The sequence below is a fragment of the Cervus canadensis genome, chromosome 23 (assembly GCF_019320065.1).
Source record: "Cervus canadensis isolate Bull #8, Minnesota chromosome 23, ASM1932006v1, whole genome shotgun sequence".
Classification (NCBI taxonomy): Eukaryota; Metazoa; Chordata; class Mammalia; order Artiodactyla; family Cervidae; genus Cervus; species Cervus canadensis.
In genome coordinates, this window is record NC_057408.1 from 19,323,543 (window position 1) to 19,374,921 (window position 51,379).

At 46.8% G+C, this 51,379-nt stretch overlaps 1 long non-coding RNA gene and 1 other non-coding gene across 2 annotated transcripts; one reads left to right on the forward strand and one right to left on the reverse strand.

Annotated features, from left to right (window-relative positions):
• Positions 1-17,482: 17,482 nt before the first annotated feature.
• On the forward strand, positions 17,483-17,617 carry LOC122425908. Its single transcript, XR_006265059.1, has one exon. It is a non-coding gene; the product is annotated as a small nucleolar RNA SNORA70 (small nucleolar RNA).
• A 9,927-nt stretch (positions 17,618-27,544) lies between these two features.
• On the reverse strand, positions 27,545-33,210 carry LOC122425849. The gene is made up of 4 exons (XR_006265028.1): positions 32,998-33,210; positions 31,448-31,591; positions 31,266-31,311; positions 27,545-27,924 (listed from the first exon to the last, which is right to left on the reverse strand). It is a non-coding gene; the product is annotated as an uncharacterized LOC122425849 (long non-coding RNA).
• Between the last annotated feature and the right edge of the window lie 18,169 nt (positions 33,211-51,379).

The following is a 51,379-nucleotide window of genomic DNA, read 5'->3' on the forward strand; positions in this document are numbered from 1 at the left end:
GGGGGGGGGGGGGGTGGTCCTGGGCCCCTGGTCCTCAGGGCCCCCTCATCTCGTCTGTCTGCAGAATCCTCCAGGAGGGCCCACTGGGGGGAAGGCGGCTCCCCTCAGGGCAGCTCCCTCCTGGACACAGGAGGTCACCCGGTGCTCCACGGGCACCTGGAACCAAGACGGTGCCCCAAGGTTCATCTTCCGTTTGGGCGCTGCGTCTCCTCCAGGCCTTTCTGTCTTCACTGTGACACGCTCAACTCCCCCTGCTACGTCAGCCTGCGGAACAGGAACAGGAAATAGGAAAAAGTAGGAGAACAGAACATCAAAGATGAGACTCCAGGGAAGACCTAAATCGACGGAAAACCCTTTGGCCGACCTCACTGGACGACCTCATTCAGATCCCTGACACTCTCATTTTCAGTGTTTCCGTAGATGCCTGCTTCTGGTGTCGGTTTTTTTAGTTGATATAATAGACTCTCTGCAATGCTCATCATGTGAGAGGACCACCCTCAGGGCTTTGTAGATACTTGCTTACTTTCTGCTCTTTCGATAAAGGCGGGTGCCATTACCAACCCTACTTTGCAGATGAATAAATGGGGTTCAGCCTAGAAAAGTGGCTCACCCGGACTGCGCAGCTGGCAGGCAGGAAAGATGGATGGCCAGCCGACCTGCTCTGCTGCTGTTGTGTAAATTGTCATTAGGTCTGTCTGCATAAATGTAAGAAAACGAACCCCCTGCCTGGGTGTGAGTATGTGGGGGTCACGTACATCCATGCAGTAAACAAGGACATGCTGTGAATTCTCCCCAACTGAGCCTAAATCAAACCCCAGCATTGCTTGTGGTGCGTGCATGCGTGCTAAGTTGCTTCAGTCATGTCTGACTCTTTGCAACCCCATGGACTACAGCCCACCAGGCTCCTCTGTCCACGGGATTCTCCAGGCAAGAATACTGGAGTGGGTTGCCATGCCCTCCTCCAGGGGATCTTCTCGACCCAGGGATTGAACCTGCATCTCTTCCGTCTACCTGCACTGGCAGGCGGGTTCTGCACCACGAGCCCCACCTGGGAAGCCTCGGTGTTTGTGGGGATGCTGTATTATCTACCTTGATGAGTTCACATTTCTCTGACCTGAACCAACTTTGACGTCTTCAGACAAAGCTGGTCCCGTCAGAGGCCAGCTTCCTCTTTCCCAGCCTTGCAATGTTGGCAGGGCCAGAGGACAGTACCCTGTTCTCAGGTCAGTAAGACAAATGGGTTGTCGGGGAAGCTGGCCTGAAACCCCTGGTAAGCATCTTAATTTAATTAGGGCCCCTGCTCAGTTGAGCGATACCTCCCATTGAGGAGATAAAGAAATGAAGGCACATTTGTGGTTGGGAAAAATGAAGCGCCCATGATTAAACAGATGTGCACAATTTCCTAACATCTTCCAGTCTTGCCAACTTCTTATATGTTAATACCTAATCTCAAGAGCCCTGGGAGAGTTTTCTTGTTTTAATCACATGATTATTTTTGCATGATACAAAATGAAGAGGCAGTGTTGTTTTTGATTGGTATGTCACTGAAGATTTCATTATAACATCCATCTTAACACAATCGTTGATCATTTTGATTATACATAAAGACACATTTCAACTGTCCACAGGGAAATAGTGATGCTCCTCCACGTAATTTATTTTAAGATAATTACATGGTAAATGCATGATTTGTTGACAAATGCATTTTCAAATGAGATATTATATCCTGTTTGGTTTTGGCTCATTACATATACTAAAATGTAGATGGTCATTTACCTTCATGTCGTAGTATCAAAAACAGACAAGAAGCATAGTCATGGTCTGTTTGGAATTCTCTCATTTTGTTATTTAAGAGCAGTTGATTTGTTTCTGTGATATTTATATTTGTGTATGTCTACTGTCACATGCATTTAGCTAATATGCTTTTAGATATACAGTAGAAAATTAGTCTACCTTAAATGGAAGCTGATTATATTCTTTGATATAAAAAATAAAATGTTTTTACCATTAGCAACAGGAAGCTGTACAAGGGGGCTGGAGTTGGAATATGATGTCCCTGGCATGAAATTTTGGGGTTTATCCTGTTGGGGGTTCGCTCTGCTTCTTGGATTTGCAGGTTTATGTCTTTTGCTACATTTGGGAACTTTTGATTCACATTCCTCTGTTTATGCCCATTTTCCAGAGCTTAGCAAATCCTGTTTGAGACCTTCTACAGCAGAGGGGACCAGAACACATGTGCTTTTTGGAGTCAGAATCAATTCCACCGCAGCCCTGTGATTTGGGAGATCCAGGTAAACCGCGGGCCTCCTGCAGCCCCGCTTCCTGTGGGACCGCTTATGACGCTCCGGGCTCTGAGGTGAGGGGCGCTCCCACAATGCACTGCGCCTGGGAGCCGAGCGCCTCGGGGAGTGCGGCGAGCAAACCAACGCTTTCCCTAGTGTGGGCGTCAGATCTTACAGGTTAACATCAGGTCTGCAAAATGGAAGCAAAATATTACGTTCCAAGGACCAGTGCTTGTGATCAGGCGTCTGTAGTAGAGTTCAGCAGCGCCCCCCGCACCGGTGGGCCCGCTTACGCACCGCTTCCGCTCCCAGCATAGAAGGCAGGCGGAGCGGGGATTTTGGCCTGGCTGCTGGCGGGCATCGCCTCCATCTAGCACTGACTGCTCCGCGTGTCCCAGAAGCTTCCCTCTGAGACCAGAGCCCAGTGGAAGCGTGACCCTGACCACGGCGACCGTCTTCTACGTTTCACATCCAGTTTTCTTGTAAAATGTGGCAAAGCAAAGGAGCCCACGTCTTGTCCCACCGTGGTCTCCGCCATGGGCCTCAGAAGATCGCTGCGGGTGTGACGTCCCTGCCCTTCCTAGCCAGAGGGACACGCCCAGGGGCTCTGACCTGGAGACTGGACAGCACTGGCCACGACCTGGGAGCCCTGACTGGATGGCCAGGTTAGTGACTTGGGGCACACAGGGCACGTGGGGCACCCAGGGCTGGCCTGGCCTCTCTCCCTCTGCTTCTTGCATCTGCCTCTGTGGGTCCCGCAGACCAGCGGCGGCACGGACCCACGACTCTTTCCACCGTGAGAGCCTGTGAGTCGCAGAACGGTGCTCGCCTTTGTCCTCTGATCATCAAAGGCTGGCTTTTGGGCTCTGCTTCCACAGTACAAAGCCAGACTCTGTCCTCCGACTGAAATTGGAGCTGGTGGATGTCCCCACGTATAGAAGAACACAAAGGTCGTGGTTTGAATGTCTTCATTTTTGTGTCTTTCTCAAACACAAATGCCTTTTACTTTTCTCTGATACCTGTTGAGTAAAAGCATTTGTACTAGTTGATCTAGCACAGAAAGTTACAATTACATTTAACGGGATTTTGTTGGGTAGGTTCACAGCCCCATGAACAACTTTGAGAAACATTAGGAAACAGAAACTTCCACTGTGTTTTTGAGTTTTCTAACTGTCTTCCTGCTGGCAGCTTTTAACAGTGTGAGCTAGGACGTGTTGCTTTACTTCTCAAAGCCTCAGTTCCCCCGTTTGTAAAAATGCAGATAGTAAGAGTCCCACCGTCAGAGGTGTGCTGTCTGGATTACACGCGGTGGAAGACGAAGGCCCTTGGAACAGTATCTGGCAGAGAACTCCAGCAGGTTCCCACTGTGATCCAGGAGAACAGAGTGCACCAGGCCATTCTTCCCTAGCACTTACTTGCCTTCCCGGTCTTGGTTGCTATGGTTGGATTTTGATTTGCAGGCGTGTCTGGACTTGGGTAGAAAACAAGTAGCTTTACAACTGGAGACTGGAGCCCCTAGCTTGTCCCTAATGCCTCTCAGACCCCACTGTCCACCAGCAGCCTTGCCCGGGTTTTGCTCTTTACATTTCATACCCTATTATGTACATATTCATTTATCTTTCACATTTGGAGAGATTTGCTAAAACTGGCATGGTGTCCAAATGCACTGTTTGTGCTGACTCTAGCGAGTGTGTATCACAATACTCTGAGATGTTTTTTTATGTTAGCAGATTCCTGGGTAACCCCCGTGCTGGACCCCCAGGCCCATCTCCTGGGATCCCTTCACATCTTGAAGACTTGGAGGAGGACCTTGAATTTTGCCGATTACACTTGCTCTTCCAGAAGCATTTGTTGGTTCTTCCCAGTGTCTTCTGCCCTCCTGGGCAGTCAGTGGATTACTCAATGACTTGTTCCAATATCTTCCCAGGTGTTGATTTCAAGATAAAGTCTGTAACTAGGTCCCAGGCTATCTCTTCTAAAAGGTGGTGACGTCGTTCCATTAGAAGAAACTCAAGGGATCTTCTCTGTCCTCTGGGGCCCCTCTTATGACAGCTTATGTCCCTTAGTGACCCCGCCAACACCTAAAGTGGCCCAGAGTCCCCAGAAGGAACCATCCTTTGCTGAGCAATGGTCCACTGTCCCTCCTCCTCTGCTGACCTTCCTTTCTGTCCATCCATCTGTGCAGGAATGGGGCAAGACTGTTCGCAGGAACGTTCTTCAACAAAAATAATGAAGCCCTTAAGATCTATTTGGCGATGGTGTCCCCACATTTCATGATGATGGACCCAAATGTGGTCCTTTTTCCCCCATTCTGCTGGCACCCAGTAAGATTTTTACATTGTGTATCTTTCAGTGCTGAGAAATTTTCCTCCACTCTATCCTTCAAACTGTTTATAGAAATTATTTTTTGTTTTAGCTACCATACCTATGAATTCCAAGGCCTTTTATTTATTCCTTGTCCACACGTGTGTGTGGGTGTATGGATGTTTTTATTCATTTTTTTTTCATGAATGCAGCATTTGCTGACCTAATATCTACCTAACATTGATTTTTTTTAAGTTCATTTATGCTCCCTTCATAGTCATTGACTAATTCCTCTAGGTTTATTTGTTCTGCTTTATTCTCTTCCCCCACAAATTTCTAGTAATGCCTGACTATCCTCTCATATTGATGAAAAGTGAAAGTGGCTCAGTCATGTCCAGCTCTTTGCAACCCCATGAACTGGAATCCATGGAATTCTCCAGGCCAGAATACTGGAGTGAGTAGCCTTTCCCTTCTCCAGGGAATCTTCCCAACCCAGGGGTTGAACCCAGATCTCTCGCATTGCAGGATTCTTTACCAGCTAAGCCACAAGGGAAGCCCAAGAATACTGGAGTGGGTAGCCTGTCCCTTCTCTAGCAGATCTTCCCCACCCAGGAATCGAACTGGCGTTGCCTGATGACTAAGGTACTAAAACCCAGATTGGTTAAGTGCATGGTGGGGCTTGTGGATGGGTAAGAGTTGCCCACACCTGGCTTCTGAATGTCTGGGAGTAGATGGGGAGGAGGTTCATAGCAAAGGGGTATTTCCAGTATCTTCTACCTGGAGACCACTCTGAATGCTGACCTTTGGCAGGGCCTGTGTCCCCAGATTCAGAGCATTTGCTATTCACTTTCCCCACTGAATAATCTTCAGTTTCCTACAATACAGAGAAGCAAGGGGTAGTGGTCCTTACCTGCCACTCAGAATGCTGGAGGGGACCCTTCGGTGGATCCCTTGAGATAAACAATCCCTCCTCCATCAGTGTCTCCATCTACAGACACATTCTCTTCTCCACGAGGCCTTTACTGTCTTCCCTCTGCTCCCTAAGTTCCAGTCTCCTGTTCAAACACCTCTTCTGCTGCTGTTCTGTGTTACTGTGAATAAAACCTTTAAGACTTTTTTGCAGGGGGTTGGGTACAGAGAAGATAATCCATCTGTGCAATCCACCATGTTAAACAGAACATTTGTTTGCTTCCTAAAGTTCTTTTTAATTTCTGATTTCACTTTTTTCCTTCTCCTGAAATATTGCTCTGTTGTGTTTGTGACTGATTCCTCTAAACCGTCTACCTGCTTTATCTTTAAGTCTCCCACCACTTCTCCCCTGTTAAGGATCGGTTACGGCCTCTGTCCTGTCCAATTCTTCTAACATCCTGAAAGAGGAAATTCTCTCCAGTGCTGTCCAAAAAGCTATTTGGTGGTCTGTGGTCAGCTGAATTGTTTTTCCAGAATGTAATGGAATTAAACTGCCCATCATAACTAGACGTAACTGAACACTTCGGCGAGTTGACCAAAAAAGGTTTCCTCAACCTCTTCTCCGTGTGGATGCCTATAAATAGATTCCACCAAGCTGTGGTCCTCAATCTTAATCTCTTTGGCCTTAGCACTGTCTGGTTCATGGCCTCGGGTTTCCTGAGAGAGTTTACGGAGTGGATCACGGCGTTTACCCCCACCGACGCAGAGCCTTCTTGCCATGATGGCAGACTGTGAGAATGTGCAGGGTTTTCTCCCCAGCAGCGAAACAACTGAATTTCATTCACTTGAAGAAATGTTTATGATGGTCAAATTGCTCAGGTCTGGTCTTTTCAGAAAGCTACCAGAGACAGGAGAAGGGGAGGAAGGAAAGAAATGATTTCTCTACTTAAAAGTGGTGTCTTTTGTGCAGGTTTTTAAACAACTTTTTTTCAGAGAGGACACTGATAAAGCCCACAGCAGCTTAAATGTCAGTAGCTGCCTGCCCTGGCTTCTCCTGGACTTCAGCACCCCTTCTGCCCTCACCATCGTCCTCTTTTCCGTCCTGGCACTGAAAGGGTTAAATATCCCAGGCCTTGATTCAAAGTTTCTTCAAGTACTTTAAACTCTCAAAAGCCCAAGCAGAGATTATTATCACTTCCTGTTTGAGCCAGGCTCCTCATCATCTCTGGCAACTGTATTTCACTCTGTGTTTTCTTGGAGCCGGGAGGGCCCAGCCTCACCCTTCAAGCACCAGTAAAGCCCACAGTGCAGACCCAGATAAGTGCTTGGCCAGAACAGAGCGTTCCGCCTGACACTGGGGCTAATCACCGGCCAAAAAAAAAAAAAAGAAAGAAACCTAGAGATGTTGAAAGAAAGGTGCAGTAAGAGAAAGACTTTTAATCTTTCAAAAATAAAAATATTTAAACATTACTTCCACTAATACATTTGGAACACGTCTGAGAAAGCAGTTGTCCAATTTAGACGCATTCGTTGATCTGTATCATCCTGTTACATTTATATTGTGCTCTGTTTGGTCATAACATTGTTAGAGGATCACTTGCGTAATCTGAAGAGTGAGAATGGAGTGGTTTTCAAACAAGCGATGGGAGAAGTGAAAAGAAGTGAGAAGAGTCGGCTGGTCTCACGTGTTGTTGGGGGCCTGGTGCGGGCTCCGTTCCTCCAGTGGTGGGGCCAGAATGAACCCGGTGAGGTAGCAGGCTTCTGCTTCTCTGCGTCTCCTGACTGCAGGACATACAATTGAAGTCTGACATGCTCATTAAACTGCAGTCTCAAAACAATTCGATCACCAACAAATGTCCCCTGGAGAGATGTTTTCAAGATGGTTCGCAGTCACATTTTTAGTAAATATTTCACCTTTATCCCCCTTGTATCATCAGTTGCTTCAAAAATATGTTGTAAGTGTTCAGATAAGGGAGAAAGTTTATTTTCCTAAATGGGATGTTAAAGGATCAGTTGTATTTAGAAAGGGAAATATAGTGTGTCTTTCTTTGTAAATAAAGTAGTATCTATCTTGGTGTCTTTTTTTGAATTTTTTGTATTCAAAAATTTTTGGAAAATAGGTATTTTTCTGATAGGGGAATATTTTTCAAACTGAGTCATTCAAGTTTTTTTTATTGAAGTATAGTTGATTTACAATATTGTGTTAGTTTTGGGTGTACAGCAAAGCATTTCAGTTATATATATGTACATGTATATATGTGTGTGTGTGTGTGTGTATATATATATATATATATATATATATACTTTTTCCCGATTCTTTTTCATTATATTACAATTTGTTGGGTATAATTCCCTGTGCCATACAGTAAATCTTTGTTGTTTATCTATTTTATATATGGTAGTGTGCATCTGTTAATCATACTCCCAATTTATCCCTCCCCCTGTCCCTTTGGTAACCGTAAGTTTATTTCTATGGCTGTGAATCTGTTTGTGTTTTGTAAAATAAGTTCATTTGTTCTATTTTTTAGATTCCACATGCTAAGTGATATCATGTATAAGTGTCTTTCTCCGCCTGTCTTCACTCAGTATGACAATCTCTAGGTCTATCCATGTTGCTACAAATGGCATGATATAATTCCTTTTCATGGCTGAGTATTATTCCCTTGTATATATGTACCACATCTTCTTTATCCATTTCATCTGTCGATGGACACAGGTTGCTTCCATGTCTTGACTCCTGTAAACAGTGCTGCTATAAACACTGGGGTGCATATACCTTTTTGAATGAGAGCATTCATCTTTTCTGGGTGTAGATAAGGGAATATTTAATATTTTTCCTTCCAGTTTTTCTATGGAGACATAATAGACATACTGTATAAGTTTAAGGTATATGAATATTAAACTTATTCCAAATTTCACTCTAGATGATCCCACACATTTTGTATTGAGGCTTTTCTGAGTCAGTATGGGAAGGAACCCAGAGCCTTTATTTGAGTAGGAGGCAGAATGGCAGATGTCAAACTTAAAGCCATGGCCCACCATCTCCTGGTTGTATAGACTCTAATCTCAAAGCTTAGTGTGAAATGAAGATACAATTAGTCCTCCCAAGGGGGTTGTTGTGTGCATTGAGTGTGTGCACAATCTCTTAGCACAGAAATTGGTTGGAATTCCTACATAAAGGAAAACATGGACTTTCCCAGATATAAATGACGGTTGAGTCTTTCCTGTTGGAAATGGCCAGACAGTTGAAACTCCTTTCTGCTTCCAAAGGTAAAGACATTTATTCTATAATTTGGGACTCAAGCAGGTATAGCAGTGTCTGAACATCTGCTTCATTATCTGACATGAATAATACCATTTGTCTTCAAGTGATTTTGCATAGGTGGTATGGGCAGGGGTCTGGGAAAAACTAATTTATGAATAGGAGGTGGCTTTGTGTTCTCAAGAAAAGTCCTTAGTAGTTACTGATGCCGTTTTCAAGGTTGAAATTCTTTTCCTTTTAAAGAAGCTTGAGACACCAGATAAAAAAACATCAAAAAGTTGTAAAGTAGATTTAGTGTTGAGTAGAATCCAACATTCTTCATTAATTGGGTAGTTTCAAATAGCTAATATCCATGCCTCCTTGCAGACAACAACTTGAGAGAGGATACAGGGGAGGAGATAGGTTCTGGATGGAATATGATTCGTGAGACACAGTTGTCCACGGGGAGAGCCCATGGAAAGGGTACCCAGCCGGACTCCAAATCTTTCACTTTTCCTTTAGCCAACTCAGATTGTTGTTCATTTGATCAATCGTGTCTGACTCTCTGTGACCCCGTGGACTGCAGCATGCCAGGCTTCCCTGTCCTTCACCATCTCCTGGAGTTTACTCAAACCCGTGTCCATTGAGTCGATGATGCCATCCAACCATCTCATCCTCTGTGGGCCCCTTCTTCTCCTGCCCTCAATCTTTCCCAGCATCAGGGTCTTTTCCAGCTCATATTAATATGCATAATCACATTATACATAGAGGGTAACAGTTACAACGTGTGATTGATGTACTGTTGGCAGGTTATGGGAACACACAGCCTGATTCGTAGGAGGTCAGGGTAGCCAGGGCTGGGAAGTGGCTGGAAGGGAGCAGGAGGCAGCAGGGAGGTCCTGTCCTTCCCTTGGGATCTCGTAAACCCTCCCAGCCTCTCACCAGGGAGACTGAGGCAGCACAGCACGGGGAAATAATGCCCTTTGCCTTCCGGAGAGAAAGGCAAGGAAGTCAGACTGCCCGAGGGACCAGCCTTCCCACCTGAGTTAGAACTTGACCTTTAGGTTTTCTCTTCACCATGCAGGTCAGGGCCCTGAGCCCTCGGCAGCTTGCACAACCCCAGCTTTGGCTGCAGGTGACTCTCAATCTGCCAAATGCACTGCAGCCTGTTTTGCACAACTGCAACAAGACCGTCAGTCTGAAAAAAAAAGGTAATGTGGAAACAGCGATGGTGGTTCACTGGGTGCTCTCTCTGTGCCGGGCCCCGCAGGGATGCCTCTCAAACTTCACTCTCCCATGTGCAGTCATCCTCCTCCGGTCCCTGATGAGAAGCGCGAGGCCCGGGAGGGGACAGCCTGCTCAACGTCACACAGTCATAGTGGCCCCGGCGAGGACAGCCTGTCCTTCAAAGGAGGTGGTGAAAGTCAGTTTCATGATTCTTGCCCCTCATCAACCTTCTTAGTGGAAGTCACAAATTCACTTTGAAGCCAGGATAAAGCGGGGAAAGAGAGACACTGTCATTCTAAATGAAGTTTGGCACTTGACCATGTAGGACTGGGCACTGTAATTTCTCAAATAAGACTGTTATTATTTTGAGAATGATGAGAAGACTATATAATTCCAATGGTTGGAAAAGTTCTGAAGACCAGCCTGAGATTTCACGCAGGAAAGAAACAGCTGGCAAAGCAGATTAAGAGGCACGTGAGGGATGAGAAGAGCATGGTTGCTTCCTGTTTGCCTCATGGGTGTCCTGCTCTTCCATGCCTTGGTGCATGTTCCCAAGATCTCAGCCTTGGTTCTGTCTGAGGCCCCCAAAACTACCAGTGCATTCAGTGAGGTACATGGGGATATTATCGTCCTCTCTACTTTCCTGAGAAGGAAACTGAGACACATCAAGTTTGAGTAAGTCACATCTACACATGTTCAGTTCAGTCGCTCAATCGTGTCCGACTCTTTGCGACCCCATGGACCACAGCACGCCAGGTCTCCCTGTCCATCACCAACTCCTGGAGTCCATCCAAACCCATGTCTATCGAGTTGGTGATGCCATCCAACCATCTCATCCTCTGTCGTCCCCTTCTCCTCCTGCCCCCAATCCCTCCCAGCATCAGGGTCTTCTCCAATGAGTCAGCTCTCCACATCAGGTGGCCAAAGTACTGTAGTTTCAGCTTCAGCATCAGTCCTTCCAATGAACACCCAGGACTGATCTCCTTTAGGATGGACTGGTTGGATCTCCTTGCAGTCCAAGGGACTCTCAAGAGTCTTCTCCAACACCACATTTCAAAAGCATCAATTCTTCAGTGCTCAGCTTTCTTTATAGTCCGACTCTCACATCCATACATGACTACTGGAAAAACCATAGCCTTGACTAGACGGACCTTTGTTGGCAAAGTAATGTCTCTGCTTTTTAATATGCTATCTAGGTTGGTCATCATTTTCCTTCCAAGGAGTAAGCATCTTTTAATTTCATGGCTGCAATCACCATCTGCAGTGATTTTGGAGCCCAGAAAAACAAAATCAGCCACTGTTTCCACTGTTTACCCATCTATTTGCCATGGAGTGATGGGACCGGATGCCATGATCTTAGTTTTCTGAATGTTGAGCTTTAAGCCAACTTTTCCACCCTAGGCAAGGTCAAAATGTAAATCATGCATTAAACATTATGGGCTTCCTTGGTAACTCAGATGGTAAGGAGTTGGCCTGCAATGCAGGAGACCAGGGCTGGATCCCTGGGTCAGGAAGATCCCCTGGAGAAGGGAAAGGCAACTCCAGTATTCTGGAGAATTGTCTGGAGAATCCCATGGACAGAGGAGCCTTGCGGGCTACAGTCCATGCAATCAAAAAGAGTCGGACATGACTGAGTGACTAACACACACTATTAATCATTATGTATACTACATCTTTCATTAAGTGGAGCAAATGCAACCAGTTACATTTAAGCCTCTATAATTTCTATACCTCAATAACTTGATCATTGTCACCACCATAACCACCATTATCACCATCATCATCATGGTGATGGTAATCATAATCCCAAGTCCCCACCAAACACTTTCTCTATACTTTGCACTAACATACTGTGCACTATTTTATATCACAGGAATTGATGACTTTTGAAGTCATAGTGCCAAAACTAGCTATTAGCATTTACTGAGTGCATAATATGTACCTTACGAAAGCCTTTACTTATCTCATTTAATCCTCTCAACAAGCCTGCAAGAGTTGCTTCTTTCAAAGATTAGGGAACTGCAGTTAGGAGACAATGAATTACCCACAGCTAGCAAGAAACAGATTCACATTCAGGTCTTTCAGATCGGCTGCCGGCCCTTGACCATCGCAGCATTGGCCTCCGGGACAGGGCTTCCTGTCTCCAAGTACAGAGCTAGACTAATGGACTTAGCCTAGGCAAGAGGAAATTCCCCTGGGATGCCGTGGCAATTGCTGACGCTTTCTTGCATTCCAACCTTTGTCCTTGATATTCCATTTATTGGGGGAATGCTTCAATATTTGTAATTTATAGTGCAAATATCCTTTACCTTGCTCCCTGCAAAGCACTTAAATGAGGACTGCCAGCTGGCGCACACAACAGGAGGGCAGCCACCTTTCTAATATCTGGATAGTGTTGAGGAGGTCTGCAAATCTGGAAAACAATATAGCCATTACTAGGCAGCCGGTGTGCCCCTCCTGATGCATTGTGGGTCAGAGAGAGCCGTGTTTTGTAACCATGGAAACAAAATGAGTTTGAGAAGGCTGAAAGCAAACCTCCAGAATTCAGATTACCCTTTAAAGATGGCAGAGAGGGAAAAAGCTCTATCACCACTTAACATATAGGAACTAGTTCTAGAATATCTAGACTTTAATGAAATCAACTATCCTGGCTGTCTTGAGAGACAGGGAGAGATGTCGTGATCCGCAAAAGTGTCTGATAAGTCAGCCCGCAGCCTTGAAGGGAGGCAAGAGCTGCCAGGAAGCCTTCTCCCATCCCCTGACTCCAAGTCAAGGGCGTTGGGCTCACTCTGTCTGTCTTTGCAGAAAGCTGTGCCATTCAGGAACCCCATGGGAAAGACTCTGCCGTCTGCAGCAGCTCCGTCCCCCACAGTCCTCACCACGAGAGAAACTGTCCCCACCAACCTGCCCGCCTTTCTCGGTAGACACCTCAGCAAGATGCCATCAGGCCAAGGGACGTCCCTCGAGAGGCAGTCCTTCCTTCTCAGGCTGGCCCCTTCCTGGGTGTTCTCAGGATTAGGATTGAGGGTCATGGTCAGATCTGATGGGTCCCGAGAGTCCTGTCTAGTCTCCGTGCCTTAGAGAAGCAGGGGCCACATTTGCGGTGCTGTCCTGTTGCCTAGGCACTTCAGTCGTGTCCGACTCATGTGACCCTGTGGACTGTGGCCTGCTAGGCTCCTCGTCCATGGGATTCTCCAGGCAAGAATTCTGGAGTGGGTTGCCATTTCCTCCTCCAGGGAATCTTCACAACCCAGGGATCGATCCCGCGTCTCTACATCTCCTGCATTGCAGATGGATTCTTTACCACTAGCTACTGGGGTCCATTTGCAGAGATAGCTGTTTAACGTCTACAGACTCCCCAGGGCCGAGGGAGCCCAGCCCTGACCCTGCGCTCTTGAGAGAGATGGACGGTGTTGTCACTTCACAACCCCACATGCTGCTCTGGTCTCACTGCTTGTCCACCAAGATAAGAACTTCCGGCTGACAGGTAGTTTTTTTAGTATATATATTTTATCCAAGAGCCTTGGTCCTATAGGAGCTTGTACACCATTATAGGAACAGAACTTGAAAAGCACTTATTTACCTTATGATATTTGATTTATTTATTCAAATTTGATTTTGTTAAAGGCTCAGTACCATGTTTTAAAAATTATTTTTGGCTGCTCTGGGTCTTTGTGGCAGCGTGCGCAGGCTCTTAGTTGCCCCATGGAGTGTGGGATCTTCCCAGACCAGGAATCGAACCTGCATCTCCTGCATTGGAAGGCAGATTCTTAACTACTGGACCACCAGGGAAGTCTCAGTAGTTCTGTTTCTTGAGAGCAGAATCTTATTAGGTGACTTGGGGTGTGACTATTAGGTGACTATTAGGTTGAGTGACTTGGGGTGTGGGGTACCCAGAACCTCCACATCTCTGTTGCTGCTGTGAACACTTCAGGCATAAGTGGGCAGGATGGAGAGGGGCTGAGAAGGGGAGCATACCCCCTCTTTTTCCTGGCCCAGGAGCCGAGCCCTCGTGGAGAGGGGCAGCCAGACCTGACCTGGGCTCCTCTCGAGGACGTGGCGTGAACATCGATTCTGTGAGAGTGTAGCTGAGGAAATAGCCCGTAATGCCGCAATTATGGTTCATCTGTTGCTATGGTATTTCTGTGGCCGGTTTGGATTCATGGATGTCTTGATTATTCTCAACACCCATTTATAGAACTCTCCACTCATCACCATGGGCTCTGACACCATCTTCATAGGGTGCTCTGGTAACAGACCCCCATTAGCATCAGCACCATCTCTCAACGCACAAGAAGCGGGTGTTGTTTCAGTAACTAAAATCAGGGAAAGTGAAAGAAAAGATATATGGCAAAGGACATTATCATTCTAATAATGGCAGCTCAGCTTTAGGTTCAATTACAGTTGACATAAATTGATGTTTTGATGTCAAAAGACACCATTTGATAGCATTGAGGTTTTGACATCTAGTTGGGGGCACAGTTGAGAGAAAATATTGTTTGAAGAACAGGTGACTGATTTTAAAGGGAGGTACAGTGAGGCTAAAGGAGGACATTGCCAACAACCTCGGCTCTCAGACCTCTGGTCTGCAAAGAAACTGTGGAGAAAACTAATTGATTCACAGTGTAGTCTTTTATGCACCGGAGCCTATGTTCAGAGAGTGTTTACAAGTTAGGAATAGTAATGTATAATAATTATGTATGTATAAATAATATTGAAATACCATAATAGTGTGAGCAATAAAAAAGAGAAAAAAATAAAAGTTCCTATTGGTAAACAAGTTACCATGTATTCATGCAACGGAATTCTATGTGCCTGTGTGTACTAAGTTGCGTCAGTCATGTCTGACTCTTTGCAACTCTATGGACTGTAGCCCATCAGGCTCCTCTGTCCATGGGATTCTCCAGGCAAGAATACTGGAGTGGGTTGCCATGCCCTCCTTCAAGATATGTTCCCAACCCAGGGATCGAGCCTGTGTCTCTTTCATCTTCTGCATTGACAGGCAGAGCCTTTACCACTAGTGCTAACTGGGAAGCCCATGGAATTCTATATAACAGTGGAAATGAGTAAGAGTTATGTGCATCAACACCCACAGACAGCATCCCAAACAGGCAAGAAAGAACAAAGTGCTTACAAATATTGCACTACTTATGGAGACTTCAAAACTATGCAAGACTAAACAATATAAGGTTTGAGGGTGCATTGCTATGTGTAAGAATTATGAAGAAAACTAAGTGAATAAGAATCACAAAATTAAGTGAATAAGGAACATAAAACACAAACACACACACATATATGAACAAATCAACTATGGCCTTCAGCAATACTGGTCCAATTCTAACGCTTAAGCTGAGTGGTTAGACTTGGATGTTCGTAACATTATTCTTTGTATCTCGTATACTTTCGATATCTCCTTTGGGTTTATGAACCACAGAACTGGCCATCGATTTGCTTTCTTTCTCCACCTGCAAAGCTTGATTTTCCCCTTGTCCAGTCTGGGCTGTCCCAGCGCTTGCCTCCCATCTTCACAGAAGGCGACTCGCTTGGCTCAGAGGACATGCTCTGCACAAGGGAATTATAAATGATTCCCAACCCCCATGATTACCATTCAGTAATAATGAGAGTAACTAAGTGGCTGAATTCACAAATATATGCATTTCTGTCTTAAAAAAAATGCAACCGTGAACCAGAATGATAATGATTTATAAATTTTTCCACAGAAGATATTGGCAAAATCATACAAAATAGAGGATCTTTACTGACTTTCTTCCTTTATATGATTTTTCTGGACTACAACAAGAACATATTAGACAGTTAACTGTACAATTTCCCTTCCTGTCTGATGTGGAACTGAAGCGGTTCAGTTCAGTTCAGTTCAGTCGCTCAGTCATGTCCAACTCTTTGCGACCTCACGGACTGCAGCACGCCAGGCTTCCCTGTCCTTCACCATCTCTGTGAGCTTGCTCAAACTCATGTCCATTGAGTTGGTGATGCCATCCAACCATCTCATCCTCTGTCATCCCCTTCTCCTCCTGCCTTCAGTCTTTCCCAGCATCAGGGTCTTTTCCAATGAGTCAGTTCTTTGAATCAGGTGGCCAAAATATTGGAGTTTCAGCTTCAGCATCCGTCCTTCCAATGAATATTCAGGACTGATCTCCTTTAGGATGGACTGGTTTGATCTCCTTTAAGTCCAAGGGACTCTCAAGAGTCTTCTCCAACACCACAGTTCAAAAGCATCAATTCTACGGTGCTCAGCTTTCTTTATGGTCTAACTCTCACATTCATACACCACTACTGGAAAAACCATACCTTTGACTAGATGGAGCTTTTTCAGCAAAGTAATGTCTCTGCTTTTTAATATGCTGTCTAGGTTGGTCATAGCTTTTCTTCCAAGGAGCAAACGTCTTTTAATGTCATGGCTGCAGTCACCATCTACAGTGATTTTGGAGCCCAAGAAAATAAAGTCTGTCACTGTTTTCATTGTTTGCCCATCTATTTGTCATGAAGTGATGGGACTGTATGCCATGATCTTAGTTTTTTGAATGTAGAGTTTTAAGCCAGCTTTTTCACCCTCCTCTTTCACTTACATTAAGAGGCTCTTTCGTTCCTCCTCGCTTTCTGCCATAAAGGTGGTGTCATCTGTGTATCTGGGATTACTGATATTTCTCCTGGGAAATCTTGATTCTAGCTTGCACTTCATCCAGTCTGGCATTTCACATGATGTACTCTGCATGTAAGTTAAATAAGCAAGGTGACAATATACAGCCTTGACGTACTCCTTTCCCATTTTGGAACCAGTCTGTTGTTCCATGTCCGGTTCTAACTGTTGCTTCTTGACCTGCATATGGATTTCTCAGGAGGCAGGTAAGGTGGTCTGATAGTCCCATCTCTTTAAGAGGCAGAGGTACATAAAGAAACTTACTTAAGGTCTTAAAACACTGAGTGTACCCTGGGACTCAGTCTCCAAATAAGGGGCCAGCCCACCCCATCCCCCACCCCTGCTCGCCCCTCTGATAAGTCACTATGAGAGGGAGAACCAGGACGAGTCTGGCAATGGTTCTAACACAAAGAGCACTGACTTGGGAGGCGATCAATCTGGGTTTAAGCGTTACATTTATAATCTACAATCTCAGCCACCTGCTATGGAAGAACCATCTCTGTTTGTAGGATGGTATATTTTAATACCATGGTGAGCAGGCAGAATTCCCAACTAGATTCACCAACAGATACAAAGGTTTATGTGCAGAATCTTATGTGATCTAATTGTAGCCCAATAAGCAATGGCAGGTGCTTGCTTGGCTTTTTATCCAAAGGTGCCCCTTTCAATACCACGATCTTTTAGTTCTTCAAGCATTTTGGGGGCAGGCACCCATTAGGTGCTAATCCTCCTATGAACACCTTGTGGCTTTTGCCTGTGAGAGGCTGTCAGTAGGTGCCTGGGGCAGCAGTAGACAGTAAAGAAGAAACCAAGATGGTAGGGGTTATGGTGACCCCGAATCTTTAAAAAGAAGAAGGCTGTTGGCAGCCAATTAAGTTGACTGTGCTCTTTTCCCCATGGGGACCCAGTGTGCAATGGCTGCAAACAGCCGCCTTCTTGGTAGTGTATGCAGCTTGTTACCTGTACAGATTGCCCTAAGGGAACTCGGAGACAACTCTTTCCAGTGGACCTTCATGACTGGCATGCTGGCCCCAGTCTGGGCTCCAGACAGGTGTGTGTGGTGCCTTTGGAAAGCCCGGGGACACAGTGGCCAAGGTCCACATCGGCCAAGTCATCATGTCCATCCACACCAAGCCGCAGAAGCAGCAGCATGTGATTGGGGCTCTCTATGGGGCCAAGTTCAAGTTCCCTGGCCGCCAGAAGATCCACTTCTCCAAGTGGGGATCTACCAAGTTTCATGCGGATGAATGTGAAAACATGGTGGCAGAGAAGCCATCCTGGATGGCTGTGGAATCAAGTAGGTCACTAATTGTGGCCTTCTGGACAAATGGGGCCTATACTCGAGAAAGCCTGGTCGCTGTCCCCTCCTTACTCAAGCCCAGCAATAAATCCTACTTTCCTGTCAAAAAAAAGAAGGCTGGGAAACATCTCAAGCCCCGTCTTTGCAACAACACACTTGTTCTGGCTATATCCTAAGAAGCAGAGTAGCCAGGTCACTTCCAGGAAGCAAGCCTACCTTTGCTGGGCAGCCTTCTCTCATGATCAGACCTCATTCTCCTGCTACTTTTCTCCTGGGGCCCCCTCAGCCTCCAGTGCAAACCAATCTACTAGTCAGTATTCTGATCACAACTAGGATGATTCTTTCCAGCCATCTAAAGTACAAGAAATTCACTAGTCGGGGATTGAATACAGGGAGGGCCACAGGCCTGCCTGAGGACTCAGAAGCTGCCAGGAATCCAGAATTCTGGAAGGTCAAGGCACAGGAAGCAGCAGGCTCTCTCTTTGCCTGAAAAGTCTGGCCAACAATACAGCGAACAACAATACAGCGACTGTGAACAGATTCTAAGCACCACTTCCCGTCAATGAGTCAATGGGATCCCGCGTGGGAGCATCCAGCAGGTCCTGCCAGGGGTCAGGCCCGAGCTCTCCATCTGGGAGAAGGAGAACAAGGTCACTCTTCCTTTCAACTTCAGTATCAGGAACTAAGACTCTGCATCAGGTGATGGGTTTTCACTAAGACTCCATAGACTACAGCCCTCCAGGCTCCTCTGTCCATGGGATTCTCCAGGCAAGAATACTGGAGTGGGTTGCCATGCCCTCCTCCAGGGGATCTTTCCCAACCCAGGAACGAAACCCGAGTCTCCTGTGTCTCCTACGTCGGCAGGAGGATTTTTTACCCACTGAGCCACTGGGGAAGCCCACACCCAAATTGGGATAGTTGTTTCCTTGTCTGAAAGCTCCCTAAAAGCAAAGATCATGCTTTGTTCAGCACTTTAACCTGTGGTTCTTTGTAAGGCGCGGTTTTCCATAAGAGACTGTGTCTTTTATTTCTGGGAAAGCCCCACATAAAATAAATGTGTCGAAGGAAGAAGAGAATAACAAACTATAGCCTACGAGGCAAGTACAATTATCCTCATTCCCATGGTACAAACGGGAAATGTGGGTCTTCAAGAGTAAGTCATTTACTAAAGTTCACATAAAAAGTAAGTGAATAATCGGGCGTAAACTCAGGTTTCCAGGAAGTCCTGGGCACTGTTATGTCAGATGGTGGTGAACCTGGTCACTGGCCTCTAGGGTCTGGACCAGTTTCCTGGAGCTGGTTCACAGCCTGGGAGATACCATGCTGGTGGCTTCAAAGCACCGAGATGTATGCTTTCACAGGCCTGGAGGCCAGGAGTCCAGGAGGCAGGTGTCGGCAGAGCCAGTTCCGCCTTGCTGAGGGAGAACCTGTGCTGGGCAGATCCTTGGAGCCCCTTGGCTTGTTGACTCACAGCCCCAGCTGAGCCCCCGTCATCATCACACGGGCCCCTCCTTGGCCTCCAGGTCCCCTCCTCTCTTCTCATAGGATGTTGTTGTTCACTCTTGTTAAGTTGCTAAGACGTGTCCGACCCTTTGTGACCCCATGGATTGCAGCACACCAGGCTCCTCTGTCCTCCACTATCTCCCAGAGCTTGCTCAAACTCATGTCCATCAAATCAGTGATGCCATCCAACCATCTCATCCTCTGCTGCCCTCTTCTCCTCCTGCCTTCACTCTTTCCCAGCATCAAGGTCTCTTCAGTGAGTCAGCTCTTCGAATCAGGTGGCCAAAGCATTGGACCTTCCTCTAAGGCTACTGGTCACTGTAATCAGGGCCCACGCTAAACCAGGATGACCTGGTCTTACCTAGTGACATCTTCAAAGACCTTATTTCTGAGTTAGATTACATTTTGAAGTTCTGGATGGACAGGAATTTGTGGGGACACTATTCAACCCAGTTCAGAGTCTCCCAGATCTGGACTAAGGGTCTTGGCCCCTCCCTGGCTTCGTGACCTCACAATCCTCACTCCCCTGGCAGTTGTGATGTCTAACTCAGGGGACAGTACATCCTGGTTTGCCCCAGATGGTCCCTGCTGCCCTGACATCCCTTTAACATTGTCCCGTTTACTCTCTAAAGTGTCTCCGTTTGAACAATAAATGGCACAGTCACTCCACATGTGTGAAAGTCTAACTCAAAGGAGGCTCTAAACAAGTAGCACCATCTAGTATCAGAAGAGGTGGCATTCAGGGACAGGACCACAGGTTTGGTAAAGGCTTTCTGTCACTGGGAGGTGAAGGCTGAGCCCACAGTTAACAGCTTTGGCTACAAACCAGAAAGAACCATTTGTGTGTGGAGTGTGGAAAGGACGATAAATCACGTGCTGGTTGGAGTGTGCAGAACTCTCCTGTGAGTAGATGCGTCTCCAGCTCTGTGGACGTAGTCTCGTGGGTGTATTTAAGTCGACAGTTAAAGAGGGGGGTGAGGAGGAGGGGCTGAAGCTCGTTCCCGACTTCTCTGGCTTGGCACAGTCAGGCAGACAGCGCAGCTTCCAAAGTCTGCTGAATTCCTGAATGAACTGTGAAGACATTTCCCAAATCAAAGTTCATGACACTCAAGTAGGGGTAATTCCAGCTTTTCAAGACAGAGTCTAAATCACTTTCGTTTCTTATTTGTAAAGTAACCTAATTCAATTCTTCCATTAGTTCTCACGGCAAGTGTCTTGAACTTCTTCTGCATCAGAATCAGCCCCATGTTTGCCAGAAGTACAGTTTCCAAGACCCTTACCCAGACCTACTGAAGACAAGCATTCAGGATGGAGCACAGAGGACCCTGATTTTTAAATACCATTCCTGGTGATTCTCTGCTCATTCACTAGAAGCGGTAGCTGCAACCTCAGGGCACTTGTGATTCAGCTTGGACAGGAAGAAAGGAGGCCCAACCAGCTAGGGCCCAGCACACTGCCTTTACCTACTAATATTTATCACCAAATGTGGATTCAGGAACAATCCTGAGACTCTTGAACACTTTTTCTCTTATCTCCTTAAATATTGAACTCAATGACGCCTTCCCATCTTCAAATCAACTAAAATGAAAGTGTAATTTTTCTCTGTGGCTTTGTTGTTGTTATTGTTTAGTTGCTAAGTCCTGTCCGACTCTTGCAACCTGATGGATTGTAACCCACCAGACTCCTCTGTCCATGGGAATCTCCAGGCAAGAATACTGCAGCGGTTGCCATTTCCTTCTCCAGGGCATCTTCCTGACCCAGGGAATGAACCCAAGTCTCCTGGGTCTCCTGCACTGCAGGCAGATTTTTTTACCACTGAGCCATGCAGGAAGCTCCTTCTATGGGTATATTAGAATACAAAATAAGGACAGCAAATTCCACCACAAACCTGAAGAAAAGTTATATCAAAGATAATAAGTGATAATAAAGTGTAAAGATTATTCGACTCTGAAAGCACTGGTTCACAAAGGATCAGCCTGTTGGTCTTGTTCCAAGGCCTTCCAGAACAATAATAGTTAAAAACACAAAGAGTAAAATGTATATAAAAATGCAACAACACACAGGTTAAGGTTTTCCCCACCAACATGTACTACGTGGATTACTCTGGAAACTTAGCCCCCCACTGAATCTATTTCATAGAAAAACATAAAATGTTTACAAAGTCCTCCTACACCTCCCAGGGACTTAAATTTCAAATCATACCGTGCTGTTTTTAAGCCCTGAGGTCAAGCAGGAAGAGATTTCTTTTATGTTGGAAAGGAATCAAGGGATTCGGGCATATTTTAGCTCATCTTTCATTTCCAAGCACTCCTTAGACATTAATAAGTGTAATCCCCTAATTTGGCAAAGAAATACAGCCCCCTCGATATCAGGCCTTTGCCTGGGCTTGAACAAAGAGGGCAAGACTGCCCCAAATCTGGGAGGGGGCCGCGACTCCCCAGACCTTTGACCACCCTCGTTCCCCCAAGTTACAACTTTTCAGTTAGGAAACTAAAGAAAAGAAAAGAAAAATATTTAAAATGCAATCATAAGTGTGTCTATGCATCAAGGATGGACATTTTTCTTGTCACTTTCCAAACTTTAAATGTGAATTTTTCTTCTAACTGCTGGATTTCATTCTTCTGGGGAAAAAAAGGGGAGCGCTTTAAGAACCCGAAAATGAGGCTTCCACCTAATACTAATTTTCTTCTTAGTTATAAAGGCTATTGTTTGTTTGAACAAAGAGAAATAGGAGCTATTAGCAGCTGTTTACATTATAGGAATGAGGGCACAGAGGGGGGAGGGGAGGGAATCTTGCTTACTAATGAGCAGGGGACGGGGTTACTTGGAAAATGTAGGCCCCCAAAAGGAAAGAGGCCACTAATATCTTCTAGTCCTTCCATCCAACCAATATGCTGTATTGATCATTATTGTTAAATGCCACCAACATATTTTAGATAGATTAGGTTTAGTGTTAGAACTTAGATTAAACAAGCAGAGTCTGATTTTCAAAACCAAAACCAAAACCAACACAGTACCCTAGAACTCTGGGAGCAGATTTGTATAGAAATACCCTGGAGCCAGGCTGAGCACCCAGGGCAGCCACGTGGGGGTCGCCACCGGCCCAAGGAACCCTGGCTTCTCAGAAGGGGCCGCAAAACAGGCCCTCGATAAATATTTATAGAACAAATGAGTGAATGAATTTCACTTGAATTAAACATGACTCGTCCACGCCTGGCATAATTCCCTTTCATTCCAGTGAACGGAAGCCTGGCTGAGAGCAGGAAAGTTCCCTGAGCTGCCCAGCTGCCTGGGGGCTTTTCCGGCCTGGGCCAGGGCAGAGGAAGCCCCAACTAACTCATAGTCACTCCTCAGAATACTTTTATTAAAGGGGAAAAAAATCACCAACGATGATATCCAGTGACAAGCTTCTGCCACCCACCCATTCCATGTTCCATCTGGTCATGCGCTGGTTTCAGACTTAGGGCACAAGTGACCCAAGTCAGAATTCTTTTTTTCTTTTAATCTTTGGGGAAGAAACAGAAAAGGAGGAGAAAGCACAAGTGCAGATTAAATATGAGTCAGGTCCAGGCTTTTAATACCACTATGTTTAACTCACCAGATAATCAGAGCATTAAATGCAGGCATAATTTGTCAGCAAGCTCCCTCCATTGTTCCCTGAAGCATGCGGGGTGGGGGGTGTGGACTGATTCAATTCATGTGGGAATCGGTGTTTACATCCACAAGTCCTAAGGGAAAGGCACACCGTTTTCAAACTGGAACAAATAAATCATAATGCCCTTTGCCACTAAAGCCGGGGACTTTGCGATGCCTCTCTCCCGGGTGGACGAGCAACGTTTGGAAGGATGTTTTCTTCCGTGTGGAAATCTCTACTTGCTGGCTACTGCAGCAAGTCCCCGGAAGGCCTGAAGTTCGAGTTTTAGAAGTCTCCAGGAAAAGCGGATTCTGCTCTCTGCCTCTCCCTCACGACTTAACCTTTCTTTTTTTACTTTTTCCTGTAAGAGTTGCTTCTAGAAAGCCAGGTGCATGGCAGTCCATCTCTCCGGCAGAACCCTGTTTCCTGGTGGGTCACCCACGGCGCGCGGGCTGCGGGTAGGCTGCGGGGAGGAGGGGCCGCCGCCTGGGGACCCGCGGTCGAGGCCCCGGCTCACCCCTTCGGGCCGCCCTGAGCTGGGAGGGAGTCGGCTATTCCACGACACTCACTGACTAATCCTTCAGAGATTAAAAACCCCTTCTGTGAGCCCAGCCTTCCCCGTGGCCGCCCAGAACAAGCGAGTTCCCGGGATTTGGGGTTCCAGAAGCTCCGGCAAACAGCGTTTGCATAAAATAGGGGCGTGGGGGTAAGGGGAGAGGGAGGGCTCTCCGAGTGCCTGTTTCACACGGTTTACAGTCTAGAGTTGCTCTTAGCCCTTGTGCTTGCTTTTAAAAGTGAGGCATGGCATTTTGCATTTAATCCAGGCTAAAGCTCTTTGGTATAGTGACTTAAAAGGTCTTCAAGTGGCCAAGACTGCGCAGCTTGAATCCCATCTTTGCCAAGGTTACGAGTCCGTTTTCTAGAAGGCCTTTGTGGGCCCAAGCACAGGCCTCTGTCCTGAAGAAAAGGCGCGGGGGTTTAACCAGGGTTCTCCAGGTCCACCCACCCCGCCCCGTCTGTGCGCCCTGCGGTCGGTCCGCGAGGCCTGCGGGCGCTGGGGGGCTGCGGGCACTCGCTTGTAGCATCCGGATATAGGCGGAACCACCTCCACCCGCGTGGCCGCGTCCTCCCAAGAAACCGGAGCAGGATCCGGAGCAGGTCAAGGAGGCGCGGCCCAGACCGGCCAGCAGGGGACGCCGCGGGCCCTGCCGAGACAAAGGCGCGCGGCCGGGAGCCGGGAAGTGGGGGCGGCGCCCGGGGCCGTGGGGGGTGGGGGGGGCTCCCCTCCGCGCCCTCCGCAGCCGCAGCCCAAGCCCGCCCGCGGCCTGGGGGCTGACCCAGGGCAGCCTGGCCCCCCGGGAGGGGACGGGCGGGGGGTGAGCTGGTATCTTTCCCAAGATGGTTCCCACGGGCCGCGCGGTCGCGGGCATCTGTCCCCAGGTCACCGACGGGCTTCTCCGCGTCGCAGCGCGGCCGCCCGGGGCGCTGCGAGGTGGGGACCCCAGGCCCGCATGGGCACGGCCGCCGAGGCGTGCAGGGTCCCGGGGGGCAGGTCCTCCCGCCCGCGCCTCCCCCCCCCCCCCCGGCCACTCCCCGCAGTGACCTCATTCCTGGGTCGCGCCGAGCAGCCTGCCTTCCGCGCCCGGGACCTTGCAGGCTTTTGCGTTTGCACACGCGGCGCGGGCGGCCTCGTCCTTAGAGGAGACGCCGCCTTTATTTCTGGCACCAACCGGCCCCCCCCCCTTCCCGTCCCCCGCCACCAGCCACCGAGCAGAGTCACTTTGGCACGGCGTCACGTGGCCCTCGGGGCCGGCTTCCCGCTCCGCACCAGGTGAGCGCGGAGCCGCGCACACACCGTATGCACGGCCATCCCAGCCGGGGCCTGCGAGGCTCGGGCTGCTGCAGGCTCTAGTGCAAGTTGGGTCAAGGCGGCCTGACGGGACCTGCCACGGAGCCCGGGGCCTCGGGAGAGTCTGCGCCGGGCCCTGCGGGAACACAAAGGGCCTGTGAGTCAGGCTCCTCCCAGCCGGCGCGCAGGCTCCTCCCCAGCGAGTGGGGGACACACGGAAGCATCTTCACCCACGCGGGCCACACCTGGGGGCTCGGGATTTCTGCGCCCTCTGTCCTGCTGCCCCAAACCTTTGGGAACCCAATCCAAAACTTTAGTTTCCCTGGCTCCATGGCCAGGTCTTTCCCAACACTGAAGGGGTTAGCTGGGGAAAAAAAAAATCAAAGCCAAGTTTTGAGATTAAATTTCCTGTGTATCTTCAATACATTAGAACAGAAATTCAGAGGGGGAAACAGCATTGGGAACGAACTTTTCTCCTGTGCCCCAGTGAACCCACGGCCCCCTCGCCCTCCCCACCAGAGTGGGGAAGATCTGAATACTGTGATTATAACAGACTGCATTGGACACATTTTCTTTTTTAAGATAAAAGTTTTATTTCAGAGAGAAGCACAAAGATGCCACTGTCGTGAACAAGCCGGGGCCTCCCGGGGGCTGGAGGACCTTCCAGATGGGAACAAAAGGCGTTGGCTCTTGATTAAGGGAAGTCACTGGTGGGCCCAGCCCCTGGGCCCCGGTCCTCCCCCACCTCCGGGCCCTGGGCTCCCACTGCAGAGGTCCTTGGGTGCCAGACCTGGTCTTTCCCTCTCAGCCCCCTTACTTTTGCTAAGTCACCCCCAGGCCTCAGCCTGCTCCTGCCCCCACTCGTCATCCCCATCAGGGCTCTTGTCCTCTTTAATCAATAGAAATTGATTAGAGGCCAGTCAAGAAATTCAGGCAAGGCTTTATGGGGGCCACCGCTGCAGCCAGAGGGAGGGAGAATAGCTAACAGTCCCCTTGCTAGCTCCCGAGGGGGATAGAGCTGGTTCCCTACATGGGATGCGGGCAGGGGTGTGTCCAGGGGGCTGGCTGGAGGGGTGGTTTAGGTGGTCTGCACACCCTTTGCTGGTGTGGAGTGCAGGGGGCACAGGCGGGACCCTGCTTTTGCTCCTGGGTCTTCAGAAGTGGCAGTTGGGTTTTTCCTATCTTAACCTGTATCTTACTGTCTGTAACTTGCCCCAACCTTACACACACAGTTATTTTTAGCCCCTTTGTATCTTGTTGCTTGAGGGCACCTTTGTCCAGGTGCAAGCATTGCAGCACTGCCGCAAAGCCCTGCAGGACTGGGTTTACCTCCTGGATTCCCGCGAGATTCTCACCGTCACCTGTAAAGCCCCAGCCTTGACCTTCCTCCATTCTTAACTTTGGCTGTTGCCACCTTGCAGGGACCCCCCCTGGAGCGTCCGTTCCATCCCCAAGTGTGGACTGAGCTCCCCGTGCAGCTCAGCACCAGACTCACTGCCCTCTTGGAGGCGTCGCGTTTTCTCTAGTTCATCCTCAGCTCAAGTTTCAGAGCCACGTGACTGGGGGTGGGGGGCTCCTGAACCCCCACATTTTCAGGTTTCTGGGATCTCCAGTCCCAGGTGAAGGAGGCAGAGTTTTCTACCTGTTGGTTCCAGGAAATGATTAAAGCCTGGCTTGGACTTCCTGCTCTTTTTCACCCCTGTCTCCAACAGTTATCTGCCAGAGATGACGGTTTTCATTTCATCCCAGGCCCTTGTTCCTCTTCCTCTTACAAAGCGAGCACCACCTCCAAGCCTTGAACAAAGAAGAACCTTCCTTTTTCTTCCCAACATCCTAAAGGGAACAGTCTTCTACCTGCTTCAGCCCTGCTGACTTAAACCCATTGAATCTGGCTTCTAACTGAGTCCTTCTGTCCTTGTACAAAAAATTGGTGTCTTGGGGAATTCCCTGGCGGTCCTATGGTTAGAACTCTGCATTTTCACTGCTGAAGGCCCGAGTTCAATCCCTGGTAGGTGAACTAAGATCCCTCTACCCACAGGGCACAGCCAAAACAAACAAACAAAAAATTGCTTGTCTCAAAGATCATAGTGACTGAATCTATGTTTAGTTTTAATTTGGATTTAGTGTTCAGTGGCCAAGTCACTGTGTCTGTCCTTAACCAGGATGGATACTCGTCATCTTCAGGACACTCATCCAAATGCAGCCTCCTTGTGGAAGGGATAGTGTGTTCTGAATTAGCAGGAAATACCAAGAGTTTCCAAGAGGAAGGAGCAGAGGTAAGGTTTAAATCCAGCTATCAAACCAGAAGTATAGACCTTGAGACACCAAAGCTCACAATCCTAGGTGCATTAGTTATCTACTGCTGTGTAACAACATGTCCCCAAACTCAGAGGCTTTGAGCAACAATAAACATTTATTGGGCTTCCCCAGTGGCTCAAATGGTAAAGAATCTGCCTGCAATGTGGGAGACCTGGTTTCGATCCCTGGTTGGGGAGGATCCCCTGGCGAAGGGAATGGCTACCCACTCCAGTATTCTTGCCTGGAGAATCCCATGGACAGAGGAGCCTGGCAGGCTACAGTCCATGGAGTCGCAAAAGAGTCGGACATGACTGAGCAACTCACACTTTCATGCAAACATTTATTATCTCACATGGTTTCTATGGATCAGAATTCAGGCCCAGCTAAGCCAGTGGTTCTGGTTCAGAGCTGCTCCAGAGATTGCATCAGGTGTTGGTTGGGACTGCAGTCATCCGGAGGCCACATCCAGGTCGCTGGCTCACGTGGTGGGCAAGCTGGTCCCTCCTGGCAGGAGGCCTTCACAGGGTTCTGCATCCATCCACAAGACTGACACCTCCTTCCAGAATGAGTGATCAGAGGGGTGAAGGCAGAAGCCGCAGTGTCTTCAGATACACCTGGGACATCTCCCAGCGCCGAGTCTGCATCGTGCTATTGGTTAGTCAGTGGGGCAGGATCAATCAGGGCGTGGAGGCCTAGGGGCCCCTGCAGGTGAAGTAACTCTGGAACCCAGAGGGAACATGACTGTAGGACTACCTACTTCATAGTTTTCAAACCTTTCTTTATCTCTTCTTTTTTAAGTGAAACCCTTTTATCAAAACCTCCATATATCACAACTATATTTCAATAAAAATTAAAGCCAATGCAAATTGTAAATCAGCTATAATTTCAATAAATATTTTTTAAAATGCTTATATCAGAATCGCAGTTTATGTACAAATAAAAATAGTGCCTCCCTAGTTTAAGCCACTGGAGCTGCTGGTTTCCCTCCCAAGCCCTTCATCCCTCACGCTCTCTCGGTGGGACTCTTTGCCCTCCAGAGAAGCTTCAAGGACCACTTGACTGCGGGCCGGTGGGAACAGCTTTTGGAAAGCAGTGTGGCACAGTCATTAAGATTTAAGTGCCTGTCCTTTGTCCATCACTTCTACTTTCATCCATGTGCACTTGCAACTTTCATAGGTGCATAGAGATGTAGGTACAAGGCAAAATTTTAGAAACACTTAAATGCCCACTGATAGTGGGCTGCTTGCATAAATGATAGTACAGCAGGATGCTATGTGCCTATTAAAAAATTAGGAATTTTTTAATATATTGACCTGGAGAGATCTATTGTTACACCTTAGTTCCCTGACTCAGAGATCCAACCTGTGCTCCCTGCAGTGGCATTGAGGTCCTATCGATGGACTGCCAGGGAGTTCTCAAAAGACTTCCGTTTTTAACTGTGTACCATTTAATATTTTTAAGATCACTTTCAACTGCCCTGTAGTGATTCACCTTCTTTTAGTGAAATACAATTCATATTCCATGAAATTCTTCATCTTGAAGTGTTCAATTTAATGGTTTTTAGTTCACTCGCAAGGGTGTACTGCTGTCTCTGCTATCTAATTCCAGAATGAGATGGGTCACTTGGACAATAAATGTTGTTAGGTAGAATGAGAAAGACCTCAATTGCTAGTTCCCGGTGTCCACACTGGCTTCGGTGGGCAGATCACCTAAAGGGACAGCCTGTGGAGGGGCAGTGGTCATCCCTCCCACCCCTTGGACCTCTCTCCACCTTTCAGACTTTGGAAACCCCTGGAGACTGCCTTCCACTTCCATCCACAGGGGCTCACATTTTGCATTTTGTTTGCCAGGCACTTGACTGACTTGGGATTTCTCTCCACCAACTGCCATCGTCCCTTTCATTACTGGCGGGATTGTTACCAAGGCCAGCCCTGACATCCTTAGACGCCATGTGTCCGTGGACGTCTCTAATCCTCCTAGTGGCCACACCTCAGTTTCTCTAAGCGCTGAGCGCAGGGAAGCAAGAAATAGTCTATAGACTCAGAACAGCAGGCGGGGGAGGAATTCCCCAACTCATCCCAGAGCCTAGCATTTCTGTTACTGCAGCGAGAACGGTCAGGAGGACCCCCTTCTTCTGTCTCACTCCGCAGGTCCCCTGGATCTTTGAGGCTGTCACCTTCTTTTACAAGTTTAGTCCCGAACCCGCTGACAACAATCCAGTCTTCAGGACGGAGGGCTGTCGGGAGCCCAGGGTATCCTTGGTCGGACCCTGAGGGGTGTGGTGAGTGGCCTTTTCCATCTTGGCTGAGTCTAGCTCTGGAGTCTGGGTTCTTCCTGGTGGCAGCCACAGACACCCAGGCCTGAGCTCTCCAGTTCAGGGCTAAACACTTCCCACCAGCCACTATCTTGGGTTTGGCCAAGGGCCAACTGTGTGCACATCTCTTGGTCCCGTCCCTGGACCCAGCTCCAGCACAAGCCCTGGACTAAGTCTCGGACCTGTGGATAGCGGGCATCCCCTGTTACACTTTTACATCGTGCCCTGAGCCCTTAGTGTGGGAACTATTGGAGCACTAAGACGCTCGCTGGAATCACCAAATTCCAACCTTAGTTCCACATTCCTACACCAAGTACATGGGGCTTGCCTGGTGGCTCAGTGGTAAAGAATCCGCCTGCGATGCAGGAGCTGCAGGAGCCTCAGGTTCGATCCCTGGGTCAGGAAGATCTCCTGGAGGAGGGCAGGGCAACCCACTCCAGTATTCTTGCCTGGAGAATCCCATGGACAGAGGAGCCTGGTGGGTTACCGTCCCTGGGGTCACGAAGAGTCGGACATGACTAAAGTGACTGAGTTCAACACACACCAAGTATATAAAGGAGCTTGCATTCGTAATCCTGACGCGCTCAGGGGCTAGCCTGATGTCTCACTGAACAAACTGAGAGAGAAAGTGACCACTGCCTGGGGGTATCTGATGCACGGACAGATAAACACCACACAACACATAATTAAATCTCAGAACGTGTGAGGCTCATACACTTCAGTGGATTCTGAGTCATCCTGATGCCTGTTTGCAGAATCTCAGCAGAAAATGTACTCAAGGAAACAGAGAAAAGGGACTCTGAGTAAAATGTAAAGTCAGTGAAACAAAATGCTTTTGTTTATTCGTCTTCCAACCAGAAAGACCCCAGAAGGGCTAACCGATCTTGTATGTTTTTCAGGAGTTTTGTATCAATTCAAGGGTAGCGATCACCTCAGACAAATTAGTTTCTAAGAGGCATAGAATTTTCCCTATTGTTTTAATGTAGACAGAAGAGAAACCAGAATATATAACTAAAGTTTAAGCATTATCAAATTGATTTCAGTTTGCTTTGGTTATTTTACTTCTTTATCTTCACAGTTAAGGGAAATCAAGGGAAAACATTCAAAGGAAAATTTGGGTCCCTGGACCCCTTCAGAGTGGGTTGCTGGTTTTCCACACTCTTCTTTTTGAGATTGCATTTACCCATCACTGAGAATTTAGGTGATTCCTTTTCTTTATTCTAAAAATGGGCAGGCTCTCTCTGCTCCTACACAGAAAAATGTGAGCCAGCTTAGTGGCAGTGAATTGCTTGTTGTATCTTTTTTTTTCTAAATTAAAAGCGAAGAAACAGGAGTTGAGATGATGTAGGAATGAAGTGAAGTGAACTCGATCAGTCGTGTCCGACTCTTGTAGTCCTCCAGGCTCCTCTGTCCATGGGATTCTCCAGGCAAGAATACTGGAGTGGGTTGCCATTTCCTTCTCCAGGGAATCTTCCTGACCCGGGGATCAAACCCAGGTCTACCCACATTGCAGGCAGGCGCTTTAACCTCTGAGCCACCAGGGAAGCCCAGATATGGGATGGAAGTCCTCAAAATTGCTTTTGCATGCAGAAGGGAGGGCCTCTGGGTCCCCTAGCCCGGCTGACCTTCCTTCTGTGGTGACCCTGGGCTCCGGGGCTCTGCTGGGATCAGCTGAGCAGTGCACACAGGAGTCTGTGCAGATTTGGGCAGGACCGGGCAGCACCCCTTCCTCTCCACGTAACTCACCTTTCACCCTGAGGCCAAAAGTCCCGCTCCTCTGTTGGGTATGTATCTATGCGTGAAAGAAAATGTCTGTAATTAGACGCTGCCTCATTCAAAGGATTGGGTCTCTTGGTCCCTAGTTGAGAAAGCTCTTCAGGCAGCCAGGATGGGAGGGACGGGGCTGGGTACAGCCCTGGGGGTCTCACCGCATGCCTGGGGTGCACAGCTGGGGTCCCCCGCTGCCTCCGTCTTCCTTCCTCTTCTCTACCAGCGTCCTCTCTGCTCCACCCAAGTAAATCCACGGTCTCAGACCCCAGTCCAAACACACCAACACCGGGAGATCTCCCATCCTAGAGGGAGGAAGGAATGAGGTAACCAGCCTGGGAGCGGCCAGGATGCAAGGACCGTGGCTGCAGGGAGCACCGGCCACGACCCGATGGGCGAGCTTCAGACACGCTGGCCCTGAGCACCAGCTGCTGGGCCAGACGTGTTCCCGTGTGGTAAAACACAAACCCTGACAGCAGTAACGCCATGAGAGCGCCCTCCACCCACCCACAGCGGGCGCACACGCGTGCACACACACACAGAGACACACGCACACACCCACACAGACACACACGTGCACACGCATGCACACACACATGCACGGACATACATGTGCACACACCCACACACACACGTGCACACACACACAGACACAGGCACACACCCACACAGACACACACGTGCACACACGTACACAGACACACACATGCACACAGACACATGCACACACCTGCACAGACACACACACACACATGCACAAATACACACATGCACACACACCCACATGCACAGAGACACACACACATGCACACAGACACACCCACACAGACACACACATGCACAGACATACACATGCGCACACAAGCACAGATATGCACACAGGCACATGCACACACATGCACACACACAGAGAGACACATGCACACACCCACACAGATACATACGTGCACACACGTACACAGACACACACGTGCACACAGACAGATGCACACACCTGCGCGCACACATGCACAAACACACACATGCACATGCATGCACGGACATACACATGCACACACCCACACAGACACACAGGCACACACATACACAGGCACACACATGCACAGACATACACGTGCACACACAAGCACAGATAGGCACACGCACACACATGCACACACAGACACACACGCACATGCACACATACCCTTTCCTCTGACTCACAGCATTTTTCCCTAGTGCGTAACTGAAACCAAATGCCTCCCACTGCACACCCTGGGAGCACACAAGTCCTAAAGAGAGATGCCCTAGTGCTTATACGGTTAAAGTATGTCGTCATTAAAAACACGGTTTTGAAGCCTGATGCATTGACAGGTTACAAAGGGAGATGTGAACACCTTTCTTTCCCCCCAGTTATTCACCGTAATGTCCTCCTGTTACCATAGATACGGATCCACGGAGGGTGGCAGAGTCCTTCTCAGAGATCCGTCCATGCCAGCAGCCCCAGGTCGACCAGACAGGGTGTGGAAGCAGGGAATTCAGGGCCACAGTGAAACCCCCACTGCAGCTTCTCTGTTTCCAGTGAGTGACGGCTGGACGTCAGGGGGCTTGCAAATGTGGACTCATACAAGGTTGGCAAAAGTGACAGGCTCAGAGGAACTGGCCCCAACTCGAACTAGGGCATCCCCCCTCCCTTCTCCTGGCTCCGCCAAACCCGCAAGCCCTCACTCACCTGGCAGAAGCCTGCTGCTCCCCTCCAAAGGCAGAAACAGCCGTGGTTTTTAAGACCTGAGATGATGCATCACTGTGGCTGTAACACTGGACTGAATCTTGTTCTGTATTCGATGTATCATATTCTCTGGGATAAAAAATTATTTCAGAGCAAAACAAAATACCAAACACTGGGCAAGTAAAGAGCCGCTGGAGTTACATACGCGGGGACGAGCAAAGGTCTCCCAGACAGTGCGGCCAAAAGAACAGGAAGCTCTCCGGAGAACAGGGGCAAATTCAGAAGAACGGGTAAGTTCAGAAGCCAGTGGTCCAGATGAATGTGGACCCCAAGGTCCGATTCTGGGTTTTGCTTTGAGCGGCAAGCTTCATCACTTTGTTCAAAAACCCCAGAGTTTTGTGTTCATAATAAATGTATCGCCTTGATCACCCCTTACAGCTTGCTTCTTACTCTTCTGTCTGCTTGATTGAGTCCAGGACTATGTATTTATGAAGTTCAAATTTGCCCTTTGAAATGATGGAAATGTTTAGGAAAGAGTAGTGATGATGACTGCATGACCTTGTGAATGTAATGTCACTGACCGTGCATTTAAAAATGGCAAAGTGGCACCTTTTACATTTATGTGTCTTGCCACCACAGGAAAAAAAATTTAAGTAGCTACCCAGAAATCTAACACACACACACACACACACACACACACACATACACACACACACACGCATCTACACATCATATATGCATGTATTTTTGTTTAAAAAGAAAAACAGAAAAGAAAAACAGAATTGCATTATTAGTTATCATGTATTTTGTTAAATACACATGACAGTGACCACTTTTTTCCCCTGAACAATTATTAAGAATAAAATGAATCGATTTACTGAAACAAACAAACCCAAGTCGCCCTTTGAGTGCCCTGGCTGGAAACAAACAACAGAAGGCAGTGTCTGCCCCACGAGCTTCTCTTTCTGGTTTAAGGTCTGGGAGGCTGAGTCACCAGGGGGCCCCGGGGCAGGGGTGGGTAAGGTGTCAGGTGTTTGGTCCAGTTGCCCCATCACCTGGGCGTCTAATGCACTCGTCTCTGGAGGATGCCATCCAAGGTACCCACAGCTGCCCTTAGCAGAGGCCAGCTTCACCTGAACCTGGTACTGCTTAGAGGGTCCTAAGGAGGTGGGGGTGGGGGGAGGTGGGCATGTGGGACAGCCTTGCTGTCCAGAGTCCGGGGAAATCTGACACGTGGTTTGTACACCTAAGCTGGTGTCTCTCTGACATCTGGGTAGAGTATTAGAGATCTACTTTCACTCTTTCCACCGTCTCTCTTCCAAAAAGAAGCAGAGAAAGCATTTGCTATGTTAGATGGTTAAGCTGACATAATTTGAATGTTCGACTAGATACCACGACACTCTCCATGGAGACTGGCACAGTGTCCATCACTAGGAAAGAAAGTGAAGATGAACATCCCAACAGAAGAGAGATTGTGCTGATTATAATTCTCCCCTTCACATTCCTGGGTGCTCACAGAGGCTCTTTCTACGAGTTTATCTTAAAGATGCCCCTTGTGAATGCGACTATTTGTGTATGTGGACATTACTGAAAAGGCTGAAGTGTGACCAATTCTTCTTTCCATTGAGTGTGGGGATTTTTAAAACCATAGAATTTGTTTGCAGAACAAGATCCACCCATGTAACGCCTTGCTGTGTGAGGCTGCACACGGCCCACTGCGTGTAGCGATTTCACTTAATGGTTAAAAAAGTAAGATCAGCCTTTGGCTTTCAAATGGCAACTCAACGCTGACATGAACCTGGGTCAGGACAGGATGTTTCATGGTGTATGACCATTTGTCTTGTTATTATGAATTGTTAAAAATGCTGAAAATACAGATGAATGGATGGGTGCACTGGGAAAGCTTGGTAGATTAGACATTGAGGTTTTTAACAGACATAATGAGTTTTACTTGTAGTTTTCAAAACAGGCCATCTTTTCTTCTTTTAAAAACTTCATAACAATTCAATCGGTATTAATAACAAAGGAAAAAAAATACATATATACCACAGTGGAGCCAGTGGAGAGGCATTCAGACGGCACATTTCCTGCTGCGTTTTGTGAGCTGGGAGAACTTGCTAAAAAGCAATGTTTTAAGAAAGTAGAAATCTTTTCCAAAATTACAACTAAAGTCTACTTTTGTGGTCAACTTCATTTAAATTCCTGATTTGGGGGGAAATGCAGATTTTAGGCCTCTTTAGAAATTACCTGTATAACTGAAATAACCTGTATAACCTGTATATCCTAAGCCTTCAGATACATTTACAGCTATTTAATATATGAGACCTTAGTTTGAAGACAAAGGTCGTTACGTAAATGATAGAAGTAAAATTCTATTAGACATAGATGAATCCTCATGTAGAAGCTTTTCAAAGTGTTAATGGATAGGTTAATTATTCTTGTTAAAAATAGATTTTAGGCTTTGTCTTTTCTAATTAAAAGATATATTCTTGTTAATTCACATGCCAAAAAAAAGTCAGCCACCGTTTAACACTTGAGTTCAACATTAGCCATTAACATTAAATTTAAATAACATAACATTAAACATTAGAATTTAACTATTAGCCACTTGAATTTAACATTAAAATTGACACACTATGTAAACTATTTTGCACAAATTTCTTGCACAAACTAAATTATCTATCCCACGATGAGAAAGCAAAGGTGACTGAGGTGAGAAGTTGTGGTTTATCAGAGTAGTCACTGGACTGAGAAAGTGGTTTACACAAGCCTCTAGACCTTCTCAGTGAAAGGATGGATCGGGTCCTTAGGATCCCTCAAAACACTAACCATTTGATTCCAAATGGGTCAAATGAGGAGGGCTGGTAATTTTCACTAGAGTGGATATGTCCACAGCTATACCTCTGTGTACATGTGTGTGTGCATGTGTGTGTGCGTGTGTGTGTGTGTGAGAGAGAGAGAGAGAGAAGGCAGACTTGGCTACTTTTCCCATAAGGCCTTAAATTCATTACAATTAAATGTAACTCCTTAAATGTAATCACTAATGACACCCCTGCAAAAGTAATAGTAAATAATGAAAATAAAGTTGGAGACAGTTTTGCTTTGCTTTTTTGTTATTTGTTTAAATCAGAGCATGATTTACAGTTTAGTAACAGATCAAAGGACAAAATGAGATGGGTAACTATGAATTATTTTTAAGTCCATGAGCCCCTTCAAGACAAGTCTTTGTGTCTTTCCTTTATACTAAATCTTAAGATTCATATTAACCCTTCACCAATGTTTAAATGTTTGGGTGGACTGGTTCCAAATTGGGAAAGGAGTACATCAAGGCTGTATATTGTCACCTTGCTTATTTAACTAATATGCAGAGCACATCATGCTAAATGCCGGGCTGGATGAAGCACAGCTGGAATCAAGATTGCCTGGAGAAATATCAGTAACCTCAGATGCACAGAATAACACCCTTATGGCAGAAAGTGAAGAGGAACTGAAGAGTCTCTTGACGAAAGCGAAAGAACAGAGTGAAAAAGCTGGCTTAAAACTCAACATTCAAAAAACTAAGACCATGGCATCCAGTCCCATCACTTCATGGCAAATAGATGGGGTAACAGTGGAAACAGTGGCTGACTTTATTTTCTCAGGCTGCAAAATCACTGCAGATGGTGACTGCTGCCGTGACATTAAAAGACGCTTGCTCCTTGAAAGAAAAGTTATGACCAACTTAGACACCGTGTTAAAAAGCAGAGACATTACTTTGCTGACTAAGGTCCATATAGTCAAAGCTATGGTTTTTCCAGTAGTCATGTATCGATGTGAGAGGTGGACCATAAAGAAAGCTGAGTGCCAAAGAACTGATACTTTTGAACTGTGGTGCTGGAGAAGATTCTTGAGAGTCCTTGGACTTCAAGGAGATTCAACCAGTCAATCCTAAAGGAAATCAGTCCTGAATATTCACTGGAAGGACTGATGCTGAAGCTGAAACTCCAATACTTTGGCCACCTGATGCAAAGAACTGACTCATTGGAAAAGACCCTGATGCTGGGAAAGATTGAAGGCGGGAGGAGAAGGGGATGACAGAGGCTGAGATCATTGGTTGGCATCACCGACTCAATGGACTTGAGTTTGAGCAAGCTCTGGGAGTTGGTGATGGACAAGGAAGCTGGCGTGCTGCAGTCCATGGGGTCACAAGGAGTTGGACACGACTGAGCGACTGAATTGAACTGAATGTTTAAAATGTGGACAGATGGATGGATGCACAGGAACGGGTTAGAAGAGGAATAAAACCCAGACTTGATTGATCAGTGGTACCCTACAGATGGAAAGGAAATTTCCATTGAATATAGAGTTAAGTGAGTGGTGTCAAAGGCTTCCCTGGTGGCTTAGTGGTAAAGAACCCGCCTGGGAATGCAGGATATGCAAGAGATGCAGGTTCAATCCCTGGGTTGGGAAGATTCCCTGGAGAAGGAAATGGCAGCCCACTCTAGTATTCTTGCCTGGAAAATCCCATGGACTGAGGAACTGGTGGGCTACCATCAATGGGATCACAAAGAATCAGACACGAGTTAGCGACTGAACAACATTAACAAAAGCAGTATCAATGTACTTAGCAATAGTTCTCAAAGCACGACCTTTTACACATGCAAAGAAGAAAAAAAAACAAAACTGGGGCATTTGTCAAAGTGCACATTCCTGGGATACTCTTTAGATTTCCTAAGTTAGAGCTGTATAGCAGGGTCCAGGAACGTGCATTTAAAAAAAAAATAGTTTACTTTTTATGAAAGCAATATCTGTGTTTGTGTTTTTTTTAATCAAGCAGTATAAAAGGGATCTTAAAATAAAAGGCAACAGTCTCAAGTCCCACCCCTACCGACCCAACCCCACATATCACTTCCTACTTCTGCTTGTTTTTAATTTTTGCCATGGTTCCCCATCCCACTTAGAGCTTAGAGCAAAGTTTTTTGATTGAAGCACTTAGGTCATTATCTGTTTCTGCTCTAAGAAAGAGAATTTTTGTTTAATTCTGTTAGTTACATGTGAATCTGTTAATAGTTGTCCTTACGTATTTTGGTATTCTATTTATTTCAAACATTGATAATATTTATGTTTGGTTCTCTTTTTTTTATTGTGTTGGTTTCTGCCATACATCACGATGAGTCAGCCAAAGGTATAAGTATAACCCCTCCCTCTTGAACTCCCTCCCAGCTCCCAGCCCATCCACCGGTCCAGGTTGTCACAGACCACCGGTTGAGTTCCCTGCATCACACAGCAAATTCCCACTGGCTGTCTAATTTTACACATGGTGGTGGATATGCCGGTGCTACTCTCTCAATGTGTCCCACCCTCTCCTTCCCCCACTGTGTCCACAGTCTTTTCTCTACGCCTGCGTCTCCACCGCCGCCCTCGATAGATTCATCAGGACCACCTTTCTAGACTCGAATGTGTATTTTCAGATGCTCTCTATGTGAAAGTCACTCATGAAGAGTGTTACAAAACCAAGGAAATAACACATCTTCTGTATTTTTATGATGTTTTCAGTTTCTGTGCCATAGGGTAACTGAGAGAAGCAGAAAAAGGGAAAAGAAGTCTCTCACGGGGTGACCCCGCATAGACATGGAGGGAAAACTCACAACTCACACTGCTTCCCCAAGAACAAAGTGAACAAGCCATCCTGTGCTACTGCATTGGAAATCCGTCTTTTGGCCTACAGACACTCTAGGTAATTCTTTGAGGATTACATTAGCGATGTCTGACATTTCCATAGTGGGGAATAGTGAATAATTTTATGAAATGATACTCTCTTTGACAGAAAATGCATCTTGAACATTTTAATACAATATGAATGGAAATTACACAGAAACCCCACAGTCTGTTTCCATTAGTAATAGTGAGGGCATTCATGTCAGGAGACTGGAAATGTATTTCAATACAAATGCCTAGGGGCTCAGCACATTTTGTACATTTAAATTTTAAAAAGGCGTAGGTGTAGGTTCAACATGAATCACTAGAATTACGGTGCAGCTTATGGATTCTGTGCATCTCAGTAACAGATGCCCTGAAGCCGATGACTTTAACACCCGTGTGTGTGACCCAAGCTACAGACTCTGCATTCATCCTCAGAACATTCAGGGGTGCTCGGTACACCTTCAGCATCTGCTCTGGGTCACTCCCTGTAAGATGAGTGTGGTGTTGGGAACACCTCCCTCCATCCCCACCATCTTCATTCCTCTCCTGTTCAGTCTATATAGTAGCCAGGTCCCACTCAGCTGAAATGGTGTGTCTGTCAGTGGTGACAATACGGAGGGTCAACCATGATTTCGTTATGTAACGCTGCAGATCAAAAGGCACATGCATGTTTAGAAAATGTGATGCTACTCCTTCAAGACTGCTGTAACACAGACTTCACACTGAACCTTTTCACAGATTAAAAGATGGGTGCATCGGAAGTGGAAAATTTTCTTTGTGGTGTCCCAACCCAAATATCCAATGCACAGACAGGGAACGAAATTTCATCTCTCCCAAAGGCTCAAGAGCTCCTCATACTTCAAGAACATAGAAATTCATTTGACATGAGTAGCTCTCTGAGGGTATTTCCCTGTTTGTAGATTTGCAGTACTCCCTATTGTCAAGGCTGATGGACATTTATCTGGAGTGTGGTTGCCGTGTCCAGGGCCATCATCGTCTGTCTCCATATCATTCTGGTTTACTGTTACCTGTACAGGTTATTAGATATTTTGAATAACGACATACCTATCTCAGGCACTTGTTTAAGTCAAATGAAATCACTGAAACTATTATTTATTGAATGAGACATGGTTCAATAATTTGGAGGACCTGTAAATTAAGTCCTTAATTGATATCATCATGTGGTATTAATTCAACTAAAGATAAAGAAATGGACCCAGGCCCCTGACCTCACAAGAGGCACGTGGGTCAGAGCCTGAGCTTCTTTCACTCGAGCTCTTACCCCTGGCTCACAGTCTCGGAGTCCTCACCCATTTCACAAGCGGGCTTGTGCATTACTTCCACTGTGAATATCAGGTCTACCTACCTCCTCCACAGCCAGACCGCGCTGACATCCAAACTGAGAAAAGAAGCCTTTCCACATTAGCGCTCAGGCACGGGCTGTTGTGAAAATGGTTTACTTTCACATTTAGAATGAGTGAAGTCTATCATGAAGCCACAGACAGGCTACAGACAAAACTAGAAAGGGGTGTCCCCTGGGACTGCGTTCACAGACATGGGCACGTCCGCCGGGCTCTCTCCCTGGAACGAGGTGTGGTCTCCGCAAGCTGGACCCTTTCCCGAGGTCAGAGACGAAGATGGAGGAAGTTTGGCAAAGGTGATACACAGCATACAACCCAAAGGACTGGAGATGGTCTGCTGACAAGGGAAAGGCCTGAGGAACATCATGATGGCACATTCGAGGAAGGAGGTCTGACTTATTTTACAAGCTCTCAGGTGGAAGCTGGGGAGCAGGATGTGGACACCCATGGAAGTCACCTTGAGGTTGGTTTTGGGTCAATGTATGCTCACATTTTGAAAAAGAAAGACTTTTAAGTTGAAGCTTGCTTTCTGTGGCCTGGTGAATTCTGTCGCTGCACTTGATTAAGTCCAGGCCGGGGAGTGCTTGGCGGGACTGCAGAGCACAAGGAAGACTTTGATCTGTGTTTGTGTTACATGGGCTCCCGATCTTGAGATCCCAGGAATCTAAACTGTGAGCAAAGAAGGATGCTAATCTTTTCAACCTGATTCCCTTGTGCTCAAGACCTGCCATCCACTGAAGGGTTCACATCACTTCCTTGAGTTACGGGTGGCCGTTTGGAAAGCCTGTTAGCCATCAGCCACTTTACAATGGGAAGAGAAGAAGCTGTTCATTCATCCAACAGAGAATTAGCAAGCACCTACTCTGTGCCAGGTACTGTTTTAGCCTCTTGGATTACATCTGTGAACAAAACAGACAAACATCCCTGCTCTCGTGGGTCTTAACATCCTAACAGGACGGTGAAGACAATACTCAATAGACTAGAGAAAAAGTAAGCTGTATTGTGTTCCAAGAGCTGGGAGAAAGGAATGGAGGAGGAATCAGTGCACAGGGTTGCAGGTGTGGAGGAGGCGTGACAGCGAGGGTGACGGATGGGGAGGAAGAGGCCGTGGGCCCCCTTGCAGGTGAGTCTGTGGACGCCGGAACTTGCCCGCTTCCCTTATTTGGTGCCAGTCCCTGTCACTAGCCTTACTAGCAGTGGCCCAAATAAAGAGCAAAACTGAGTGGTTGGAGCTTCACTTTTGTCACTCTTGGGTTTTCTCCCCAGCTATTTGCTGTAAGTCAGCATGAGCTTGAGTGGAGAGCAGGCAAAGAGAAGAAAGAATTCCAGGTAAATCACAGGTGGAGAGACTCACTCTGTCCCTGAGCTGCTGCTCCACAGTGTCCGGGGAAGGCCAGCCTGGAGACTAGCCCCACAGGAGGAGGAAGAGATGCGTCAGAGTGGAACTCTGGCCCAGCAAACTAGCCCCACACATTGGGAAGCAATTTCGCAGCATGCCCTTGTGCTATAGAAAACAGTCATTTCTTTGGGTCTTTTCCTCTTAACTTTTAAATATTTGCACTGTGTCATAAGAGATAGGAATGCCAGACCTCCTTACCTGCCTCCTGAGAAACCTGTATGCAGGTCAAGAAGCAACAGTTAGAACCAGACATGCAACAATAGACTGGTTCCAAAATGGGAAAAGAGTACATCAAGGCTGTATATTGCCACCCTGCTTATTTAACTTATATGCAGAGTACATCATGAGAAACGCTGGGCTGAATGAAGTGCAAGCTGGAATCAAGATTGCAGGGAGAAATATCAATAACCTCAGATGTGCAGATGACACCACCCTTATGGCAGAAAGTGAAGAGGAACAAAAGAGCCTCTTAATGAACATGAAAGAGGAGAGTGAAAAAGCTGGCTTAAAATTCAACATTCAATAAACTAAGATCATGGCATTCAGTCCCATCATTTCATGGCAAATAGATGGGGAAACAATGGAAACAGTGACAGACTATTTTCTTGGGCTTCAAAACCACTGCAGACGGTGAGTGCAGCCATGAAATTAAAAGACACTTGCTCCTTGGAATAAAAGCTATGACCAACCTAGACACCGTATTAAAAAGCAGAGACATTACTTTGCTGACAAAGTCCGTATAGTCAAAGCTATGGTTTTTCCAATAGTCATGTATGGATATTAGAGTTGGACCATAAGGAAAGCTGAGCACCAAAGAACTGATGCTTTTGAACTGTGGTGTTGGAGAAGACTCTTGAGAGTCCCTTGGACTGCAAGGAGATTCAACCAGTCCATCCTAAAGAAAATCAGTTCTGAATATTCATTGGAAGGACTAACGCTGAAGCTGAAACTCCAATACATTGGCCTCCTGATGTGAAAAACTGACTCGTTAGAAAAGACCCTCATGTTGAGAAAGACTGAAGGCAGGAGCAGAAGGGGACAACAGAGGATGAGATGGTTGGATGGCATCATCGACTTGATGGACATGAGTTTGAGCAAGCTCTGGGAGTTGGTGATGGACAGGGAGGCCTGGCATGCTGCAGTCCATGGGGTCTCAAATTGTCAGACCCGACTGTGAGTAAACTGATACCATTAAAAGGGCTTCCCAGGTGGCTCAGTAGTAAAGAATCTGCCTGCCAAGCAGGAGACCTGGATTCGATCCCTGGGTCAAGAAGATCCCCTGGAGAAGGAAATGGTAACCTACTCCAGTATTCTTGCCTGGAAGCACTTGTGAAGTGAAAGTTGCCCAGTTGTGTCCGACTCTTAGTGACCCTGTGAACTGTGTAATCCACAGAATTCTCCAGGCCAGAATACTGGAGTGGGTAGCTTTTCCCTTCTCCAGGGAATCCTTTCCCAACCCAAGGATTGAACCCAGGTCTCCTGCATTGCAGGCGGATTCTTTACCAGCTGAGCCACAAGGGAAGCCCACGAATACTGGAGTTTTTCTTGCCTGGAGAATCCCACGAACAGAGGAGCCTGGCAGGCTCCATGGGGTCCCCATGCATCCATGGGGTTGCAAAGAGATGGACATGACTTGGAGACTAAACAACAACAACAATGAGACATCATTATAAGAGGTATGAAAGTGAAAGAGTGAAAGAGTTAGTCACTCAGCTATCACATTATGATAGCTATTGTTAGTTTTCCTCCCCAAAATGTGGTGTCAGTAGCTGGATATGTCCACTTACTCACCTGTTCCTCAAACAGTCGAATTAGTATTCTACCTTTGTCATTCTGATAGGTGAAAATTAACATCCCCCTCTCTTACGGTGTGTTTCTTTGATTGTCCTTAAACCTCACTCTCGTTCATCCCTTTCTAGGGACGAGTCATCGGTGTGCTTTGTATCTCTCTCTCCAGTTGCCTTGTTTTTCTTGACCTTTTGACCTTTATGTATTAGGGAGATTAAAACTTTATCTGGATAAATTTCACATTTTTTCCCATTTGTTTTTTAAGATATCTTTGGCCAAATTAATTATTTTTTCCTTTATATTTTCATAATCTTCATCTTGGTTAATGAACAACAATAAAAGCTTCTCCACCCCTCAAATTAAGGTAATCGCTTCTAGTTTGGGCTTCCCTCACCAGCTCAGACAGTAAAGAATCTATCAGCAATGTAGGAGATCCGAGTTTGATCCCTGGGTCAGGAAGATCCCCTGAAGAAGGAAATGGCAACTCACTCCAGTATTCTTGCCTGGGAAATCCTATGGACAGAGGAGCCTGGTGGGCTAGAGTCTATAGGGTCACGAAAGAGTCAGACATGACTTAGTGACTAAACAACAACAATCAAGGGTTACCCCTCTGATTTGAAATATAATCTTTATTGTGCACTTTTAAGCCTAAAGCTGGGCACGGGTTTATTTCCGTTCCGTCCATTTTCCTCCCCCACATCACCCGTCTCTCTGCACACTGAAACTGTCTGTCTCAGCTGACCTGCTGGAGCCGGGCCACCCAAGGCCCACATCTCTTGTGCTCACTCTTGTCTAAGCTGCAGGACATTCTCACTTTCCAACTGACTGGATTTTTCAACACAAAAATGAGATTTGGATTGAACTTGCTGTTAGAGGTTAATTTTGGGAGAATGGACTGCTCTATGTACTGAATTTTCTCATGTGACCACAAGCTATAGCTCTTCATGTTCTTCAGGAGTGTATTTTCCAGTATAATCATTTAGTTTAATGCATATACACTTTTCATTGTGTCCAATACCAGCTGTGATAGAGTCCTCAATGCTCTTGTGAATCGTTATACGTAAAAATATGATAGAATTTTACGTTCATATGTATGTAAAGAGATAAATTTATGGCCATTTCTCTAAACACTATTATACTTTGGCTAAATTTTTGGACTTTCCTAAGTCCACAGCCGTATAATCTATTCAAAAGGATAATATTAGCTTTTAATTTTCAGTATTTTCACATTATTTTTTTCTTGTAATAATAACTGAACCTCCCCCAGATCAAGATAACACGACTATGGCTTGTTGTCTCTCTCTTGTGTCTTCAATCACCTTCTAGAAATATTTCTAATTTTAATGAATAAAAGGTCTTCATCAGAAATGGCTGTGAAGTTTTAATTGTCATTTTAATGTCTATCTAAAGGATCATAACATTTATCTCCTTTAATATATAAATGTACTGAAATATTATTGCTTTCTGAGATCAAAACCTACTTGGTTATGGTGCATTGCTTTTTAATACACTATAGATTTCTTTGGCTCCTATTTTAAATTAAAATTTTTTCATTAATTTTCATAAGAGATATTGATCTAAAGTGTTCCCTCTTTCTGTTTTTTGTTTGTTCACTTTGATCTCTTTATGAAATGTTTTCATATAGCATGTACTTCTAAAATGAATCGTCCTGCTCTGAGATTATTTAAAGAATTGAAACTACCTGTTTCTTGGGTTTATTGGAATTTTCCTTTAAAACTACTAGATTGATCTTTCTGATACATTTTTCATTTTGTTATGGCTTTTGGTAATTTTTTTCTATTACCAATATTATTTCTAGAAATAATGGGAAAATACACATCACAAAGCTGTTTGTTGAAGCGTTATCTCCCTTAGTGAAAAACTGGAAGCAACCTGAATATCCAACAATGGGGAATTGCTAAATAAATTACCTGGGTTGTTCTCGAGATGACCAGGCAGCCCTCATTTAGCATGCAAGCTACATACTGACCCAGAGGCCTCAGGACACAGAGGTGAATGTGAGTCATGATTTTCACACTGTAAACAAGGCATGTGTGAAGAAGGGCGTCCATGATGAGACCTCATGGGATTACAGATGGCCTGCTTTATTCTCATTTTCCAAGCTTCCCATAAAACTGCGTGGGGATGTCAGAGCTGGCGGCCCAGTTCTTTTCCTGGCCGCAGGCTTCTTGCTGTTGTTCAGCCACTCAGTCGTGTCTGACTCTTTTCGACACCATGGACCGCAGCACACCAGGCTTCCCTGTCCTTCACTATCTCCTGGAGCTTGCTCAAACTCATGTCCATTGAGTGGATGGTGCCATCCAACCATCTCATCCTCTGTTGCCCCCTTCTCCTCCTGCCTTCAATCTTTCCCAGCATCAGGGTCTTTTCCAATCAGTCGGCTCTTTGCATCAGGGGGCCAAAGTATTGGAGTTTCAGCTTCAGTATCAGTCCTTCCAGTGAGTATTCAAGGTTGATGTCCTTTGGATTGACTGGTTTGATCTCCTGGCTGTACAAAGGACTCTCAAGAGTCTTCTCCAGCACCACAGTTCGAAAGCATCATTTCTTCAGCACTTGTGACCGTGGTCAAATTCCACAACCTCTCTGTGCCTTGGGTTCTCATCTACCAGCCACAAGGATCAGACATCCTACTCCATGCATGTAAGCACACAAAAGTTTCTGGCACATAGCAAGTACAATGTTAGGTATTTGCTGGTTTTATTAAAAATGTTGAAGGACAGAACAAAGTTATTTTCTTCCTCAAATGTATCCCCCTGCTCCAGTAATTGCATCTTGAGATTCCTTAATAAAAAGAAGAAAATTGCTAAAAGATAATATCAAGGTAGGAGACACGCGCTGACAAGATTTCATTTAAAAAGTAGGATGACCTCTTTTTCAAAGAAATGCTCTTCTCTGACTAAACCAGAAAACATTTGCACAAGAGCCCTGACACCTGAAAGATGTAGAAGGAGATGACAAGAGGGTGATCTCTGCTGGCAGACAAGAGGAACAGGTCTCCAAATAGCCTGCATCTTTCCTTTCTGTATATGTCACCATCTTGATGGGGGAAAAGCGCTCCATTCCTGGAGTGTGTGTGTGCTGAACCGTGTCAGACTTTGTGACCCAAAGAACCGCAGCCCACCAGGTTCCTCTGTCCCCGGGATTCTCCAGGCAGAATACTGGAGCGGGTTGTCATTCCCTTCTCCAGGGGATCTTCCTGACTCAGGGATCGAACCCGCATCTCCTGCATTGACAGGTGGATTCCTTACCACTGAGCCACCTGGGAAGTCCTCCATTCCTGGAGCAGACAGCAAATAGGTGGACAATGAGTTCAAAAAGTTTTACGGCAATTTCAATCATTAAATCAGAGGACAGAGCTCCAAAGTGTTTTCATTTGGCAACTGTCCGGAATATTTCAGGGCTACTGAGTCAGACGGGAGGCGAGTGCGGTCTCTGGCTGAGTCGGTGATGTCTGTCTGGACACAGCACAGGGTTTCTGGTCCACATGTCTGCGGCTGTCAGGACTTCTCTGTTCTGCTGTGACTGCCTCCGTGTCCCTTCCCCCGGGTTCGGGGGTGGGGGTGAGGGCAGAGAGCTCTTTTTATGGATGCACAAGTCTCCATCTCTGGGTCTGAAGGTAGTTTGTTCTTATCTGGGCTGGGAATTAACACCAGCCGGGCCCAGACGCCACTCTCCGAGCCCCCACGGCTGCATCTGTGAGAGGCAGGAATGGCTTTATCTTGAAGGTTTCCTGTTTACCTAAATGTTTTCAGGGAAAAGGCAAACCTCCCTGAGAACACCCTAACGATATCCGTCTTCCTCCTTCGGTCTGTCCAGCCCTCCTTGCAACTTTCCTTAAGTTAATCCTCAAGATAGCTCAGGGAACAAATTGCTGTTCCCATTTACAGACAAAGAAAGGAGCGTCTGGAAAAGCTGGATGGATAAGGGACGTGGAAGCAAGACTGAAAGCAGGATCTTTAACTTTTACCATCTCTGGACCCAAGACGCTTGGCTGAGCACAGACGGTGAATCAAGCTATAATAAAAGAAGGAGCATATTCAAGACCTCCCATGGAATTTGGGAGACAGACAGGGTTCATTGCAGTGGCTACAGGCATCATCAGAGGGGCCACGGAGGAGGGCGTGGCCAGCAGGGGCTTGGGAAAGGCTGAAGGTGCAGAAGGTGTGGTCCCTGCGTTTGTTGGCCTGGCAGAGAGTGGGGGCAGCTTTCTCTTCTCAAAATCAGAGGCACTGTGCTGGTCTCTCTGTCCGGAGCTCAGATTGTTTTAGGGAAGAGGTTGATGGATGAGAATCACAGCAGCTTGTTTTAGGGAAGAGGTTGATGGATGAGAATCACAGCTCAGGAGGGAAACAGCCCTGGCAGCTGGGACCCCAGACATCATCTGTGGTGGAGTCCTGAAGTTGAAGGCCAACAAACCCAGAGTGGGGAGCTTAGGAAACTGGCCCAGTTGGCACCAAATGTGCCACTGCTAGGGCCCTGGGGAGCTCACGCCAACCCACGGGGCTGCCCCCTCCCCCCCCGCAAAGGAGCGGCAGTGGTCATATGCCTCTGGGACAGAATTCCTGCCTTTGGGAAACAAGGCATTGGAACTCAATTCTCTATAAAATTCCTCCAAGTTCTGAGTTCTGAGTCAGGGGTGGAAAGCAAGCCCTGAGAACGCCCAGCCAGGTCCTCAGGGAGGTGAGTCTGGCCCAGGGGCCTCGGGGTCTTTGTAGAACAATGGGGATCCATTGACAGTGGTGAGCAGGGGAAGGAAAGCAGGGTCACTACGTCCACAAGGCTGACCCCACAGCAGGCAGAAGCGGGAGGGACTGAGGCAGGCACAGTGGCCCTTGGAATAGCCGGTTGGGGGAGAACAGATGACAAGGTCCTGGGAGGGAGAGAGGGGGCAACGCAAGGACCGCAGCGCTGCTGGGCTTCCTAAGAGGGCAGGGAGCCTGCCCGCCCAGCTCCATGCACAAGGAGGGTGCCCGCCGCAGCGGAGAGTTTCATGGAGAAGTGGTTTAAAAATAGGTCTGCTGGTAGCTTCCCCTGTGACTCTGCTCTTGATCTTCGTGGGGGAAGGTGGAAAGGTGATGCTGGTTATGAGCAGAGGCCCGAGGAGCTGCAGACCTCAGAAATACCTTAAGCTTGAGTTTCCTGAGCACTTAACCCGCACCACACAGCCTGCCCAATGCGGTTTTCTTCAATTTTTTATAGTGAGATAAACTGTCATGACACAAAATTAACCGTTTCAAGGTGAACAATTCAGCGGGCTTCGGTCCATTCACACTGCTGTGCAATGACCACACAATGCTTCTGGGACTTCTTTGTCACCATGCAAAGCAGTCCCTCCGCCCGTCACCACCTCCCACCCCCGAGAGCCTTAAACTGGCCTTCCATCCTCTTTTGGGTATCAGAGACCCACACTCATGAGGTTTCCTGTCTTTTGCGACTGGCTTCTTTCATTTAGAGCACTTTCAACAAAGCCCATTCACAGCATAACAGGCATCAGAACTTTGGTCTTTTTTATAGCTGAGTAATATTCCATTGTGAAACTGCAACACATTCTGTGCATCCATCGTTTGATGATGGATTCTAGGGTTGTCTCCCCCTTTTGCCTGCTGAGAAAACGTGCAACGTGTTGAGAATCTCACGTGCATTATTGTTTTCAGAAACTCCCCGGGCAGCCCCATCTTCCCAGGGAGGTCAAGTGCACGGGCCACAGGAATCTGACTGTGGAGCCTGTGTTTTGAGCCTCTATCCTGCCATCAGGTGGACTTGCCCACAACACCAGCTGCAGGAAGAGAAGGTTCCCGGCCTCAGGATGTGGAAGTCTTCATGTGTGGGACTCCCTGCGGGTCAGGACCTAGACACACCCTGACCACCAGAAGGCAAATGCTACTTAGCCCAGCACCTGCTGACCTGGGCAAGATCCCACCTTCTACAGGCAAGTGGGAGCCACTGGGCCTTGTGAAGTGCCTTCTTGTGCAGGCAGGTAGGGCGGACAGGTCTCCTGGAAGATTTGGTCAGGTCGTGGCTGCTGCCAGGGCAGAATTAAATTTAAAATAAAACTAAAAGACAAAGAATGAGGGGGAAATAAATCAAGGGTATGCTACTGGAGCAATTAGAGTTTTGGGGGGCAGCGCAGGAGGGAAAGAGGGGGTCTGGAAGCCAGGACTCCCTCGAGGCAGGAGCCAGGTGTTAGGGCCTGAGGATTTCTGTGTTTTCTGCTCATGATTTCAGCACTTTGCCTGGACTGAGTGAGTCGAGGCTATGCCTCCTCTAGAAAACTGCCGTGGAGCCTGCTGTGGGATCCTGGCTCTGCTGGCGGCGGTGGAGAAGGAAGGGCAGGGTGAGCACACTGAAGCTTGCCAGAAGCAGGGCTATTTTTAAGTCTGGTGGTTGTGAGCCCTCCTAAGGAGCTCAACAGATCCTTTGTAACAGCTTTAGAAAGGGACGAATCGGCCTCCAGAAGCAGAAGAAAGAGATTCACAACAGGGCTTGCACACTGGCAGACACCTTGCAGGCTCCAATCCTCACTGCAGTGTGCTAGCCAACTCCACCTAAAGGAAGTTTCTTACTTTACCAGAACCTGACCTTCCCTTGGCTCCAGTTAGGGGTGACCATCCATGTCACCATTAGCGTTCCCTCTCCTCCCCCAACACAGCCCCTTCGGAGAGCACTTCTTATTCTATATACATACATATGTGTGTGTATATATATATATATATATATATATATATATATAATCTTTAAGGCTTCCCAGGTGGCTTAGTGGTAAAGAATCCCCCTGCCAATGCAGGGGATGTGGCTTTGATCCCTAGGCTGGGAAGATCCCCTCGAGGAGGAAATGGCAACCAACGCCAATATTCTTACCTGGGAAATCCCACTGGACAAAGTAGCCTGGTGGGCTCCATGGGATCTCAAGTGTCAGACACGACTTAGAGACTAAACAACACCAGCAATATATAATCTTTATTTTTGCCCTAGTGAAAAGTAAAATATATAATCTTTATTTTTGCCCCAGTAGTAAAGACCAAAATTTGTTCTCAACAATAATCATTAAATATCAGGTTGCATTTATGAAAAGATAGCTCTCATTCATCTAGCATATGCAATATATGATAAATAATTATAAAAATTACACTATTGAAGTAGTTTATATCCTAATATAACGTATCAATTATAGAGATTTTACACATATTTGTATGCATTTTAATATTTCCCAATCTATTATTTGGAAAAAAATTCTAGGAAGGAGAGCACTTTTTACTGGTTTATTATTTGCATTTTAGAATTGCTCTGAGGCCCTGATGAAGTTATTTCAAATGGCCTTCGCCCACACTGAGTCCTTTTTTTCTCCAAATCCCTTAAAAGACGAATAATCTGTGCCACACAGTTTAGCACATAATTACTGCTCTCTTACTCAGGCCCCTAATTGTCTGCAGTGTGGGGGTGTGTGTGTGTGTCTCCCCTCCCCCATCTCCCGATCGAAACTAGAATATTACATGCCCTTCGAGAGAGAGAAAAACTGTACCTTATAATTTCCCTGCACTTTCCCCTTCTCCACACACTACACCCTAACACAGTGCCGGCCGCAGGTTAAGACATAAATTTTGATTATTAGGTAGCTAGAAACCAATTTAGTTTCAGGATTTGAAAAAAAAAAAAAAGCATGGTGAAATTCAGGGATAGATCATAGAGGATTCTTTGTTTCCTGTATTCAGCGAAGGGCTGGAGGGAAGCTGAAAGAGGGAGAAAAGTACATGTGTGACAAAACAGATGATTTTTAGGAAAGACGCCCACCCCTCCGGTTATAGTTTCAAGCAATTGTTGTGACCTTCACAGAGTTCATAGGGGCAATCCATCACATGCTTTCGGATCATTTTAAAAGATTTAACTGCATAAAAACTTGGAGATGGGGACCATTTTTAGAGAAGGGTAAGGAAATGGTTCCAAATTCTGTCACTGGCTCTATGTATTTAATACGTTCATGATTTGTGGTCTCAGATTTTGCGTGTACTGGGCATGGGTGGTGGGAGCCTGGCTCGTTAACGTCCGTAAAATGGGATGAGGCCAGGAGGACCCAGAGACTCCCAGCCCCATGGTCCCTTTTCCCAGGCCAAAGCAGTTTCAAACCAGAGTGATAGCA